Raw genomic sequence first — 72,089 nt, forward strand, 5'->3', positions numbered from 1 at the left:
TCTCAGTAATAACATTACAGCCACAAATTATTTGGATAATAAAGTGAAGCAAAGAATGTAATGAAAATATATGGTAATATCAGTATACAGACTACCTTTTTTGTGTCAGAAACAGAAACTACCAACATTTTAGAAATTAAGGATCAGCCACATTAACATAAACTGGCCAGTCTTGAAAAAAAAAACGTTGGAAACTCTAATGCTTAATGACACAATATGCCAACTAAGAGTAACAGCTAATTTAATCCTTGCCTTTCGAACGGTAGTTATAGAAAGACATTTGCTCACTAGTGTATCAGCAATCGACCCTCCAATATTTGCAAAAAGAGCCATAGTCAACCATGGAAAGACACAGAATAGTCCAGATTCAGTGAGGTTAAACTTCAAAACCAGAGAAAACAACAGAAGAGAAATGTAATTATGTTTATTCCTGAGATTAGCAAACATGTTATTAGATCTTGCTTATCTAATCAATCACTAACAGCATCTAATAAGAAGTCCAGAAGAAGCAAGTGAAGTGCAGGATTAATTTCTGAAGTGTGATTTTATGCCTCTGCAAAAATAATGATCAAATCCTTACAAATTACATTGAATCAGGCTAATAAAATTATAAAGTGGATGTTTATAATTTTATTACTGTTTGCTTAAAGTGCAAAACAAATGTCAATAAGTACCTGAGATCACATGCGTAGACAGATATCAACAACACTGCAATGCTGCAGTTACCTGATTGTAGTATGTAGGCATCCATGTTAAAAGAATAAAGGTTCCCCAATTATGGCAGAAGTAAGATATAATAAGCGCCCAAACAGGTGCTTTCGATAATATTAATTTCCACGGAATGACATAAACAGGTTCCTTTGACATGCTGCCACCCAAGATAAGTTTTTTTTCCTGTGCACTAAGCTATAGGTCTTCCTTTGGTGAGCCATATGCCTGAGGAGAAACCAATGAAAGAGGCAGAAAGCTTTTGGAGTTAAGTTCCAGAGTGCCATGTACATCCTTTTCGTTTCTTTTTAATATTAGATATTTCAATAGGTTTCTATAAATGGCTTAGGCACTTTTTTTTTGGCCCTAATACAAAAGACTACTCAATGCAATCAAAATTGCCAAATAGTGCAGTGTCAAACAGAAATAAATAATTGTGAAGAATGTTTAATCTTCTTCTAATGATTTCTCTTACAAACCACCAAAAAAAAATAAAAGTTAATGCACAGAAAACTGCTAAAGAAGCAGCAACTTACCTTTCGTAGCCATAAAGCAAACCAGATGCTTCCCTGGGAGCCAAATGAATAGAAGACAGATGGCCATCCAAATTTATGGATTAGAATGGGAGAGACGGCCAATCCCATTACAGAACCTAGATACATGCCACTATAAACGAAGGCAAGTGATCTACTTCTCTCTTACACTGGAATCCACTTAGAAAGAATGTTATTCATGGCAGGCATAGCAACACCCTGCATACAAAGTAGCCTACCATTAACAACAAAAGCAGTCCATCCACTTGTGAAAAAGAAACCTTACTCATTTAGAATACAGGATCCTTGAATTCAAATCAATTCAAGCCAGAAGAAGAGGACTTATCATATCTTTCATTTTAATGAGATGTAAGACAACATGACATTGAAATTGTACAGCTAAAGAACAGAATCAAATTCTGAGTAGTCAGGCATAAATGAAGTTTTAAAACTTTCCTATTTCATTCATATGGTAGCTCAATCAAAATTATTCTCATTTTAGAATACATTTTCTCCGTGGTGATCTTCAGGGAAGATTATTACTGTCTTTCTATTGAAAGTTAATCATAAACTTGATAAAACATTTTTATATTACTAAAAAATGTACTTAAATAACTAAACACTAGAAAAATGTAATAATGCCAAAAAAACAGGACACCAACCTCGCCAATTCCCATGAAAGCACGCATCATCAGCAGAAAAGGGAGTCCAATTCTTGCAGCAATAGGAGTCAAAACTGTAGCTATAGACCACCAAACCACTCCAAAACCTAATAAGCTTTCCACCAATTTTATGAGCCCAAATGCCTCCAAAAATCTATATTCCAGAAAATGAGAACTTATTTATTCCATATGAAAGACTAAAAGGGAAAAAAAAAAAAAGACAATAATAATCCCAGGTGTTTGATAGTTTGAGTAAGTAAAATACTAGCATTTACTTTGAAACAAATTCAGTGCCAAGTCACGAAACTGCACTACTTCACACTGCAAGTGTCTGCTAATGCACTAAACACTCAAATCAACATTATTAAGTTTCTGAAATATTCTGTTTATCCAGAATCATACCTGAGTCATAAGGCAGCCCCAGAAAAATGATGACTGAATTAGACCAACCGTTGCACTGTTCCAATTGAACTCTTGTGACATTGGAAGTATTGCAATGCTCATGTTTACCTACTATGAACACATCAATAAGCTAGCATATCAAGATTAAACAAGTACAATGAATGATTTATTCTGAATTGCTCATTGCACAGCTTACTGAGATCTTGCAACTAATTGAAAGTGAATAACCCATAATGAAAGTTGTAGTACTGTTAATTCAAAGAAGAATTATCCATGAGAAAGATCAAAGTCGTGTACAAGGTTTGAAAACCCAATGACTATGACAAAAAATAACAAAAATTCATAAGAAATACTCACACGGTCCATGTTGCATGATAGAAATGCCATAAAACAAAGCAGCACAATGACCCAGCGTTTTGGAAACTGCTGCCAACAAGGTTGCAGATTTCCTTCTATTAATACAGCCTCAATTGACCCCTCAGCTGACTTCAGCGAGTCCACAGCAGCTTCTGTTATGTCATACTCCTCGGATTTATGGTAAGCACAGGTTCTATTGACCTTGACATACTCAAAATGCTGCCAATGCCTTTGTTTCAGCCGACTCCAATTACAAACAGAGGGATACGAAGAACACTCACATCTTCCTAAACTTCTTTGTTGGGGATAAGTTGATAAGAATTTTGAAGCTTTTTCATCTGAATGATTGGTGACTTGAATAAATGGGGAACTTGAGAATCCGGAAATAAAAGCAATGGCCATTCGACTATAAAACTTTCTATAAAAGATGCACCCATTTGCAAACTTTGCAGCAGCTATGCCTGATCGCTCTCCCTTGTCATATGAAATAGTTGGTTCTGTTTGATAAACTTTGCCTGCTTATATCAGAAAGTTAAGCAAGCAAGTTGCGCTCCCAAACTACTAAAATGCAGATATAAGTGTCTAACCGACAAGAGTTCTTGGTTAAAGTACTTAAATTAGTGAATTTAGCAAAACGATAAACATAAAAATAGGTTCATGCTTGATTTAAGTTGAGAAATAAACCAGCACATGCTGCTATGTAGCTTTGAAACAATACAAAAAAGAAGACAACGAGCCAAACTGCCAAAAAGTTAGCACGTAGGACTTGGCAAAACTTCATAAAAAATAACCATGGTTTTGACAAACTGTGGGCCAGTGGCCATACAAGCACGTTGGACCTGTTGAGGCAGTGGGTGTAGAATAGGCTTTGAGGCGTGATGAATCACTATCTTTAAGGTATTAATTGCCCCCACTAGATTGCTGCAAGGTTATGGCAATATACCTCCAGGATACAACAAAGCCTGAAATCTGCAGACAGCAACTCCTGAAGATTTCCCTTAAGAACTCTTTATATGAACTGAATTTAGAGAGATTAGAAGAAAAGAAGAAGAAGTAGAAGTAGTATGTCTGGATTGAAAAAACTCAACCATATTTATAAAGAATGAAAAGTCATGGCAACTTTACTAGATAGACACATCTGTCTATCTCCAATAGATACAACTGTTTACGTAATAGACATGTCTGTTTATTAAAAGATACCTATACAAATAGTTGTGACTATTTGTATAGAATTGATATGTCTGTCTATTAACAGACACATCTACTTGTTAATAAACACATTTGTTCGTAATTTATTTACGAAAATTATAATATGATAATTATTTTATTTCACAATATACTTGTCAAGTGCCATAATAGAATAATATATATTGAATTATATATATATAATTCTATACATATTTCACTCTTGCCATTCCGTCACTTTCTTATATTTTAACAATATAGGAATTCTTTCTCTCTATACTATCTAGCATACAAGCTATTTATAACAATCCCCCACTTAGCTTGTATTGTTAGATCTCATTGTTTCATGCATAATGAAAAGTATCTTTCGATTTAAACTTTTTCTTAGTGTAAATATTTCAAAATTCTAAAGAAATCATGGTGGCCTTAGCTTAAACCTAGATTCCTATTAAATAGAACTGGAAATACTACACACACGAATCAATTAGTTCAACTTAAAAAGTTCACCAAAATTTATAGCATGAATATGACCTTGAGCTACCTCCTGTTTTCATGAACATTTACAAAAGTTATTCTCACTTTTGTTGAAGCGGCACCACTTCCTATGTTCATATAGGTGAAGTTTCCTTTGTAATAATTTTAAACTTCATTAAGAGTATAAATACTCATCCTCATTCCATTAACTTAATACACTAAGTACTTAATTACAACATTTACTAATGACTTGTTGTTACCCTTTAAACTTTATTTAGTAATAATACTATAAAGTAGGGTTCCCATCATTAGTAAATTTAATGGAATATTTTTAATCCTAATCCAGCACATGTATTTTTTATCATATCTCTCGAGAGCCCTTTTGTAAACGGATCTGCCAGATTATTACAAGACTTGACATAAGTAATAGTAATAATTCCATCAGAGATTAATTGTCTCACATACTCATGTCTTAAGCTAATATGTCTAGACTTTCCATTATAAATTTTATTATAAGCTCTAGACATTGTTGCTTGACTATCACAATGTAAGGAAACAGCAGGCATCGGTTGTGGCCACAACTTGATATCTAATAAAAAATTTCTCAGCCATTCTGCCTCCTTACCAGCTGCTGCTAGAGCTATAAATTCTGATTCCATTGTAGAATGGGTTATACAAGTTTGTTTCTTTGATGCCCAAGAAATAGCACATCCTCCTAAGGTAAAAACCCAACCGGAAGTTGATTGATTATCATTAATACTAGTTATCCAGCTAGCATTTGTATAACCTTATAACACAATTGAAAATTTATTATAAAATAAACCAAAGTTTATAGTTCTTTTTAAATAACCAAGAACTCTTGAAATTGCTTTCCAATGTTCAATACTAGGCTTACTAGTGTATCTTGATAATTTACATACTGCAAAAGCAATATCAGGTCTAGTGCAATGCATAGCATACATTAAGCTACCAATTGCACTAGCATACTCAATTTGAGCAACTGCCCTGCCAGAATTTTCAGTTAATTTGAAAGAAACATCATATGGATTTTGTGCTTCTTTGACTTTTAAATGATTAAATTTATTTAATATTTTCTCAATATAATGAGATTGGCAAAGAGCAAAACCCCCACTATGTTTTTTTACTTTGATACCTAAGATTGTATCTACCTCTTTTAAATCTTTCATTTTAAATTTTGAGGTTAGATACTTCTTTGTATCATTCACACCTTCCATATTTGTTCCAATTATAAGCATATCATTAACATAAAGACAAATTATCACACCAAAATGATCTGTAAATTTGGAATAAATACATTTATCAGCACTATTATGTTTAAAGCCATATTCTAAAATTGCAGAATCAAATTTCTCATGCCATTGTTTCGGTGCTTGTTTTAAACCATATAAAGATTTAATTAATTTACAAACTTTTCTTTCATTCCCTGGTAAAACAAATCCTTCTGGTTGCTCCATATAAACTTCTTCTTCTAAGTCACCATTTAGAAAGGCTGTCTTAACATCCATTTGATGTACATATAAATTATATATTGATGCTAAAGATAAAAGTACTCTAATAGATGTTATTCTAGCCACTGGTGCATATGTATCAAAGTAGTCAATTCCCTCTTTTTGTTTAAAACCCTTTGCAACCAATCTAGCTTTAAAAGTTTGAATCGATCCATCTGTGTTATATTTTCTTCTGAAAACCCATTTACATCCTATTGGTTTGGAACCAGGTGGCAAATCAACTAGAACCCATGTATTATTAAATAATAATGAATCCATTTCATCATTGATTGCCTCTTTCCAAAAGGCCACATCCCTTGTAGTCATTGCCTCTTGAAACGTTTTAGGATCATCTTCTACATTTAACAAAATTGGTATTTTGTTAAGTACAACTGACCTATTGCCTTCTACTAGAAAAACAATAGCCTGAGAAGATATAAAATCTGGATGTAAATTCTTTTCTTTTCTAATACGTTGACTTCTTCTAATTTTATTAGAAGAATCTAACTTTCTTTTGTTACTAGACGTCGATTCAAAATTAATATCAATACTAGAACCATTGCTTTGACTTGAACTACTCATGGGCTCATGTATAGGGTCATTATGAAATTTATTTTCAATAAATTCAACATCCCTAGATTCTACAATTACATTTAAGTCTAAATTTAAAATTCTATAAGCTTTGGAATTTTCGGCATAACCAACAAAAACTCCTTTCAAAGCTCTAGGACCTAATTTAGTCCTTTTAGGATCTGAAACTCTATAATATGCTAAACAGCCCCATACTCTTAGATAGTTCAAGTTAGGTTTTCTATTTTTCCATAATTCATATGGAGAAATCTTAAATTTTCTAGAAGGAATTCTATTATGTAAGTGACAAGCAGTAAGTAAAGCTTCTCCCCATAAGTTTGTTGGCAAATTAGATTTCACAAGCATAGAATTAAGCATATCCACTAAGGTTCTATTCTTTCTTTCTGCCAACCCATTTTGTTGTGGTGTATAAGGTGCACTTATTTGATGTATAATTCCATTTTCTTCACAAAATGAAGAAAATTCAATGGAAAAATACTCACCACCTCTGTCACTTCTTAAAATTTTGATTTTTTTTCCTTTTTGATTCTCAACTTCAGATTTATAAATCTGAAACATTTGGAATGCTTGATCTTTATTTTTCATTAAATAAACATAAGTATATTTGGAGAAATCATCTATGAAAGTTATAAAATATCTATTTCCTCCTTTAGTCAATATTCCATTTAATTCACAAATATCAGAATGCACAAGTTCTAATAACTTAGAAGATCTTTCAACTTTTGGAAAAGATTTCTTAATCATTTTTGCTTGTATACAGATTTCACAAGATTTTTTATTATCATCTATATATGAAATTAAACCATGTTTAGCCATAAATTTTAAAGATTTAAAACTAATATGTGCTAAACAATCATGCCATAAAGATAAAGATGACTCAACAGTATAAACAGAAATATTCATATTATTATTAATACTGAGTTTAAACATTCCATCACATGAGTAATCTTTTCCCACAAATAGTCCATTTATGGACACAATTATTTTATCGGACTCCAGAACAACCTTATAACCTTTCTTACACAATAGACTAGCAGACACAAGATTTTTCCTTATTTCTGGCACATACAACACATTTACTAATAATAGCTTCTTTCCAGAAGTGAAGTTTAATTCAACACTTCCTTTTCCCACCACTTTAGCGGAATCATGATTGCCCATTAGAACTTTCTGCCCATTTACAACTTCTTCATAATTTTTAAATTGAGTCTTATCATTGCAAACATGAACAATAGCCCTAGAATCATACCACCAATCATTGGATTTGGTTGTTGTAGCCATATTGAGTTCTGTTACCATTCCAATATGCAAATCCGATATCATTGCAATCAATTTAGTAGTTTGTTCAACTATATTTGCTTTATTGGAATTCTGAGCACTATTATTCGTATCTTCTTTCTTATATTTCTTTAGAAACCTGCATTCACGTTTGTAGTGCCCTTTCTTGCCACAATTGTAACAAGTTCTTCCTTTCTTTGATTTGCTGTTGCTGCCATAACTAGTACTGTTGCCTGCTACTTCAGAAAACTTTCTCTTACTTCCAGAATTTTTCTTTTGAAAATTCTGACTTCCTTGCACAAAATTAACTTTTGTAGTAGATTCAGAAACAAATTTCTTATCACGATTTCTTGTCTCTTCTTCAATGCGCAAGTGTTTCTGAATCTGTTCGAGAGAAAAATCTTCTGTGATATGCAGTAATTTCTTCCTATAATCTTTCCAACTAGGAGAAAGTTTTGCTATTATTCCTCCTACTTGCAATGATTCAGGAACTATCACTTTCAAATCTTTAAGTTTTGAAACAAGGACATGTAACTCATGGACTTGATCCATAACAGATATATTATCAACCATTTGGAATTCAAAATATTTCATGATGAGAAATTTATCCACACCTTGTTTTTCTGAGTTGTATTTGAACTTCAGTGATTTCCAGATTTCCATTGGAGACTTGACAGAAGTAAATAGATCATATAGTCTATCTGACAAGTTGTTAAGAATATGACCTCTGCATAGCAATTCATCTTCTTCACGTTTGTCTCGATCTGCTTTCACTTGTTCAGAATCTTCTGGAGTTGGTGGTGAAATAGCAGGCAGACTTGGATCAAGTATATAAGAAATCTTCAATGTGGTGAGTAAGAATAGCATCTTGTCTTTCCAGCGAACATAGTTTGTCCCATCAAAACGATCAAGTTTCACAAACTCTTGATTCATCACGGAGACAACCTTGGACTCCATTGCAATTAATACCTTAAAATTGTTGAGGCAGTGGGTGTAGAATAGGCTTTGAGGCGTGATGAATCACTATCTTTAAGATATTAATTGCCCCCACTAGATTGCTGCAAGGTTATGGCAATATACTTCCAGGATACAACAAAGCCCAAATCTGTGACAAGAACTCTGAAGATTTCCCTTAAGAACTCTTTATATGAACTGAATTTAGAGAGATTAGAAGAAAAGAAGAAGAAGTAGAAGTAGTATGTCTGGATTGAAAAAACTCAACCATATTTATAAAGAATGAAAAGTCATGACAACTTTACTAGATAGACACATCTGTCTATCTCCAATAGATACAACTGTTTACGTAATAGACATATTTGTTTATTAAAAGATACCTATATAAATAGTTGTGAGTATTTGTATAGAATTGATATGTCTGTCTATTAACAGACACATCTACTTATTAATAACACATCTGTTCGTAATTTATTTACGAAAATTACAATATGATAATTATTTTATTTCACATATATACTTGTCAAGTGCCATAATAGAATAATATTTATTGAATTATATATATATATATAATTCTATACATATTTCACTCTTGTCATTCTTTCACTTCCTTATATTTTAATAATATAGAAATTCTTTCTCTCTATACTATTTAACATACAAGCTATTTATAACAGGACCTACTCTTGACCAAGCGGACTTTCCAAAGCTTCAGATGGGTAAATAAAAAAAGAATCCTTTTTGAATCAGAATTAGCTGATCATTGAATGAATACTACGACTCTGAACTAACTTGGCTACTTTGCTCCAAAAGCGGTTCAAAAGAAGCAGCATAAGGCCAAAGAGTTTTTTTTTTTGGTTAATTTTTTTTTTAAAAAAAATAGCAAAGAGTTGGAATCCTTTATTTGTTTGGGACGATCGATCAATTACTCATTTAATTAAATTATAGAAGAAAGTGTTGCATCTGTGGCTGAAATTTCTTGAAAACGAATACAGTTTCTATCAGAGAAATGGGTTAAAATGACTATTAATTAAATATACAGAAATTACAGCCTGCAAGCAATTTAGGCAGTAAATGAGCGAAACCAACAAATCAACCAAAGCAACTGAATTTTCAAGCCAAATTTCTTTATATATATATAACCACAACTCCTTTTCTTCTTTGTTAAATAATTCACACTGCTCCTTCATCTTCCATAGTAATATCCAAATTCAAAAAACTTATCATACAACACCAAAAGAAAAAAAAAAGAGCCCAAGCATTATCCACAAAGACGAATGAAGTTGAAAGTTCTGCTAGTATCGAATTACAGATAGGAAGCGATCCCTGGGCCAATAAAAGAACATAAATTCCAGCTAGAAATCAAGCTGCCGACAGCCATTGCTCAAAACAAGCAGATTGAAGCTGAGAACTACTTATACCACTTGAGAGTACAGAACCGAAAGCTTGGTTTCAGAAGTCGATTACAGCTAGTTGGTTTTCTCTTTCTCTGTCTATCTCTTGTCTCTTATAGTCCAGAGAGGATAAACAGACTCAAATAAAGAAAAAATTTTCCTTTCTTTCAAAAGCGGGAAAAATCCCGGTGGTGTTCATATAGCAAGGAAAGGCGGTCGAACGATTGACACGTGGCATATCATCCCGTGAAGACGGAAGAATGGTTCCCATTAGCAGCAGACGAAATTCTTAAAATACCCCCACCATGCACTGAGAAATTGTGTGAATTTTTTGTCGGTTGAGTTGGTAAATAAGGAGCAACGGAAAGCGTACTTTGGAAATTGAGATGGGGTAATCTGGCCGCGATTACCGAGGAGGCTTTCTCCATCGCAAAAGCTGCCCTCGCATCACCGGAAAAGGCACCGAGATAAAAGTTTTTTTTTTAATATAAAAAAATTTAATTTGAAAATTACGTCTGCAACAGGGCCTGGGGGTCTTACAACGGCAGCGCTAGCTCTCTTGGCCGAAAATATTTGATTTATCCACAATTAATCTTATATATTCACCGGACTGAATGTTTTTTTCCAGGTCAGACAATGAATTTCCAAGTATAGTCCCAATCAATCTTGGCTATGACTCTTTTAAATAGTTGAATTTAATTTGAAAGGAAAATAATTATGAACCGCAGGATCAGCAAGTGGATTGTCGGATTACTGAATATGCAGCCAAATTGGTCAAGCACTACACTTCTGTTGCTTTTACAACAAAAATAGGAGGACAATTATCTTTCATTTGTCGCCCAACGATTGCCTTGCACATTCTTGATCTTCACACTTCTTGTGGCGACAAATTGCAAGTACAAAAATGGGAGAATATCGTCGGAAATAATAGATGGGCTTGATCTTTAATTGGGCTGCGTGCAAAAATCCCTCGGCCCTTTGTTTGGGCCCAAAACAAATCAGCTGGCTGCTATCTACTACCGTGAACTAACTAAAATTTAAAATTTAGTTTTTATAGAGGGAATGAGATGGGTTTCCATTCCCTCCCCTCCCCGATTTTAGTTGCCTATAGTTTTGGGTTTGATTGTTTTGTTTTGCAGATCTTAAAGTTTTAATGGTGTTTTGGAGAAGATCTGTTAAAGGAAGCTGTGGTTTGAAGTCTGCTGGGCTGCTTCCTTGGTTTATGTTAAGGTCCTCGGCTTGGTGGAATGCATCCGTCTCTGGGAGAGGTCAAGGGAAGGGGCCTCGCGGATCTGAAGAGCTGGTGTTTTCTAACGTTTTTGCTGGCTGCCTATGTCAAGATGAGATGGAGAAACTATGGCCCTGCCTCCCTTCTAGTCACTATGGCTATGGCTGGTATGGCCTTGTCTTTTGGCTTTAGCAGAAGGTCTTCCCTTTCTTGATTTTCAGTGGATTGCTCCAGTCCGGTTCCCAACGACGATGTTGTGCAAGTTGCTTCCTGAGGTGTTCTGCTCAAGAGAATTAGGTATAGGGATTGGCCGGTAAGGGCTCAGGGCTTTCTTGTTGGACTTCTGTTTTGGGCTAGAACTTGTCTTTGAATTCCAGGTGTTGAGTCTTGATTTGTATAAACTTTCCCCAAGCTTTAATGCAATGAAATTTGCAATTCAAAGAAAAAAAAAACATCATGCAGCATACATCAAAATTATCTGGTCCGAATAGTTATATTTTGTATATCCACAGTTCAGGAACACATAGTTGTAAAATCTCAGAATGGCAGATAAAATGGCAAACTAACACATTATTTTTTGTAGTTGTACATTGTCTCCACCTTTCCCTCGTTCCCTCCAAGCAACATGTACTTATCCTTCCTGGTTAATCCAGTGCGCTCAAACCCCAACACATCACTCAACACCTTCTGCACATAATTCGCCACCTCGATGGGTGATTTCACTCCGGCCTTAACGGTCATCTCTTCCGGCAAGCGTTCCAGGAATTTGACCTCATAGGTTGGCCTTGGGTTCATAAAGAAGAAATAAGGATCCCAATATTTGACGCCGCGTACGGTTGTTCCATAGAACATACTTTGCTTGCAGTTGATCGCCACAGGTACAATCCTATCGCTCATTTCTGCAAACAATGAGCTGAATCGCAGCAAGAAATTCTCGCGACAAGTGGTACCCTCTGGGCATACTACCAGATCACCCTTTTGGAGTAGCTCGGAGATGCGGGCTGCATCAGCTGTGCGATCACGGGTCAAAGCAATGGCTGGGATTGGTGATAGGGACCTCGAGAGGTGGCTTACGCCGTATGTTATGCACGAAACTTTGCGTCCGAGAGCTATTGCAATGACTATAGGATCCAAAGCTGTGCGGTGGTTGCAGACATAGAGGTTTCCTGGGGTTCCAGGAGATGGGGCAGGAGGTCGTGTGCCGCGGATAACCAGGTGGATGCCTAGCATCTCGTATGTGTAGCGTACGATGCGTTCTGGGAGTGGGAGATTGAAGTAAACGCGAAGGAGGGAGAGGATGAAACCAAACGGCAGCCAAATATAGGTAATAAGGGCATTGAGAGGGTCAGGTCGCTGAACGAGGCGGCCGTCATGGAAGATTATACGACTTTTGAGGCGATCCGGTGGCACTGGAGTTGCTGATTTGCTACGACGGAGCTGGTAGCCCTCCTGAATTAACAAACAGTTAGCAAACGGAAATTTAAATATGGGAATGGCTAGCGAGACCTCTGCCCTTAGATCATCTCAGTTTTCTTTTTTTAATTTATTAGCTAATTAAAATGTATTTTTTACTCCTCTTTTGTATCCCTTTAATAAAAAATAATTATATTTGTATACTTATTTTAAAATTAAATGATAAAATATTTTTATTTATAAATTTTATAAAATCTAAAATTTTTAATTATTTAATTAATTGAAAAAAGCCGTAAATCTTCACCTTATGTTAATAAATTGACGATAATTTACTTGATTATTATTTATCATGAATTATAAAAATAATTATATTTATGCACTTATTTATTATTTATTACTAAAATATATTATTGTTTTGAAATATTTAAAATTTTAATAGATGAAAAATAAAAATATATAAAAATAAGAGAGATGCAAAATAAATATTTTAAAGTAAATATATGTATTAAAAATAATAAAGAGAAGAAAACGAATGACACAAAAAAAATCAACTCATTCAAACATATGCATTAGGAGGAAAATCAGAAAAAAGAAAGCTGAAAAAAAAAAATTACGGTAGCAAATCTTTGGATTGGCTACTGTTTAAACCAATAAACGGTACTTTCATAATTAATAATAAATAATAAAATAAATTATTATTAATTTATTAATATAAGTTGAAGATGTATATATTTTTTCAATTAATTCAAAAATTAGATATTTAGATTTTTATAAAATTCATATAAATAAAAATATTTTATCATTTTAGTAATTTTGAAAATAAGGAAGTAAATATAATTATTTTTATTAAACTAATATAAAAATAGTAAAAATACATTTTTTAAGCTAATAATAATAATAATAACGCTGATCTCAAAACTTTATCATAAGCTGATGGGCAACCATTCCCTTTAAACATAAATATTTGATCACTAATTCCCTGCTGCTGGATACTGAAACCAGATAGTCGTTATAGCAGTAAGACCGTATATAAAAGTTCATTTGATTCAATAGTATGGATTAATTATTAAAAAATATATAAAAATAATTATCTATAATTGAAATTTTAAAATTATTTATAAAAATAGCATTTACTTAAAAAAATTAAAAATATAAGTTTTAAAGAAAATTTTATTAAAAAAAAGTCATTTTTTATAAAATTTTTAAATGCATCAAAACTTATATAAGAGATTTTGTAAAAAAATATTTATTTACTCGTAAAAACGCCACTATGTATAAAATTTTATTTAACAAGTCAAATCATTAATTTTTTAAGTAAAATTAATATTCTTAAAAACATTACTGAGAATAACATTTTAAAAATCTTATCACATTAATGGAAAGCCATGTTTAAAAGTATATAGGTTTATATTTTTATATTAAAATTTTAATAATATATATATATATATATATATATATATATATATATATATATATATATATATATATATTTCAAACTATAGTAACTTTATTGCATATACTTTTAAGTGTGTATATTAGAGTGAATTTAATAATTATTAAACTAAATATTTATATTTAAATTTATATATTTATTATATATACTTTAATTAATTATATAAAAATCTTGATATAAAGTTTATTAAACCCATCATCATATGAGTTTAAACTTTTTATAATCACACTCTAGTTAATACTATGAGTCCAATATTAATCAAATATCAGCTACCCTTCTATCTAATTTTTTCACATAGATTAAAAAAATAATTGTATAATTTTATTTTCATAAAAAAATTAATAATTGATTGAAGTATCTTTATATTTAATTAAAATAGGGAAAAGTGATAAAAAATGATAAATGCATTGAATAACAATAAAGTTAAAATTAGAAAAAATAATTAATATTTTTTTAAATTTTTTAAAAAATAAAATAAAATGAAAAAGAAAAATTTTAAATATCACTTAAATGCGACGGAGGAAGTATCAATTTTCCTGCACTTGCAGTCTGCTATCAATTCGGAGCTCTAGGCCGTTAAGGCGTCCGAATTCAACACACAGTTCACAAAACAAAGCCGCAAATAACTTAAATGGAATTATGGAAACATCGATCAATCTCCTCCTGATGCCTTAAATCTTATTAATTAGATATTGTTATAGCTGATTAAACAAAATTTCAGCTTTCGGAAGAATTAATTTGGAATTAGTTTCGAGAGAAAATTTGAAACACGGACCTTGCAAATGGACATGAAAGCATGATCGGTCTTGCGGTCACCAAGCCCAAGATCCGGTACTTTCCCTCCAAACTCTTTCAAAATGGCCAACTTCTTCCTTTTGCCCACCAACACGCCTGGCCTCTTCACAAATCCGGTGGCCCTCTTAGTCTTGGTTACTTCGATTTCTGTACCCAGAACCTTGTCTCCTCCAAGAAATTCCTTCACAAATGGCTCCACCATTATCCTCGGACTCGCCGTCACCACCACCTTCCGCTTGCACCTATCAAAAACCTCATAGCTCTCCTTCCTCACATCCGCAGCATAAAACCTACCACAATTAACGCATAATCAGAGCTAATAATACTAATTACCTAAAAACAGTCACATTAAAACGTAGTGCGCGAGCCACTGCAATGCAGAGTGCATTCACATGAGCCACGCGCGTGCGACTGGGACGTACGGTTACTAATAATATACTTCTTTCTTTGTTTGGGTACAAGAGAGACCTAGAAACTAGAAAGAAGAGAACTGTAATCGAACCATAGAAGTGAAATCTGGGTTCTTATGTAAGGGGATATATATATATATATATACCTGGGCAAAACATTGCGGGAAGCCAGCTCGATGTCGCGAATCTTGAGGCCACAGAAGGAGATGAAGATTAGGATTTGGACTCCAATGTTCTCAGATATGAATAAATAGGATATGATGACGAGAGGTACAGACAGAAGCAAAATCAGACCACGTAAGAGACTTCCAGCTTCGATGGCCACGAGCATGAAGTAGGAGAAGGAATTGCCGGACAAGAGAAGAGTGCCATCGAGGTCAGCCGCTATCGACTGGTAGCCCGAACCTCTACATGCTGCTATTGAGGGATATTTTTTAGCCCGTTTCAGTGGCGACATGACTCCCAGATGATTTTCTCTCTCTAAACATCCTATATTTAAAGGTCTTCTGCTCCTTTACTTTTTGCAAACTGAGAGACGGGGGAGTAGGAGAGGGAACATCCTAGTTTTAAATGTGGGAGTCGGCGTGTAAAATTACTATACTGAGCTTCTCTTAATTTCTTTCGTTTTTTTCATTTTTCATTTTTTTTTTAAATTTATTTTCATCACCCAGGCGTTTCATTGCGAGAATAATCCGACACCGTTCGGATTGAGCTCTCAATTAGCCCAGTTAAAATTGGGACCCGTTTTCTCCAAATTAATTTTTTTTTGTTTGAATTAGATAGGACTAAAATTAATGGCTTAGTCTGGTTATTTTAGTTAAAATTCATTTTTAAAAAAATAAAAAAAGAAATTAATCGTTGAATTATATTAAATTTAAAATAAAACTTACTTTTGTAATTATATATATATGTGTTAATTAATTATGTACAAATTTTAATATAAATATTTAATTTAAAAGTTGATAAATTATATTTTTATATAAAATAAATAATTTTTCTGTTTATATCATTTAAATTAAATGAGTTAATTGTTATAACATTTAAGTTAAAAATAAGAGTTAACTTATTTTATAATTTATAAACTACATTTTAAATAACATTTAAGTTTTTTCTGTTTATAACATTTAACTCATTTAAATTAAGTGTTATAAACATTTAACTTATTTTTAATTATTTAAATATAATTTATTAATAATATGATTATGTTTTTAAATTTTATTTCCGCATTACTTTATGGTCTCTATGTAAATTCCCCTCTTCCCTAATAACACTGAAGTAAAGTAATCAGATACCATTTCGTTAAAATGTTAGCATCAGAACCCACCGAAAAATGCGTTAAACGACGGCATTTTTTTTTTTAATAATATTATCTTTTTTTTTTTTAACTTTTCCAAATAATATTTTCTTAATTTCATTATAAATTAGCTAATAATTAATTTTAAAATTTATTAAAGATAAAATTAATAAAACTAATAAAATCAGAAATTTAATTTTAAAATTAATTAAAAACCCAATTGAGGTAAAATATTAATAAAAAATAAAATTAGCCATTTAATTTATAATATTAATTAAAAAACAATTGAGATAAAAGATAATTAATAGAGATAAAAAAAAATTAATAAAAACACTACAATCAACCCATAAGCTTTAAATCAGTTGTATTGAGAGAGCGTTGAAGTTTTGAAGTTTAATAAATAAATAAAACCAATCAATGAAATTAACAATTAATTGAAAAAATAATAGAGATAATATATCAATAAAATAGCAATTTGATTTTAAAATTAATTATTAATTAATTCATAATAATTTTAAAATAATTTTGAATGATAAAAATAAAATAAAATAGCATAATTTGGATATTAATTCCATAGATAATAACATAAATTTTCTCACTAAATATAAAAATAAAATTTTCTTATAATTACATGTTTATACATTAACACTAGAGATAAAGAGGTATAGTTATTTGATCATCACTATCCTATTATCATTATCACTATCATCATTGTTATCATCATATGATCACCACTTAGCTATTATTTATAATTCGATTATCAATTATTATAACTATTATAACTTATTATTAATGTCATAAATAAATTAAATATTAAAATTAAAATTATCATTATATTATAGTATTTACATTTTTATTTTATAATCAATCATAGAAATATAATAATAATTATATTATATTATAATTTTAATTTTATTATATAATTAATTACATTACACACTAATACTAATAATCATATTGCTAGAAAAATCAATTCGCTAGAAAGAATGTTTTGGTCTTAAGAAGGAACCTCCTCAATCCATACGTGCGCTTCATCTAAGAATCTGAGAGAAGCTTTAGAAATAAAATAGGCAACTGAGTTATCCTCTCTCAACATGGCTACAAGAAAATTCAATACAATTCTGCACTGCCACCCACATCAAGACCAATCTGGCATTGATAGAACTCAAAGGGAAGTAACCCCATTATATAAACTAGCTGATTGCGCTGAATTTATATTATACAAGAAGTACTTATATAAATTTGTAAGTTAATGCTCGTTAAATTAGGCCCCTAAATTTATTAATTTTTTAAATTTTTTATAAAATTATTAATCAATTTTAATATTAAATCAAATTGAGTCGAGTCAAATTCAAAATATTAATTTTGAATTAGATTATACAAATTGCGATAAAAAAATCCAATTATTGTAAGCTATTATCTCCCACTTTTGGAACTATAATTTGTTTATGAATAACGTGCTCATATGTAGCACTTAGAAAACATTGTATTGTTCCATCAGTGTAAATTAACACGAAATTAAATCATGAAATACTAATCCCTAATATTAAAATAATAAAATGTCTAATTATATCTTCCAAGCCTGTTCAACTGTACGATTTAATTGTGATGCTGGATTGAAGAGAGCCAAAATAAAAGATTTCTGTACATCAATGCCATAATAGTCAATTTTCTCCTGGTTTATATATGGTCATTGAATGCAATTATACTAGACAAAAAAAAAAAATTCCACGACATACAGAGAGAGGCTTCATCTAAGGAATTCATAGCTTCAACCACTTCCTTTATATATATATACTGTTCACATTTGCAATTAAAATTCTAATGAAATGTTGAAATTCTCAAAACAATAACATTTAGTTTGAACGTTTCCAATGGAGTGAAAATAAGAGAGAAGGGGAAGTTTAAGAGGAAAATAATCATATTTTCTATTTATTTTATGTTTGGTTGAGAAGAAAATAAAGAGAAGGAAATTTTGAGAGGAAGGTTCATGAAGGGAAGCCGGTGGGCTGGAGGCCTGGAGGTGCAGGAGATTTCTAGGTATATCTGACCCCCTTGTGCTTGCCATTATTTGGCCAAAAACAAAGGTTTCCCATCAGTTATAGTCGAGGGAGATGCGAAGAATGTCATTGAAGCAGTAAATGGAAAGTTATTCTTCTGTGAAATTCAGGGAATCATCAATGATATCTCCATTTTGGCTTCAGATATAAATGAAATCTCTTTCGAATTTGTCGGCTGAAGGTGCATTGAGCCAGCCCATGATCTAGCTCACACAGTGCTAAAAGCATAGTTCTTTCATGTATAATAAGGCTATGGCCCAAAAGCTCATTGTATATTCTCTTTGCCCAGTTAAGGGCTTTGCAATGAATTTCCTTTGATTAAAAAATAAAAGAAAAAAAGTTCATTCTACACTCCAATTCAACAATATCTAATATTTTTCAGATCGATCAATTCTTTTTCCAGAAATTGCTTGCCTGCAGCTCCATGTGAGCAATTCCATCCTCGACTTGGTTTATGGGCCAGTTACAAACCAAGACAATAAAAGCTTACTCCTATTGGGAGCTTTTATTATGGCAAACCAAACTGAACTGGGCCACAAATCCAATCAACTAGCCTTCCCTTTTCCAAATAGCTTTCATTGCACCTGAAATCGTCTTCTCCCATTTTCTTTACATCTGCTTACAGTTCATATCTTAAGTAGATTAACAGGGTTGAAAAATACCTTTAATAAGAGGGATTTCACGTCAATTCTATTGACATCCATTTTTATAAAAGATGAATTTATTGATCAAAGAAGTGTAAAAGCATAACATGATATATTTAAAAGAATGCCCAGAAATGGTTCAGTATTGAATTGACCACTTGCCTGAGAGCTGGGTATGTGATGCATGTTGCTATTAATTTTGAAAATGCACCAAAACAAAATCAGAAAAATCAGAAATTTCACTTTTCTTAGGTTTCCCGGCAGCCAAGCAGCCCAAAGAAGATTTAATAGCTTCTGGGGAAGGGATCGACATTTGCCTAAAACTCAAATCAGAGTTGCAGACGACAAGCAACATTGGCTTTTGATCAGCAGTGTTTTTTTGAATCAATGACATTTGAATGATCTCAAATATATCATATTTACATTTCTTTTTCCCATTTCATTTTTCTGATAATTGCATAATTCTTATTATGTTTATTATTTTCTTTTTCTCCCCCTCTTTTCCAATGAAATAAATCAAGATTCTTGAGAATGAAAACATACAACCAATCACAATCAATAAGTTTTAATTAATGGTACTGGATTCGTTTCGAACATGCATTTAGAACAGTTGCTCATACACATAATTAACATTTAAACTCTTAAAGATGTTAACTTGAAAATAGAGGGAGGAAGAAGACATAAAACATAACTATACAATAAACAGAACATAAAAAGATTGTGAAAGTTGGTTCTCAGGCTTTGGACATAAATGGGATGGCTCTGATGACTATCTGGTTGGATAGTGCAGCAAGCGCAGCGCCAATGAAAGGTCGTACCCAGAAGATCCACTGAAGCAAAGACTTAATTTTAAAATCATGATAAATAAAAGCAAAAATTTGATTAGTAATTGAAGAAAAAACATAACAATTAATGATTGCAATATTCGTACTAACATGATCATACCATGCACAGTCCTCGTTGTATACGATTGCTGCTCCAAGACTGCGAGCAGGGTTGATTCCAGTTCCTGTAATGGGTATGGTGGCCAAGTGAACCAAAAACACTGCGAACCCAATAGGGAGTGATGCCAGTATCTGCTAACCAAAAAGTCTTATCAGAAATTAAAGATGCTTGCAACTTTTAATTAAACCTCGCTAGCTTCCTGCAGAGGAAGAGAATTTTAAGGGAAAGGAGAGGAAAAAGAAGGGGGAGGGATAGGAAGGATGAGATGATTGTTGTAGCTTTTCATTCCACCTTTACCCACCCTTCTGTCTCCATTTTCTTTTTCTTTCAGCAAGGAAATGTTCAAAATGCTTCGGTAATTTGGAAAAAAAAAATCTAGCCATACTCTACATTTGCTTTTTGGGGAAATTCTCAGAAGTGACCATGGATGTCGTCTCTGGCGACATGCGGAGGCAAATCTACCAGAATTGAGAGGTACTTACAGGGACATGGGAGTCTCTAGCGCTTCTCTTGGCATCAGTGGCAGAGAGAACAGTGTAGACAAGCGCAAAGGTTTCAACAATCTCAGCACCAAGGCCATCGCCCTTGGAATACCCTGGGTTCACCACGTTAGCTCCACCACCCAGCGTTTCAAACGGTGTTGGCTGAAACCCCTTCACAATCCCTGCTCCGAAGATCGCTCCAAGGCACTGCATCACCATGTAGAATATGGCTCTGGTGAGGGACACCTTCCTTGCCAGGTAAGACCAAAAGTTACTGCAGGGTTTATGTGCCCACCTGCCGAATCCATCAGCAAGCAAGATACTGTTAATTAGTCAAGCAAGTAGGAGAAGGATTGTAGAGATATAACAAGAATCAAAGTGGAGGGAGAAAGATCTGACCTGAGATACCAGCAGTGCAATAAACAAGAACAAATATCATGCCCCCAAAGGCCCAAGCTATGCCCTGGACACCCACAGAGGCACACTTATTAGGTGACCTGCTGAAGCACATGACGGTCAATACAGTGACATAGAGGAAAAAAAAGCTGGCGAAAAACTCAGCAATTCCAGCTCTCCAGAAAGACCAGGACTTGAGCTCAACAGGCTCGAAGAGAGGTGCTGGTAGTGGATCCCTGTAGTCCTTGTCTGTCTGGGCTGAGGTACCTAGGGGTTGCATCTCTTGGAACTTGATTGCTCCTAACCTCACATCCTTTTCTCCCCTCCATTTTTTCTCGCATCAATTTGCTTTCAGCAGGATATGGTGCTGCGTATGTGGTTTCGGCGGAAGAAGGTGACTTGGGTCTGCTGGCTGGATTAGCCGCCCATGAGTAATGCGTTGCATGAGTAAGCTTCGAGCAGTACCGTGGATCCCAACACATGGCTAATGTGTATCACGCAAAGTGGGCACCCACAACGCAACAGTTCCCTCTTTTCTATGGGCTGCCCTGGTATAATATGTTCTCAACATCATCTTCAACCCAACGTCACTATGCATAATGCAGTGGTGACATGGCCTGGCACATCGGCATCACCTAACATTTGAGTGCCGTATTAGTATGTCTCATCATTAAATTTTATATCATAATTTATTTTATCATTTAAATGTAATCACCTAAATATAAAAAAAGTAAAAATATATATTTTAAATTATAAAAATATAAAAATATATATTTTAAATTAAAAAAAAAATTTCAAAGTCTAAACATTAAAAATGTAAAAGTTTTAAAAGTATATAAAAAATAAAAAAAAGAGAGATAACGAAAGATAACGAGAGAGAGAGAGAGAATGAAAGATACGGGAGAGCTAGAGATTATGAGATTATGATTAAAATTAGTTGGTTTTCCGAGTTCCTCCAAGAATCTGATAAAATGCTTACATGCATGTGATTGAGTAAATAGACACAGCACTATGCTTTAGAACCTCAACCCATTAAGCCATCTCCATCATGTTCTTCAATAACTCATGAAATGCTTTGTTTGGAAGAAGAGAACCAGATCCGGAGCAGAAATGAATTTGCAGTATGGATATTTCCGAGGAAGGCCAATGGCTGGAACAATTTTAGCAGATGCTAATTCAGTGTTTTATGGATGGCATTGAGAAAATTTGGTTTTTTCACGTGTAAGTTTTTTTCGAGTTATATTTTATTCTTTATAAAAAAAAAAAAAAAAAAAAAGAAGAAGAAGAAGAAGAGTTCAAAAGAGTTCCTTGTGCTTATCAATGAGGTAATTTTGATTCTGGGGGCAGCCTGTTTGTACCATTCAGCGATGGAATTAAAAGGAAAATGTGAGGTTACATTACATTGATTGGCGAATTCTTGTGTCATTAAATATTTTTTAATTAATATATTTAAAAAGATATTTTTCTTCAAACAGCAATAGCAAATGTTATACTGTGATTACTTTATTAAATTCTCCTGTCGGAAGGGATAGATGTGGTCATACAAGGACACGAGGGAGAGAACTCTTCTTTGATGACAGAATAATGAGCGACTGCTGTTCATTCATTGTTAAGTTTAGACAATAATGATAAAAGATTGAATTGATAAATCATGTTTGCTAGCGGTTTTATCTAAGATTAATAGTGTTGTTTTTATGGTATTACAACAACGCAGAGTTAACTTTTTACTTTAAATACTGAAAAAGCATAATGAATAACATAACAGGGGCATTATCATGTAGAGTCAAGCCAAGGCTTAGGTAACATAAAATTTTATAATTTTTGCTAGCTTCGAAGCGTTAAAAAAAATAAAAATAAAAATAAAAATCATGCTCATGTCGTGCAAATGAATCCAACGGTGTCCTTTACAATTAGTCAAACTAAACTTTAAATTCAATTTAGTTCCCAGTCGCAGCAGGTCATCTTTTATGCTAAGCTATCGCTCTCCGACAACTTATACAGGTAAACGTTTCTGCGCTCCTTCGTGTACTGGACAACCTAAAATTAATACAATTACAGTGGAGCTGTGTTCATGGACGTATACGCTATTGAGATTGAGAAGGCTGAAACTGCACGTGTGGGCAGGGCCTTTCAGGTGCGCCTCTTGTCCACAGAGCTTTGAGTTCACCCCTCTTCTTTCCCAGTGTCAAGAAGGTGCCTGCACCCATCACCAATGAATTAAACATCAGTACTGTGAACTAGTAGCTCAAATTACTAGTTATCAGTGTCCATATCAAATTATTCTTGGAAAGGTCTAAACTGCCTGGCTTCACATAGGGTTGATTATCAATGCGATTGCACCTTCTGAAGCAATTGTCACTTACCAAGTGTGAACGGAACAATGTACAGCAATGCTGGCTGGCCATGCCCATCCATCATGTTCAAAGCTACGTAAGTGATTAGGAGACCTGCAAAACAATATCAATGGATCATTGACAACAGCATTGATAATCATCAATGACCCATATATCCATCAACTTCAATGCTATACTAAACATCAACTCAAAGTAATCACTGGGTAATTTATTCCAATCTCTAATATCTCCAGCTCGTTCGTGGAGCAGCATGTGGAGCAGCATATTGTCTTGTGTCTTTTTATGGAGGGAGGAAATTCCCTCCTTTCATTTTTAACCGTACAAGGCATTTCCTGGACACTCATAAAACTGGAAAGAAGCATGGCTTCCTTTGCATGCAAGAATGGGAAAATTTTAACAACTCTTACTGTTAGCTCACCATTACCCAATTCTGTTAGATGTGATACAAGCAATGTATGTGCTTTATCTACGGTATAAATTACAGTTTCATGATTGCCTGAAATTGCTTACATCAATTAATTTCCAATGTCCTTGTGATTTGACTTATATGAGCATCAGATTGATGGTTTCCTTCATTGGCTGTTTATCTATCATATTTCAAACACGTATGCAATAATAACAATGTCCCCTGAAGAACAATAATGCTCTCCAAATCTATATATATTTATAATTTCTCTTACCTAACCCATAAGCAGTCATTGCCCACATAAAGTAACCTGCTCGGAGATTCTTCTTTGTCAGCCAATCATATCTGCAAACACGAGCACATTGGACTTATAACCACTCCAAATACCAACTTAAGTTTCCCAGCTTGTATGAAACATAACAAAGCAAAATAAATTCAGATGTATGATGATGAAACATGCAAATCATTGGATTCATGGACCAAGCATTCTAGCCTGTCCCATATCTCATTTGGTCCAAAGTATTACATGCTGCAGTCATGAATCTCATTACCTTACAAATTTATTACATGCTGCAGCCATGATCTCATTACCTTACAAATTTACTTTGCTGAGAAGAATTGAAAATGGGCAAATTTTCAATTAAAGGTATGAGTAGGTTGGTTTGCACATTCATGGGTATCTTGCTTTGAACTCTGAACTGCATGCTCAACTCTAGGCCCCACAAAGCAACAGAGAAAAAAAAAAATAAAAATTGCTTTCAAATGGAAAAGAGAGAGGAGAGAGGGGGGGGGGGGGGGGGGGGGGCGGGGGGCCGGCGGGCGGTTTGAGAACAGACTTATATTCAAGTTTTTGGGACTCGAGGAACATTTTCTGGCAAGTTATATGGCTTAATATTCAAACCTTAACGCAAAAGCCACAAGCAATCCGGGTAAGATGATATCACCAAACCCAATAATGCTGTAGCCACCCCAAGGATCAAACATTCGAGGGATTTTCAATAACATTGGTATACCATCCTCTCCACTCTTATCACCACGAGCTACCTATAGAACAGAGGTAAGAAGAGAAGATTAAACTCTTTCTCACGATAAATGACACAGAACAACAGTGCAAACATCAGGTCTTGCCACTACTTACCACTATCATCACACTCTCCTTGAACCACAGTTTGGAAACAAATACCCAGAAGATGTCATACAAGAATGCGCAACTGAGAAGAACTGTTCCAACCTGATTTCATTTTTGTCACCAAAAACAGAAGATTAAAAAAGAAAAAAAAAACAAGTTATCAGTGTAAAAATGTTTCTAAGTGCACCCTATCCATTTGGATCATGCCATGATCTTCAGCAATTAAAAGCCACCAAAGAAAAACCTTAAAAGCTGCAAAATCAAAGCTAGACAATCTTAAGAACTAAACCTCTGAACATTCTACGGTGCAAATCATTTGCCGACATAAAACTAGAACCTAACCGAAATTGATGGCTTTAATCCAGAGTCAGATATCATCAACAAAGATTAAAAAAAAAAATGTTTCTTTACTAAATCAATCTAAAAGAAGGGCAACAAAAGAGAGGATAACACAAGGACAATTCTATAGTGAACATACTTTCAAACTAACAACAGAGTGAAAATTCATAATTACCTTGAGATTTGGTATATGAACAATCTGAAGAACTGTGATGATTAGTGCAATGCCCTGAACAATGGAGGAGAAAAACAAATTACTGATCAGACGGCTTCTTTCCAGGAATTACCTCCAAATATCAAGTGTCTATGTGAATACATGCCACAATGAAGCATTTAAAGCTAGAAGTAGTCGGAGGAGAGTCAAAAGTAGAAGATCCTTCTGATGCGCAATAAATTCTGGTAAAGATAAACTTCTGAAAATTTTTCATCACATTTTATATTTTTAAGACGTAAGAAAAAGAAAGCAAAGCTGAAAATTGTTCATCACATGCTAGATTGTAGGATGGAGCAAAAAGAATGCAAAGTTTATCAACAATTTCATACAATGAAGCCTTTATATGTCTAAGGTTAGTCGTCCATTATGCAAGTAATCAAATTAGAGTTCAGCCTTATGATGAAATTTCCTATGAGTCGCGGAGCAGCCTGAGCACCAAGGCCTTTCCAAGTTGTTCGAATTTGACATCATTGGTGCTTCTTAGCATGGTTTGCATAAATTGGAATAAGATGAAATGGGGAAAAAAAGAAAAAAAATATATCTTACAAGGATATCTTGACCTATCCAGGCAAAGGAGACACGGCGGTAAACTGCCCAAACAACAGCAAATGATATGCAAAAGGGAGAGACAGCCAAGGTCAAATATGATACGGCTCCAAAGAAGGGAACTTTAATAAATGATTCTCCAGCATGTTGAAAGCATCTGAAACTATATATGTTTAGCTGTCAGTTCCATATTTGACATAAAGTCTGAAAACAAAATAATTGCATCTGAAACTATATATGTTTAGTAGTCAGTTCCATATTTGACATAAACTCATGAAAACAAAATAACAAAAGTAATATGCAACAAAGATTTGGTTCTCACTCTATGCTTAATGACTGTGGAAAGACAAAAATAAATAGTTGCATTAATCAAGTATCACCCAGACACAGAGCACTTAATGTTTTTCAACTCTTTTGCATTTCTTTAATACCTAATAACATGCATCCATTTTTAATATTGCCGATAGAAAATTGGTCAAATCATCCTGTTCCACCTATGAGATTAAAAAAAACTGCAAACTACCAAGAAAAGGTGCCTGCTAAGATAAACAATATGGCTTTGACTATCTTCTGTTCAAAATTTCCACCACTTTCATCAACAATAATTTTGGTGATGAATTAACAAAAATGACAATTGTTCATAGTACATCACATGAGCTGTTAAAGAATTGTCCAGCACCCAAACATTATAGGTTAGCTTTTTCTGTCCCAGTTGTTATTTAAATATATTATATGGAGCTCCAAGATTTTTTTCAAGAAAGAAAATCACATTAAAAGAAAGAAGAGAATAAGAACCAAGAAGAGGAAAAGGTATCATCCAAAAATGAAAAGAAGAAAGAGGACAAAAAAAAAAAAAGAAAAAAAAGCCCAGATCAGAATGAAATGGCTCTCCCACCACATAAGAGCACATAATTATCAGGAGAGACCAACCAACAGGAAGGAATGACAAGAAAGTTAAACTTAAAGCACGCAAGCATTTCCTAGAGAGTGCTAACATAATCAAATGATACCAAAAAATGGGGAAAAAAAGAATGGAGAGATTATGCTTTGTGTCTATTTGTGATCTTATCAAATAGACAGTTAAATTCAGAATGCAATAATAGAATTGCTTGGAGGTTCAAGATGCAGAAAAAGCAAAGAATAGGCATACCATGATAACAAAGCTACCAAGCAAGTTTGCAAGCCCTGTAAGCATGAAGAAAGTCAACATTCATCATAAAATAATCTTGAAAATGATGCAGTGTGGATGTATGAAATTCAAGGAAAATTTTCTAGGCTCGTCTCAGTAGTGTCACTAACAAATCTAAAATCTAATGATGTAATTGGAAGATCAAATACCCATAAAACCATTATTCACTGGCATTGTGATGTCTACGGCAGTATGGCTGCTGGATGGAATGGAATTATTGATGTTTTGTTTCCCATTTAAAAAATTCAAACTGAATCTATAATTGTTCTTTAGCCATCCACATATAAATCATTGAGCAATATGTACTGTTTTCATCAAGACTGTCATTGTCAACTAAAAACTTCCTAGAAATTGAATTCTCACAAATCTGTACTTAAGAGACCTCATACCAAATTGTTTACCCCAGAAATCCATATGCATGGATTCGAATGCCCACCCTGGAAAAAAAAAGTCCCAATACAGAAACTTTCAAAGGAACTATTACTTTTAGAAATCTACTCATATGGAATATAATAAATCAGGGGTATAAGAAGGAAAATAACAATTAGGACCTAGCATCCAAAAACAAGCATAAATGGTAGTCAAGAAAATAATATAAAAGTAGCTAACTGAACTAGCATTCAGAATTCCTACATAAATTTTCATATGAATGTATATTCAAAATATGCAAGTATTTTTGTTGCAGTAAGGATAGACGCACCTCTATCCCACCAATGCAGAACAGAACCACCAGAACATCCATAAACCACAATGACATAAGTTTGTAAAGCATGACCAAGAAACATGAAGCAATCACAACAAAGAGAATAGCAGATGTTGTGTTGATGTTAACAACACCACTAGATGTAACACCTTCTGTGTGTGTAAAATCATCTGAACCATCCTGTAAGCACAAAATTATCCACATATCACTGGAAGGAATCAGGAACATATTGACAAAGGATCGCACTTCACAAAGAATTACAAAATTAGCCATTAAAATGCCTAATTTGACCTTTAAAAGCTTGTCCTGCTCGATAGCCACTTCTCTGGCACTCCACGCAGACCAATAAGAAGCACCTAAGATGGTACCAACAGCCATAAGCCACAAAAACACTTCTGCAACATCAACTAGCGGGCGCTGTGGAGAATATAGCTGCACATAAACTGATGAAGTGGGATCAAACATATGGAAGTACAAACAAGTGAACACCCTATTCAAAAAATGCACTATATCTAGCATTAAGAATTAATACTAAGTGAAAATATCTTGCATACATTGCATCCAAATGAATGAAAAGGGATATAAAACTGTCTTATTGATTTGAGGGCATATATGCAGATCAAGGTAAGCATACCTCTGGAGCTACTCTTTATATATTTTTCCAAGCTTGCACCAGCATCTTGCGGAAGCATGATAGCAGGAATTCCTATGATTACATCAGTTTCATTTGCTCCACAAACCATTTTAAAAAGTGCTGCAGAAAAAGTGCAAATTTCAAAGGAAGCATAAAACAGAAATATCAAATATAATAAAATTTTAATGCAGTTCAAAATAAAAGTTATGAAAATGATGAGTTCAAACAAATACTCGGAATAGCACTCCTTGCATCTTTTATCAATATTTATTGCTTATAAAAAAATGATATTTGATGGGTATTATGTGATTTAGGTCGTTATTTAAGTGGACTGCTGCATACTGCAGACAGAAACTTCTCACAATTGACTGTTACATGCTGTCAGTGGGGAAAAAGAGAAACTGAAGACAGCGCAAATAGAATTTGAAATGTCAATAAAAAATCTTTCATTAATTTCACAAATCATAAGAAGAAGAATATTAATGCAGATGCCTTTGAGAGTTATAAGAAGGCAAATATGCAATAACATTTGCGTACACGGAAAACCAATCTGGTAAACAAATGGACTGATTTTTGAAACTAAATCCCTACAATATGGCCATATATGCAATTATGCATATTGAGCTTGTTAAGCTAGGACATTGTGAATTTGGGGAAAGAGAAACCACCTAAAAAGTAGATAAATAAATAAAATAAAAATTACATAAATACCTGTTCGGTTATTTATTATAAGAATAGCTGAAGCATTAGCCCCTTCAGCAATATTTGACTTGGTTGTGAAGCTGCAATTACCTCGGTGAACCAGAATGACATCTCTGTTAAGCTACCACAAGGCAAGGTAGTCCAAATCACAATGATATCAGACTTATGACTAGATTGTAAGAAAGTAATTAAAGGCTCCGAAATAAGAAATTAAGAGAGTTGAAATGGATGACTTAAGCATGAACAGAACACAGATTTGAAAACCTTATTTTTGGGTGGCCTGCAAAGATCAGGAGGGTCTGCCAAAACAAGTCTAGTTTTATTGGCATGTTTTTCTTTTGATTCCAAAGTAAGACCAAAGCGAGCACCAACACCAACATACTCAATATCTTCTACATCATCAACCCAAGTAGGGACTTTTACCTATTAAATAAAAAAGAAGCAAATCAAACAGAATATACAATGGACAAGACAAAGCAACAAGCAAGCTTAGGACTGGAGTTAAAATAATACCTTCAAAAAAAAAAAAAAAGAGATTAGAGTTTTGGATTTGATTCATGGCAGAATTCCACTTTCTAACTTCAAAATTGTTACCATTCAATGCCCAGGAAAAACGAAAAGCACCACTTGACTGAACCTAATACTGTAAATCTTTAGTAAAGTTAGAGCTGAGATTTTTATTTCCCGATTCTTTTTGTTCTCTCAATCTCATAACAATTATTTCCCATCACAACATAAGCCATAATCTTGACAATTTTTTTTGCTATATTGAGTTTTCATCAATATGGTTTAGAGTGTAGAAAGAGGCTTAGTTGAGTTGAGTTGTTTTCATCAATTTCTTCAGCACTCAAACACACACTAAGAAACAAAGAGATTTAACCAGTTAACCATTCAATCGAGCCGTTCATTTACCAATCCCAAAGCAGCACAAGAAAAAATATCCTCATCTTTACCTTGTTTTACCAATTTTCACCATTTTCTAAGCAACCGAACAGAGAACTGCTAGCAGGCTAAAGTGAATCTGTTAAACGACTCAGCATCCAATCCAATTAAGCCAAAATCAAAGCTAACATCCAACCAAAAAGTACAATAATTACCACCACCACCCCTTTTTCCATTTCTCTTTTGAAATTTTCCCAGCAACCAAACAGAAATCAACAGTAACCGTTAAAGAAACTTTTTGAACAGGAACTGAAAATCAGATTAGAAAAAAGAAGGCGAAATTAAGATGTACCAGAACAAAGTTATTATCACAACCAGGCCTCTTGGGAGCTACATCGTCGTGATGCACTATGTCTCCAGCAGAGGCGAAACATGGAGTTAAAGCTAATACAGCTAGTACCATATATAGAGGTCCATGAAATCCCATTTCGGGAACAGATTAGCAGGAGCTCTAGGGCTCTTGAGAGAGAGGAGGAGATGGCTAAGAGGCAGAAGAGAATAGGAATGTGAAATGGAGGGGCAGAGGAGAAAATACCGTGGATTTTTTTAGCTTTTTCGCTCCTTGTTAGCCTGGTACATGAGAAAAATGCCGTCTGGAAACCGTCATTGAACTGGTTCTTTTCGTGTTTTGAGCGTTCTAAGATAACTTTGACGACGCGCCTTGTTAATGCGTGTTAAGCACTGCTTGCATTTCGTTACCAAAGTGCAATAAATTGGGGTGTGAATAGACCGGCGATCCTATCCGGCCGGTCCGCATCGTAAGTCCTCTAATTTTACTTTCTGTTTGATTTAATTTTAATTAAATTTAATAATTAAAATTTTTAATTTTTCACTCTTGAAAAAGAAAATTTTAATTTTCATTCAAAATTTCAATTCAATTCAATTTAAAATTAATTATAATAACTCAAGTAAAATGAATGTAATCATCAAGATGATATTAAAAGTTTTTTATTAACATTAAAGTTTATTTATTTTTATAAAAGAGATAATTACCTAATAAAAGCCAATAAAATATAATTAATTAATTAATTAATATGTGTTGATTATGAAAATCGTGTCGGCATGTTCTAATATAAAATTAAATTCAGAGGAGCTCTGGCTTGAAAGAGATTTTATTTTGAGACTTTCTCTTATGCTTTTTTGACAATTCCGCCAGACGCGTCAAAATTCGGTAGGTAACTGATGGTCTTACCAACCCAACTTGCCGAAAGTGATTGAAAAAAGGGCAAAGCGCGTGGGGTAGTATTTTAACTGCATTCAAGGGTTACCGGCTACAGTCTAAACAGGGAAACATTGGTCCGTATATACCGTACGAATGAGATGGCGGATTAAATAATTATGAAGAGCTAAGATCAGCAGAGATCAAGTATATGTAAACCTTTTCACAAGCGAAAAATTCCATTGGCTAAGAACTAAAGGAGGAATGTGAAAGTCAAACATTAAAGTCAATCCAATAGTGTGACGACACGCGGCTAACTGGCGTGGAACTGGTCTTATTTGAGCATCATACTTTCGTTGCAGTAGAACGCAGTGTAGAGCTAAAAAGGAGGGGACCCGCACATGGATAAAATGTCGTCACACCTGCTCCACCTGTACTGGTTGAATCACACGTGTGGATTGATGGCGGAACCATAGCCTAGACTTTACTCTGATGTGTTGGGAGATTAATCAGGTGGGCCCCACCCCACTCTCAGCTTATAAGATAACTTAAAATATAAAGCCTTTTCGTCATTATATGCACAAGAAGATTAGCAAGTCAAGCTGTTCAGGTCAACTAGACAATGGGTTTTTTTTTTTAATTTAAAACAAAAAGAAAAAAGAAGATCATTGGAGGCCATACGCCCATACCATTTTGTGTTTTGAATCAACCATCGATCTAGCTTAGGTAAAATTTTCTATAATATTTAATATGCCAAAGTCCAAAGCAAACAGCTTATATTGAACTAATGTATTGGTTAGGTTAATGTTCGTCTGGTATGGTAATACAAGAAATCTTGATTTTTCTGCAAACTGGTACGTGCATATAAAAAGCAGCAATCGATTGCTAGCTTAATGGAAATCAAGAGGACCTGATGAATTGCTGCCACTCCTGAATAGCGGAACGAAGAGAGTGGTTAGGGACGAGATTGAAATGTTGAAGCTTCAGGTTTGTCATTGGCGAAGTGTTGTGGCCACTCTCCAGCCATCCTATCAGTGCCTCTGCTTCATAAGTGAAACCATCTGCTGCCATATGAGGATCTTGCATCACTTCCTGCAAACCAAACCCATATATGTTAACAATCCAAGAAAACCTAAATTGCTTGGGAGATTGATCTACAAGATGCAAATGAATGGATAAAAAGCAGCACATTTACCTGTAAAATGGGACACAAGAAATATGAGGGAGCCTGTTGACGCCATAGAGGGCTAAATTGGAGTGATGATTTACCTCCACAAGATGCTCTCATGGGTTCAAGCACCTTCCAAGCTTCTGTTGCAAGGTCTGGTCGGCTGCTTCGGTTCATTGAGCAGCACCTCAAAGCGAGGCGAGCCAATTGCTTCGCTTGCACAAATGGCCAGTCCCCAGCTAAGGGATCCAAAAAGGAACTCAAAGTTCCGTCATCTATTGCATCTCCAATTTGCTTTACTATGCCAAAGGCTGATCTCCCTGTCAGTAACTGTAACATTATAATTCCAAATGAGTAAGTGTCTGACTTGGGAGATAATTCTCCTGTTGTAAGGAAATGAGGATCCAAGTAGAGGAAAGTGCCCTTGGGGTCAGTTTTACGATAGAGGGTCATGTTCCTTGAATTTTCATGGAGAGAGAGTGCTCGACAGATTCCAAAGTCACTGAGTTTGCATGCAAGGTTAGCATCAAGAAGAATGTTTCCAGGTTTTAGATCTCCATGTACAATGCTGTGAGGGTTACTGGAATGAAGAAATATGAGAACAGAGCATAACTCAGTTGCAATGCATATCCGAGCTTGCCAAGGCAAAGGTGAAGTGTTGTCCTTGCAGCTTAGTCGGTCTTCAAGGCTTCCATTTGGTAAATATTCATAGATTAGAGCAAAAGCTTCCAAGCAGGCTCCGATGAGAATGACCAGGTTTGGATGCCTCAATTTACTCAATATTTCAACCTGAAATAAAACCATAATATGTGATTTACAGGCCAAGATCGTATTGCAAGAGCTAAAAATAACCATGAATAAACATTAAAACATGCATATAGCAGCAAGCAAATATTCATGATAATTTGGATTTTTAAATTCCTGCTTGCATAACAAAGTAACACCACAATTTCTGTAAATATAGGGGTCAGAATAATGTATCAAACTCGAGCTCTCACCTCCTGTTTAAACTCCAAAGGCCCTTGCATGCTATCTGGGTTCAACGCCTTTATAGCCACTGGGGTGTGACGAAGGAAACCTTTATAAATGTTTCCATATCCCCCTTCCCCAATCTTCAGTGATGGGTCAAAGTTGCGAGTTGCCTCCTTAATTTCTGACAAAGAGAAGACAGAAAAAAACTGACACATATGAATGCTTGAGGCATCCCCGGCCTGCATTTTTGAAAGCTCTTCAGCTATTTTAAGAGCTATGCTAGTCTCAACATCCCCTGCCTGCATTTTTGAAAGCTCCTCAGCTACTTTAAGAACCATGTCACGCTCTAGTTGCAACTCATCTCTTTCTTTCTTATATTCTTTGCACTGCTCCACAGCAGAAAGTATTTCATCGTTCAATTCTTTTATCTTGTTATCAAAATTTGAAGCATGGATCTGTTGTAATAGTCTTTGATCCATGGTAATCAAACGATCTTCATCCCACCGGTTTTTTGTCCTCTGATGGTCTTCTTTTTCTTTCATTAGTGCTTCCTCAGATTCTTTCCTGAGCTTCAACTCCTTAGCATACAAGCTTTCTACCGCTTTAGCCTGTAAATTGGTTGCAATAAACGTTAACTGATTAGAAATTTGCACAAGACCATTAAGGTATTTATACCTTATGCTTCTACTCTAAGTTCAAATAAGTTGATGAAAGATGCAAGTAAGGTTGACGCATATCAGCTTCATATATACAAATAGATTGTAGACCTACAGTGTATGACCTCAGGATAGACTACAGACAAAGAACAGCAACCTGATAGCAGAACTTACCCGGCGAATAGCCTTAATGGCAGTCTTTTCAGCTTCCCCTCGCTTGATTGACTCATCAAATGCTTCTCGCTTAAACTTTTCAGCCTCCATCAAAGCTTGCTCCATTTGATCATAAAGCTGATAAGTATTACTTTCCTCCTATCAAATATAAACCATTTTGGACCTTAGCACAGTGTTTGGTTCACTAAATAGATATACAAAAGATACCAAAGAACAAAGATCACAAGTGGCATGATTGAACTTTTAGGTCAAATGAATAACAGTTTTTAAGTACCAATGCATCAAGATTATGTAAATGACTATCTTCCTCTGATTGAGATTCTTCACATAATTCTAACTCCAGTCCAGTCTCCTCAGTTCTCTTCGATGTGACAGAATCAAAGCCACCAAACACATTAGCAGAAGGGCATGTAAATTCACCTTCCCTACCATAATATATAGTAACTGTACTAGTCAGCACTATTAAACAATCTTGAATAAATCTAGCATAATAGTGTCCCCCAAGATTGCAGATGTATACAGACAATATGAAAATGCAACAGCATGATCATTAAGCATACCCTGTGCGTATGAGGTATCCCTTGCAAACATACCAAACTTGACAGCTAAGAGGAACACGCTGCTGGACATATTTGGCCTTCCTGGACTTGAGATCCATCATGTCCCTGCAAACATTCAGGTAGTTCTCTAAGCAATTACAGACTAATAACAAATAATACATTTGAAGGCAAAGGTGAGTGAGAGAGGGAGAGAGAGAGGCAGGAATCATGTGTTCAAAAATAATAAATGTTGAGTAAAACTGAAGATGTGGATTGTACTCTGAATAGTGTTTGTCAGCTGCTGCTCCCATAACAAGCTTTTTGATATCATGCTGGTATACGAGCTCCACAATCCCTTTCCCTATATCATCCATTTCAATAAATAGCTTTTCTGCTTGGACCTTCAAAATCAATCCAAGAATGCTTAAATGCTTCAGGTTTAAGGTTTGCAACATGAAACAGTTCTAGAAAACATCGGAGGCAAATTTTGAAAGATCAACAGAGAGGGCATTGCTTTTGGGGAAAATTTTCTGAATTAGTGTTTTGCTTCAATTATTTCGGCCAATTGACCATGATTGTAAAAGGAGACATCAAAAGTGACATTAGCGTAGCTTTAATCTCTGACCCTATTCTTGAATACAAAATCCCATTTCACTTCTGACAATGAATTGGGTCTTGGCGAATGGGGTCAACTCCTTCCATATTAGCAAACAGACAGAGGGCGTAAATTGAAGATTCAAAACTAAAAACAATTCAGAAAATAGGAGTCCTGAATGTTAATAATGGAAAGCAATAAGCATTAAGCTCCATAATCTTGTAGTCTAGTCCTTGATAAAAAAAAAATAAATAAAGAAGAAAAAAAAAAGAAGTATCTTTGTTTAATTTAGTGCAAAAGAGGCAGATACTCTGAAACACATTAGTATTCAGCTGTTGCAACAATTAATAATGATAATAATAATAATATATGAGCAAGTGATGGAAGATGAATTATACTTCAACTTGGTTACACAAGAGAAGGTAATACTCAAGGATCCTGCGCACAATCTTCCTTTCAAGTTCTTGGAATTCTCTGAGTTCTTGTTGCTCAAGTCTGTCAGCAAGGAATTTTCCGCCAACTGCAAACAGAAACAAAATAGATGAGTCAGAGAACCCACAAAGTGACAAGATCTGAAGGCTCGAGAAAGCATCCAATCGAGAATTATAGGTTTAATCCACAGAAATTTGATCGTATTGTTTTACCGCAGGGGATCATTTTTGAAGGCTGATGAACATGAAGAATGCAAATTTTCTTGCCAGGAAAATTCTCTAATGCCCATAACAAAGTTAACTTGTGTTGTTCAACATCTTTTCCCAGAGTCACATATACAGTATCATCTGCCCCTTGGGACACTGATTCCCTTGAGGTCTCAGAATCCGAAGTTGGCATTAACAAGTCTCAAGTCAGAAATACCCAGTCGATGAAATTGTGAGAACTTGCCAGAAGTAGAAAGATTATGTTAGTTTCAAGCATTTGAGAAGCATATCAGCTAGCCAATTAATTAATTTCCAAAAGGAAATTTTCCAAGCAGTTTACCTTCCTATCCCTTGTAAGACTCTTCAAGTCTAGTTAAACAAGTCATTTGACATGTAGATTCCTAGAAATTATCCGTCGAAATTTCTTAAATATTACTAACTAAATAAAAAATTCCCGTCTTTATCTCTAAACTCCCTCTCTTCTCAATATATATATATATATATATATATATATATGATATTAACACACGCTCATTGCACTTTATCCCTTTCCCGAACAACGAGTACAACAAGTCCGCTCTTTTACGATTGGAATGGAAGTGTTTCCTGAAGTGTGACGTAGTGAGCAATGACACATTTTTAATTTTTTTTTTAAATAATTGGGAGAAGGGGGAGGATATACCTTTTTATACTGGTTCTAGCATTGTCCTCATGATGAGATTAACTATTTATCAGTCAAGAATCATGAAGTTGTCATAATTTTGCTATATTGGTGTCACGTGATAATCTTAGGTAATACCCCTTGACCATGAGCTTGACTGATTAAAATGCTGCCTAGAAACCCATTTAATTATTGCAGTTTGAATTAATTCCACATACCTTGTGTTTGAAGGATTGAACTGCACTAGTTGATTAACCTGCACTTCCCTTCTACTCAAATGTTCAACTTCATGATTCTGAAATGGTCAGGTCCCTTATTAGCCACCCAAGTCTTCAAAACCTCTCTATATCATCGTCAAATCTCTAGCCCCAGCAGCAATTCTCTTGAATTCTGCAGTTCCTACCCTCCCAAGTTCTTTGCACACGAGCCAAGCTGATGTTGCCATAAAGAAACAATTTTGAAAAAGAAATATGAACAGAAAACTATACATGATCAAACAAGGAAACTACATTTCAATGCTGCTGCAGTCTTTCTTGCATTACACAACGAAGAGTTGGAAACATGGCTGCCGAGTGATAGCTTAAGGTGAGTTACGAATCTAGAAGATGGCATTTGGGTGCCGTTGCAGCCAATCCTGAAGCCCTAGGTTTGTCATTGGTGAAGTATTGTGGCCGTTCTCCAGCCAGCCTTTCAAAGCCTCTTAGTAAATCCATCTGCTGTCACATGAGGATCTCGCATGATATCCTGCAGACATAAGCAAATAAAGTACCAAATGTTAGATGATTTCTGGCTGCTCAACAAGTCTCAGCAATAATATATGCCTCTCAACATAGTAACGATCCAAGAAAATTCTAATTGCCTGGAACAATTAAGAAATTTAGTCAGGAAAATAACTGCGAGCAGATGATCCCTTTACAAAAATAAGTGAAAAATAGAGTGGCATAAACCTCAAGAAGGATAATTTTTCTAGTATTTTCATAAATTAAGAGAATTAAGTTTCAGCACATAATTGACCACACTGTCAATGTATAGATAAAAGGCAACAGAATTACGTATAAAATAGGACAAAGAAATGGGAAGGAGGCTGTTCACTCTCTTCAGATTGAGAACCAAAATGGAGTGGTTCTGCGCAAAATGTTCTCAATGGTTCAAGCACCCTCCACATCTCTGATGCAAGTTCTGGTCGGCTACTTGGGTTTTGTTGCACAGCAACTCAAAGCTTGTTGAGCCAATTGTTTGGCTTGTACAAATGGCCAGTCCCCTGCCAAGGGATCCAAACAGGAACTCAGATTTCTCTGATCTATAACATCTCTGCTTTGGCTTACCATGCTAAGGCCGATCTTCCGGTGAATAATTGTAATAATAAAATTCCAAATGGGTAAGTGTGGATTGAAAGACAGTTCTCCTGTTGTAAGGAAATGATGATCCAAGTAGAGGAAAGTGTCCCTTGGGTCAGTTTCATGAGATAGTGTCATGCCCCTTGAATTTTCATGAAGAGAGAATGCTTGACAGATTCCATAGTAACTGAGTTTGCATGCAAGGTTAGCATCAAGGAGAATATTTCCTGACTTTAGATCGCCATGTGCAATGCTGTGAGGATTACATGAACGAAGAAACATAAGGATAGAGCATAACTCAGTGGCTATGCGCATTCGAGCTTGCCAAGGCGGTGGAGCGTTGTCCTTTAGCTGAGTCTATCGTCAAGGCTTGTGTCACGACCCAACCTATGGGCCGGACCGGCACTAGGACCTGGGCCAGCCTAAAGCCCCCGAGGCCCGTAGTAAGCCTTAACTGTTCATTTACCCAATTCTAAGGCCCATTGGGCCCAAATTCAAGAAAACAAACGGACAGAGTCCGGCCATAAAATGGACTTTCCAACGGGGAGTTTTCGACTCACCCGACCTGTAAACACAATATATAGTCAATTGGGGAGCTCAGCTCACCCTCCACATACTCATCAACATAAAATAAATGGGAGCTCAGCTCCCTCATCCAATCCATCAAACATGCATAGCACATTTAAGTTTACAGGTCCAAAAATAATAATTTAGTTTACAAACCCAAATCAAATAAACATTTCTAACACATGCGGAAATTCTAAGATTTAACAAGTTTATACAAACAGTAGTAATCGACCTGCGAGGGAGAAAGCAGGTTAACCTCAAAAAAATATCCTCCGTGGCTGTAAAAATTTTTGAACAGAGTGAGCGTTCGACTCAGAGAGTAAAATATCAATTTTAACCATAATCTCTATAACTATCTGTAACTAATGCACCTGTAGCGTGAAATGCAACATCAACATCATATTCACATCATAGCATCAAAAAGGTAATTTGGAGCACTCACGCACCTGTAGCATCAATCATAATATATTGGGAGCCGATCCCTATCTGACTCTCTTAGATCCAACTTTGGTGCCAAGAACTCAAGCGGACTTTCGCAATAAACCAAATCGAGGGTCCCAGCGAAGAACTCAAGCCGTGACTACCCCTCGAAGGAACGGGTCCCAGCGAAGAACTCAAGCCGTGACTACCCCGTCCTATCCATAGTCCACACCACATCACACGCACGCCAACGCACGCACCGCTCCAAATTACCACAACAACACTCATGGCACATTATGATTATGAATGCAACATAAATCGTGCCTAGAGTTTAACTACATAAATATATGCATATAAGTGATGCATGGGCATGTTGAACATATAATAATATCGAAATTATAATTAAAATTAATATTTTACTCACAGACTTGACGACAATCACTGTGGCGGCTGGGCGGAGGAAGAAGGCTGTCCCGGCTCACCTGACAATTACATTACATTTATTTAACACAAATGACTCAATACAAATAAAGAAAAGACCAAATCGTCCTAAGTCATGCAGAAAATCCGTGAGTCTCCCTATACCTAGGACCTACCCAACTGCAAAGGGCTCAAAACACACTTCTATATCCACAATCCATATATCCACAACTCAATCACATCACACAGCCCATCCTGGGCCCATCAAATCAATCATTCATCACAATATGGAAAAATTTCAATTTAGTCCTTATAATTGATCATTTTTGCAAAAATTGCCCAAACAAGCTCTAAAAATTATAAAACTTTGCACACAGGTACTTAGCAATATTACTAAGCTATTGAAAAAAGAATCGAAATTTTATAAGCTACCACGAATAGAATATGAATTTTTAATCCTATTTAAGCACAAGAAAATTACGAAAAAGCAAGGTTCGGGTTTACCTTTGCCGATTCCGACTTCGAACGCTCGGGATGCCCGACAATGGTGGGGTAGCCAAAAACTCGATCCAATTCGGAGACTTTTACGTAAGATGTGCTCTCTTGCCGGAAATTCACAGATCCGGACAACTGTCGAATTTCCGCGAATTGAGGATACCTACACGAAGCCCAATAATAATATATAAAAAATCAGGGGTGTTACATTCTTCCCCCCTTACAGAAAATTCGTCCTCGAATTTTACACAAGGCAGAATAAAGCACATGATTATACATTGAACAAATAAGGGTACTTGCTACGCATGTCCCGTTCTGACTTCCAGGTGCACTCTTCCACCGACTGACTCCTCCACAAAACCTTAACCATAGGGATCTGTTTTGATCTCAGCTGTCTCACTTGGTAGTCCACTATGGCTACAGGCTGCTCCTCAAATGTCAAATTTTCTTTTAGCTCTATCACATCCGGCTGCAGTACATGAGAAGGATCGGGAATGTATTTCCTGAGCATGGAGATGTGAAACACGGGATGAACGTGAGAGAGGTTGGGTGGTAGCTCCAACCGGTAGGCAACTGCTCCAACTCTATCCGTAACCTCAAAATGTCCGATATACTGAGGTGCCAACTTGCCCTTCTTTCCGAATCTCATGACTCCCTTCATTGGAGATACCTTCAGGAATACATAGTCGACCATCGCAAACTCCACATCCCTCCGTGCAGGTCTGCATAACTTTTCATCTCTATCGAAAATTGTCCTCGGTCGTTCCTCGACAAAGGAAGTGTCTTGCACTAGGTCTACATCATGCACCCTTGCTTCCCCCATTTCTGTCCAACACAGAGGAGACCTACACTTTCTTCCATATAGTGCCTCATAGGGTGCCAACCCTATGCTGGAGTGATAACTGTTGTTGTAGGCAAACTCCACTAAAGCTAGCTGCTCATCCCATTGACCTCCAAAATCCAAAACACTCATGCGAAGCATGTCTTCCAGTGTTTGGATCGTCCTTTCGGACTGTCCGTCTGTCTGAGGGTGGAAAGCCGTACTGAAGTTCAACTGTGTGCCAAGTGCCTCCTGCAACTTTCTCCAAAACCGAGAAGTGAACTGGGACCCTCTGTCAGATATTATGGAAGCCGGAACTCCATGCAATCTGACTATTTCTCGAATGTAGAGCCGGGCATACTGTGCCACAGAGTATGTAGTCTTTACAGGTAAGAAGTGAGCTGATTTGGTCAAGCGGTCTACAATTACCCATATCGAATCATATCCTCGCGTGGTACGAGGCAACCCAGTCACAAAATCCATAGTACTCATTTCCCACTTCCATTCTGGGATAGGGAGCTCTTGCAGCTTCCTTGACGGTCTCTGGTGTTCAAACTTCACCTTCTGACAAGTCAAGCACTTGGACACAAAGTCGGCTATGTCTCTCTTCATGCCATTCCACCAATAGCTATCTTTCACATCATGGTACATCTTGGTGGAACCTGGGTGGATACTGTACAGTGTATAGTGTGCCTCTCGCATGATTTCATTCCTGAGGTTGTCCACATCGGGCACACATATCCTAGAACCTTGCACTAGGGCGCCATCATTGGCAAACCCAAACTCACCACCTTCACCTTGCTGTACTCTTTCTATGATCTTCATCAATTGTTGGTCTAAACTCTAACTCTGTCCCTCAAGTCTGGCCTCACTGAAAAGTGAGCCAACAATACCCCATCATCTGAAAGATCTAGGATTAAACCTTGATCCATCAACTCATGTACCTCCTGAATCAACAGTCTCTTCTCTGCTGAAATGTGCCTAAATCGCGGAAGATTTTACGCTTAAAGCATCTGCTACTACATTGGCCTTCCCAGGGTGGTACTGGATGGGGCAATCATAGTCTTCCAGAAGCTTCATCCATCTCCTCTGTCTCAAGTTTAAATCCCTCTGTTGGAAGATGTACTTCAAACTCTTATGGTCGGTGTATATCTCGCACACTTCACCATACAGGTAGTGTCTCCAGATTTTTAGTGCAAAGAATACAGCCGCCATTTCCAAATCATGGGTGGGATAGTTCTGCTCATGCCTCTTGGTGCCTTGAAGCATAAGCCACTACTTTTCCATTCCGCATCAAAACACCCTAGGCCAACTCTGGAGGCGTCACAGTACACGGTGTATCCTTCACCGCTCATAGGTAGTGTTAACACAGGGGCAATGGTTAGACACTCCTTATCCTCATCATTATAACTGACTCTATCGAGCTCTCTTCCTGTCCTTTGCATCTTATCCACTTCCCTTTTCCTATTTTTGGTATTGTTGGTATCATTTCAACCTGCTGTACTTATTTCTTAATTTTAGTCCTATCTCATCCTTACACCTTTTCCTTCAAAGATGTCTATCCCATCATCAACTTTAACTTTCTTTTTATTTCTTAGTCTTATCTTGAATACTAGTTTCATTACTTCAAGAATTCTAACCCTATGATTTACTCCTACCAGCACATTCTTCACCTTATGTAACACTTATAATTACCCATAGAAATTTTTTTTTTTTTTTTTTCTTGTATCCCCTTTTTTTTTTTCCAACTTAACTATCAGAACATTATCATTCCCTATCAGCCTTAGTAGGAAATTGCTTATCCTGGATGAATATGAGCCCCATAAACTATAAGTTCCATCTGAACTAACACGGCTGTAGGAAATATGTGTCATGCCTTAATTCCAAACAAGATACTTCACGTGTTCATTCTCCTTAATATAATCATATATACTGCCCATAGCTTTCTAAACTTCAACCTCAAATTACCCATCGAACAATTTCATCTATTGAATCTCAACCATAAATAGTACTTCCTCCACTCATAGTTTAAAACAGTTGCAAGCCTTAGTAGCTAACTCAATTTAACTCCTGTCATTACTCTCCGTCCTTTCATACTTAATACTAGGTATGCACTTACTGTCATTCTCATATCAGGAAATTATGTATGAATTTGTGCCTACTAAACTCTCAATAACTAGGTCTCCTTGACTCAGTTTCTGTTCCTTATATAACCTTCTAGAACCAAAAGCACAAGCTAAACTTGAAAAGAAAGAAAATCTCCTCTTATATTCATCTAAAGCCGATTGTCATATTATAACGTTTCACCTAAGTTTCTTGGTCTTTCTCTCCAAATTTCATCATCTCCTAGCACAATTATGCTCTACCTATAAGGTATCATCTACATGAACCCTTTACCGTACCATTTTCCTTCTTGACATAATATTTTATAATTTATTAACTTTACTTATACTCGACCTATGATTCATATCTATCATCGTTTTTATTGTGCCATTAACTTTTGTAGATTCCTCAAAGAATTCTCACACTAATAAATTATACAAACACTAATTCCACCCTTATCTAGGGTCCTTAATTTGAGCCTTGAACTGTCTACTGTGGTTTAACCATCCCGACTAGTCACTTTTCGTTCTAGCCCTACTATTGTCCTGTCGTTATTGCTTCACGCCACAGTGATTCTGTTGATCACACTAAAAATGTTTGCATGACATTCATAACGAACCTCTAACTACCTTCTCACTATCTCAAAAGTCTAACCTAAAACCTATGTGTCATTATCTATCATTCTTTTCCTCTCATCATACCTATTTGATCCCTTAGTGACTTTTATTCAACTTATCGCTTACTAACTTGTCTTTCTCTAGCGATTTAGGTAGTCCGCAATACCATCGCACACCTTCTAACATTTACTCATTATTATTGTATTCCATACCTGCATCACTTTTCTCACTAATGTGGTCCCATTTTGGGTTTTCCATCCTTGTCATTCTCCTTGCCAAGAATAACACTTAGCCTATCCTATATCTTAACTTTGTTCCTTTTATTATGCGCTCTTTAGGTTGTCCTTTCATTTATTTCCTTTGTCTTACCCAAAATAGAACTTGACTATTCTATCCCGGTTCCATTCTTCTTCCTAACATAATAGTGCATTTGCTAACTATATCTTTGAGTCTCTATCGCGTTATCATATGTCCGTGCTACTGATTTGGTCCTTTGACCACTCTAGCTAGTACTTCCACTAGCATTTAGATTATATTGCATCCGCAATCAATTGCCCAAACTTTCATTCTGCACTTTCTTTATCCATTGGCCTTCGTGATTTGTCTTCGCTAATTTATTACTCTTAACACTATTATTATTATTATTATTTTCCATGTTTACTCAATTCCAAAACTTAAGATTTCGCACCCAAACCCGTCATCCAATTCAAAGGATTTACATCCATCGTGATCCGATTATATATGATTCCTATAATGGAACTTGTATCCTCTCCGTGATACCCGAGCCAACTACTCTCTACCACACTCTACGGTCCCATCCGGGACACTATTCCATAAGTCATCATTATCGAATAACCTTCGATCCATTCGAAAAGATAGGACTATATCCTAACTTGTCGCAACAAAGGTACTACATCTACCACCTTGCCGAACCATGTCAAGTTAATGACTCTTTTATCATATCATAGCTCTATAAATCATCAATTCATAGTTTCGACCTTCTCTAGGTAGTAGGGTTGTACTTTATTCCATACTGATACACACAAGGTATACTATTCTCACTCTATAAGTGTCACCTTTACTTTGCAACTAGTCCGAAACCTCTGGTCTGATGGCAACTCTTGATGTAACTCTAGCTCATGCTAGGGTAACCGAGTCATTGACTCTAGTTATCACCCAACCGTGACCTTTCAATATTCTAACTCTAGACTCTTAGCCGGAGTTCCCAACTCCTCTGCAAATATAGAACTCGCTTACGCATAACTGTACCAAAGCGAAGCCATCTCAAACACCCTCATTATGGAGCACCACGGATGCACGCGCGACTCTACACAATAATCTCATGTGCATCGTAATCTGCAGCTTACAGAGCAGACATCGAGAACATTGTATAGTTACTACGATACGTCCTGACAGACTAGGTCTCCTAATTTCTTATCTCTCCTGAATCTTCTATTATCACAAACTTATTACATTGGGTCATCTACCGATGACCGCTGAGTGGTATCCTCATCCTTATCTAGGGCAACTGTATTTTTAAGACTCACTTTTATGTACTCGTGTCTTACAGAAATGGGCACACCATTTAAACCCATACCGACAAAATATAACATTTCTTGGAGTACGTATCCTCATGATAGATCTCACATGTCTACTAACTCTATTTCACATTTCGTGTACTCCACGAAAATCAAGACACTAAGCGAGGTAATCTTATATTTCCCGAGTTATAACGTATAATCTAGAAACAAATAATTACAGGAAAATACGAAACAGAATACTATACTCCTCTTTTGACTCCTAGTAGACTCTTCCCAACATTTTAGACAAAAATTCCCTAATAATCTGGAGCCTAAGCTCGATACCACATTTGTCACGACCCAACCTATGGGTGGACCAAGACTAGGCCACCTAAAGCCCCGAGGCCCGTAGTAAGCCTTAACTGTTCATTTACCCAATTCTAAGGCCCATTGGGCCCAAATTAAGAAAACAAGCGGACAGAGTCCGGCCATAAAATGGACTTTCCAACGGGAGTTTTCACTCACCCGACTGTAAACACAATATATAGTCAATTGGGAGCTCACCACCCTCCACATACTCATCAACATAAAATAAATGGGAGCTCGGCTCCTCATCCAATCCATCAAACATGCATAGCACATTTAAGTTTACAGTCCAAAAATAATAATTTAGTTTACACCCAAATCAAATAAACATTTCTAACACATGCGGAAATTCTAAGATTTAACAAGTTTATACAAACAGTAGTAATCGACCTGCGAGGGAGAAAGCAGGTTAACCTCAAAAAAATATCCTCCTGTGGCCTGTAAAAATTTTTGAACAGGAGTGAGCGTTCGACTCAGAGAGTAAAATATCAATTTTAACCATAATCTCTATAACTATCTGTAACTAATGCACCCTGTAGCGTGAAATGCAACATCAACATCATATTCACATCATAGCATCAAAAAGGTAATTTGGAGCCCTCACGCACTGTAGCATCAATCATAATATATTGGGAGCCGATCCTATACGCCTCTCTCTTAGATCCAACCTGGTGCCAGCGAAGAACTCAAGCCGGACTTTCGCTTAATAAACCAAATCGAGGGTCCAGCGAAGAACTCAAGCCGTGACTACCCCTCGAAGGAACGGGTCCCAGCGAAGAACTCAAGCCGTGACTACCCCGTCCTATCCATAGTCCACACCACATCACACGCACGCCAACGCACGCACACTGCTCCAAATTACCACAACAACACTCATGGCACATTAAAAGTTATGAATGCAACATAAATCGTGCCTAGAGTTTAACTACATAAATATATGCATATAAGTGATGCATGGGCATGCTGAACATATAATAATATCGAAATTATAATTAAAATTAATATTTTACTCACAGACTTGACGACAATCACTGTGGCGGCTGGGCGGAGGAAGAAGGCTGTCCCGGCTCACCTGACAATTACATTACATTTATTTAACACAAATGACTCAATACAAATAAAGAAAAGACCAAATACGTCCTAAGTCATGCCGAAAATCCGGCAGAGTCTCCCCTATACCTAGGACCTACCCAACCTGCAAAAGGGCTCAAAACACACTTCTATATCCACAATCCATATATCCACAACTCAATCACATCACACAGCCCATCCTGGGCCCATCAAATCAATCATTCATCACAATATGGAAAAATTTCAATTTAGTCCTTATAATTGATCATTTTTGCAAAAATTGCCCAAACAAGCTCTAAAAATTATAAAACTTTGCCCCGCGGTCCTTAGCAATATTACTAAGCTATTGCAAAAAGAATCGTAATTTTCTAAGCTACCACGAATATTTTATGAATTTTTAATCCTATTTAAGCACTAGAAAATTACGAAAAAGCAAGGTTCGGGTTTACCTTTGCCGATTCCGACTTCGGGAACGCGCTCGGGATGCCTGACAATGGTGGGGTAGCCAAAACCTCGATCCAATTCGGAGACTTTTCCGGTAGCTGGTCTGTCTGGCCGGAAATTCACAGATCCGGACAACTGTCGAATTTCCGCGAATTGAGGATACCTACACGAAGCCCAATAATAATATATAAAAAATCAGGGGTGTTACAGCTTGCCTTTGTGTCACTATCCAAAATTTTGTGTGGCTGACTGGCGCATAATTTAAGCATTCTTAAATCATACAAATCTTATCTTAAATGAATATATTATCACTCACTAACAAAAAAAAAGATAAAATTTAAATAACCAAAACACTAAACAAACAACATAAATATCTCATAAGTAAATTGCGTAGTCTCTGCATATTTCAAATAAAAATTTAAACTGTTCAATAAACTAAACTAATTATTAACCTGAGTAAACATGAATTCGTGCATACATTGAAAACAAATCAAAGATTATCTCTCTCCAGGAAATGGACTGAATATTTGGATCAGCTATAGAATTCTATTGATCTGAAACATATAAAACATATAAAAGACAGAAATAAATGTGGTTTGAGCTAATACTCAGCGAATGATAATTATAGCACATAATAGAATAGGAACAGGTAGACACTTAATTAACTTCACAATAAATTTTCCATTCAATAAAATCATGCTCATGCTATCAAGATCATTAATAAAATAATTTCATAAAGCATATATATAAAAAAAGTTCATTCAATAAAATTTTATGGTACAGTACACCAGGGTGATGATACCCTACATCACCAAAGGCCAGATAGTAAGCGCGCTACCAGATATTAGATACATTCCTCCTCCTTTATAGATATCAATGCATATGATACTAATACAAGCCATAAATTGCAATGATGCATGACTCAACAATGCAACCTAATACCGTGATAGTTCACATGGTGGAGCCAGATAACAGATACAGATACTGGGCACAGGTACCAATTCAAAACAGAAAATCAATTTGTACAAATCAATCAAAATCAACAAAAAAAAATTTTAGATAGCAAATAATAACTGATAGTACAATTCCAATAGTTTATTTTAATAATTTCAGAGAGTCAATAAGATCAAATCAATCTTAAATTAATTCAGTGTAACACATCGGTAAATTTAATAGTCAGATATCAATAAATATAAAGACATTAAAGGCATGTTCTCAGAATCCTAATGACTCTAATACAAAGATAATTGACAAAATAAATTATTTAATCAAAATTAGATTAAAATTCAATAAATAAATAAAATTCTAGAAAATCACATGTAAAATAATTATTAAAATATTAATTTAAAATTTCATTTAATAACAATTCAATGTCAAAAAATTTTAAAAGGGACTAAAACGGTTTCATGTACTATAATTACCACTCACTTGGAACCTCCAAAACAATGGTTATATTCAATGAAAGAGAAACAATTCAGCTGAAAGATTGAAAAGTCGAATTTCCTATATACCCAAAATATAGTAAAATTGTATCAATTAAACTAATATGACAGACCCATTAAATATATATATAATTTTATTTTGAAATAATAATAATAATAATAATAATAATAATAATAATAATAATAATAATAATAATAATAATAAATAGGTCAATTTAAGAAATATATAAAAATAAATTAAAGAAAAAAATTAATATAATAATAATAACTTTAACAACTATATATATATATATATATATATATATATATATATATATATATATATATATATATATATATATATATATATATATATATATAGGATGAACGAATGGACGAGACGATTGATTGGCCGAAACTGATCTAGAAATAAATGGATAAGATAATGAATGGATGATGATTGGGTGAAACTAATCTAGGAACAAATGGGCAAGATGATGAAGGGACTCAGCATATCCACCGGATTTATATATATATATATATATATATATATATATATATATATATATATATATATATATATATATATATATATATATAATCTAAACTTAAGGTTTTTATTCCACAGTAATAATGATCAACCCAATTCAATATTAATAGTCAAAGAAAATAAATAAATAAATAAAAATAAATTTCTAGAGTAGTTGTAACAATTCAAGGAAAGAAAATAAAATCAAATTCACTCATTATTGAATAAATAATGAGAATTTTTACCTTAAAAATAAAATCGAAGGTAATGAATAGAGAAGTAAGAATTTAAGGATTCTCTGCGCACATCAGATTATAAATCGTATATATATATAAAAGATGATGAAAATACCTATTGAGAGTATTTGGTGTAAGAGGAAGTGATAAACAGGCTTTGAGAGCAAAATTTAACAGAGAGAGATGATTATGGTATATATATTTCAAGAGTTTTATTAGGTGTAAAATGAGATAAGAGTTTTTATTGAACTGGGTTATTCAGATTATAGATATATATTTAATTTAAAAAATTATATATATATATATAATATAAGCATGTCATCTAATAAAATATTCCCCTTTTTTTATAAATATATTAAATTATTGTTAGCTACTTAAAATAAATAGATAAAATATTGGGTTTCCACATACTTCCCCCCTTAAAAGAAATTCGGTCCCCAAATTTAAACAGACAAAATTCTAACCTGAATAATCAAATAAGTGAGGATATTTGACTCGCATTTTAGATTCTGCCTCCCATGTGGTCTCACTACTTGAGTGATTATGCCACAAGATTTTGATTAAAGCCACTTTCTTAGACCGGAGTTTCCTAATTTGTCGATTTAAAATCTTTACTGGTTGCTCCTCATATGACATATCATCCTTAAATTGTATGGTCTGAAGTTGCAAAACCTGAGATGGATCTGGTACATACTTCCTAAGCATAGAAATATGGAAAACTGGATGTACATGTGCAAAACCAAGTAAAAGGGCTAAAACGGTAAGCAACTGCTCCAATTCTCTCCAAAATTTCAAATGGACCAACAAAATGAGACTAAGCTTCTCCTTCTTCCCAAACCTCATGATTCCTTTCATAGGAGAAACTCTCATAAATACATGATCACCAACCATAAACTCTACATCTCTACGCTTAGGGTCAGTATAACTTCTCTGTCGACTTTGAGCAGTCAAAAGTCTATTACGAATCAACCGTACCTTCTCTGAAGTTAACTATATCAACTCTGGTCTAGTAAGCCTTCTTTCTCCAACTTCATCCCAACAAATTAGTGACCTACACCTTTGACCATATAATGCCTCATATGGAGCCATCTCTATACTTGCCTGATAACTGTTATTATAAGCAGACTCCACAAAAGGCAAATGATAATCCCAATAGCTACCAAAATCCATAACACATGCATGAAGCATGTCCTTCAATGTCTGTATGGTCCATTCTGACTGTCCATCTATTTGAGGGTGAAAAGCAGTATTAAAATCTACTCGTGTTCCTAAAACTTCTTGGAATTTCTTTCAAAATTGAGAAGTAAATTGAGTACCATGATTAGAGACAATGGAAATTGGAATACCATGAAGACTAACAATATTGTCTATATACAATTGTGTAAGTTTAGCAAAGTCATATGTAGTCTTCACAAGAAGGAAATGAGTAGATTTTGTCAATCTGTCCACTATCACCCAGATTGCATTGTAACCACCTCGTGTACTAGGTAAATCCACAACAAAGTCCATGGCAATGTGCTCCCACTTCCACTCAGGAATAGGCAACGACTGAAGTAACCTAGATAGTCTCTGATGTTCTGCCTTAACCTGTTGACAAGTCAAATATTTAGCAATAAGGTCTACAACATCTCTCTTCATGCCACCCCACCAATAATACTTCCTTAAATCACGGTACATCTTAATTGAACTTGGGTGTACTGTGTAAGCAGAATGGTGTGCCTCCTCCATACTTTCTCTTCTCAACTCATCAACATTAGGGACATAAAGTCTAGTGCCATAACGAAGAACTCCATCATCATTTAACATAAACCCTTGAGCTTGGCCTTGATGAATACTATCTATAATCTCACACAACTGAGAATCCCTCTTCTGAGCAGCCTTAATTCAATCAATCAAGATAGGCCTAACTCGAAAATGTGCTAAGAATGATCTAGCTATGATTTCAAACTCTACTCCATGATCTAACAACTCATGTAATTCACCAATTAGAGGCCTCCTCTTGGTAGATATATGGGCTAAACTATCTTCCTGCTTAGAGCATTAGCCATTGCATTAGCTTTTCTAGGGTGATATTGTATAGTGCAATCATAATCCTTCAGCAATTCTACCCATCTTCTTTGCCTAAGATTAAGATCACGTCGGTTAGAGATGTATTTGAGACTTTTGGGGTCAGTGAAGATCTCACAAGTCTCACCATACAGATATTGCCTCTAGATTTTCAAAGCAAAAATTACTGCAGCCATTTTCAAATTATGAGTTGGATAATTCTACTCGTGTCTTTTTAACTGACGAGAAGCATATGCAATAACCCGTCCATGCTGCATCAAAACACTTCCTAAACCAATCCTAAAAGCATCACAATGCATGTCACGACCCAACCTGTGGGCAGGACCGGCACTAGGACCTGGGCCAGCCTAAAGCCCCCAAGGCCCGTAGTAAGCCTAACTATTCACTAACCCAACTCTAAGGCCCATTTGGGCCCAATATCAAGAAATCAACCGGACAGAGTCCGGCCATAAAATGGACCTACCAACGGGGAGTTTTTGACTCACCCGACCTGTAAACACAGTAAATACTCAATTGGGGAGCTCAGCTCACCCTCCACATACTCATCAACATAAAAATAAATGGGAGCTCAGCTCCCTCATCCAGTCCAACAAACATACATATCATTATATGTTTACAGGTCCAACATGATAATAATATTACAGACCAAAATCAAATAAATACTTCTAACACATGCGGAAATTCTAGGAGTTAATAAGTTTATACAAACATTAATAATCGACCTGCGAGGAAGAAAGCAGGTTAATCTCAAAAATATCCTCCTGTGGCCTGAAAAAATATTGAACAGGAGTGAGCATTCGACTCAGAGAAAAAATATCAATTTTAACCATAATCTCTATAACTATCTAAAACTAATGCACCCTGTAGAGTGAAATGCAATATCAGCAATAAATTCACATCATAACATCAAAAAGGTAATTTGGAGCACTCACACACCCAATAATATCAATCATAGTATATGGGAGCTGATCCCCTATACAGCTCTCTTAATTCCAACTGTGCCAGCGAAGAACTCAGCTCGGACTTCCACTTAATAACCAAATCGGGGTCCCAGCGAAGAACTCAAGCCGTGTCTACCCCGAAGGACCGGGTCCCAGCGAAGATCTCAAGCCGTGTCTACCCGTCCTATCCATAGTCCACACCACATCACACGCACGCCAACGCACGCACACTGCTCCAAATTACCACAACAACATACATGGCAATTTCACAGTTATGAATGCAACATAAATCGTGCCTAAAGTTTATCTACGTAGATATATGCATATAAGTGATGCATGGGCATGCTTGAACATATAATAATAGTGAAATTACAATTAAAATTAATATTTTACTCACAGACTTGACAACGGTTACTGTGGCGGCTGGGCAGAGGAAGAAGGCTGTCTCGGCTCACCTGAAAATTAAATTACAATTATTTAATACAAATGACTCAATACAATTAAGAAAAGACCAAATACGTCCTAAGTCGTGCCGAAAATCCGGCAGAGTCTCCCCTATACCTAGGACCTACCCAACCTGCAAAAAGGCTCAAATCACACTTCTATATTCGCAACTCATATATCCACAGTTCAATCACATCACATAGCCCCTCTTGGGCCCATCAAATCAGTCATTCATTACAGTATGTAAAATTACAATTTAGTCCTTATAATTGATCATTTTTGCAAAAACTACCCAAATAAGCTCTAAAAATTCTAAAACTTTGCCCCGCGGTCCTTAGCAATATTACTAGGCTATTGCAAAAAGAATCATAATTTTCTAAGCTACCACGAATAATTTATGGATTTTTAATCCTATTTAAGCACTAGAAAATTACGAAAAAGCAAGGTTCGGGTTTACCTTTGCCGATTCCGACTTCGGGAACGTGCTCGAGATGTCTGACAATGGGGGGGTAGCCAAAACCTTGGTCTAATTCGGAGACTTTTCCGGTAACGGGTCTGTCTGGCCGGAGATTCACAAACCTGGTCAACTGTCGAATTTCCGTAACTTGAGGATACCTACATGAAGCCCACAACACGGGGGTTAGTACATAAATTTTTCAGAATTTTCTAAGCTCATTTAATGGTCGGAAAAACACTGCGAAGTTCCATGGGACCCACCGAAAAATGGTGTCGGAAAAATTCGAAATTTATGTCGCCGCGAAGCTTTCGACGAGTGGAGCGCTCTGGTACTCTCGGTTTTCTCGTGGGATTCACGGTTTGTGAGAAATCTAGCCCGAAAGTCAAAATGGGCTATAACTTCCCGAGCAAAAATTGGACAAACCGCTCGATGGATTTCGGTGTTCTTAGTGTCTATGGAAAGCTCTCGCCGAGTAGATAATTTTAGACACAAGTCCCAGTCCAATTGGTGGCCGGATCCGCCGAATTTTGGTCGGGAAGTCCAGGCATCGCGCGCGCGCTGTGCGTCCCTTCTGAGGTCGTTTTCCGGGGTTCCAGGCGGCGACCGGCCGTGGGGGAGGACCGAGGTGGGGCGCCGGCGAGGTGGGAAGGCAGGGGAGGCAGCGGCGCGGCAAGGGGAGGAGGGAGGAGAGGGAAAAGAGAGAGAGAAGGGAGAGGGGTCAGACCGGTCCGATTCGACCGGTCCGATTCGGCCGGTTCGATTTGAAATATAAAATTTTAAATTTTTACCCTGCCTCGGGACCGAAAATGAGGTCCAAAAATTCTGAAAAAATTTCAGAAAACTCAGAAAAATTCGTAGACTCCAAATATATTTTTAGTTTTGCCACATGGTTTTTAAATTAATTTTTAAAAATCATCAAAGTTTATATTTTCGGAAAATCGAACCCGATTTTTAAAATTCGAAAAATCTCAAAAAAATTTCTAAAATTTAAATAAAATTAAAATACCAAAAATGCTCATAAAATAATAAAATTTAAAATTTTGGGGTGTTACAATGCACTGCATAACCCCCTGATTCAAATGAAAGGGCTAACACTGGTGTTGTAGTTAAACGAGTATTAAGCTCCTGAAAACTTTTTTCACAAGCCTCAAACCACTAAAATTTTACATTCTTCTATATCAACTTAGTTAAAGGTGCTACAATACGAGAGAAGTCTTGAACAAACTATCTATAATACCCTGCTAAACCTAAGAAACTATGAATCTCTGACACAGTTGTGGGTATAGGCTAATGAAGCACTGCCTTAGCTTTCTTCTTATCAACACACACCCCATCCTTAGATACTGTATGGCCTAAGAAAGCCACACTATCTAACCAGAACTCAGATTTTGAGAACTTGGCATATAGCTTGTGTTATCGTAAGGTCTGAAGGACAATTCTCAAATGCTGTTCATGCTCCTCTTTACTCTTTGAGTACACTAGAATATCATCGATGAACACTATAACAAATTGATCTAAGAAAGGCTTGAAAACTCTATTCATGAGATCCATAAAAAAGCGGCTGGAGCATTGGTAAGACCAAAAGACATTATAAGAAATTCATAGTATCCATAGCTACTCCTAAAGGCCGTCTTGAGTATGTCTTCTTTTTTAACCCTCAATTGATGATACCCAGATCGAAGATCAATCTTGGAAAAACACTTTGCACCTTGAAGTTGATCAAACAAGTCATCTATTCATGGAAGAGGATACTTATTATGCACAGTCACCTTATTCAATTGCCTGTAATCAATGCACATTCCCAAAGACCTATCCTTCTTCTGTACAAATAACACAGGAGCACCCCATAGAGAAACACTAGGGCAAATAAACCTCTTATCTAGTAGGTTCTGTAACTACTCCTTTAACTCCTTAAGTTCTGCAGGTGCCATATGATAAGGTAGCATGGATATGGGCTCAGTTCCAGGAACTAAGTCTATACTAAACTCTACCTCTCGCTCTGGGGGTAAACCTGATAAATCTTCTGGAAACACATCAGGAAACTCCTTAACCACTGCAACATTCTCCAAACCTGCACCTTCTACCTGAAAGTCTCTAATGTAAGCTAGATACCCCTTACACCTCTTTCGCAATAATCGGCTAGCACTCACTGCTGAGATAAGATTACTAGAGGCTATACTACGATCTCCTTGAAATTGAAATTTTGTCTCCTGAGGAATTTTAAAGAACACAACTTTATTATGACAATCCAATGAAATGTGATAAGTGGCTAACCAGTCCCTGCCTAAAATCACATCAAACTCAAACATATCCAAAGAAACAAGATCTGCTGCTAATTTCCTATCTCCAATGTGAACTATACATCCCCTATACACCATATCAGTGTCTATTACATTCCCCATAGGTGTTGGTACAGATAAAGGATACTCTAATAAAGTAGGTAGAGTACTAAATCTCATAGAAAAATATGGAAAAACAAAGGAATGAGTGGAACCGGGATCAAATAGTAGTCTAGCATCAAATAAACAAATAGAAAGTGTACCTGTCACTACTGCATTAGATGCTTGAGCATCCTGCTGAGTCAAAGCAAAAACCCTAGCTTGACCTCTACCACCAGATGTTTGTCCCTGAGTTTGAGCAGATCCTTTACCACTAGAACCTCTACCACCTTGACCATAACCACCAGAACCCTGACTTCTACCACTATACTGTAAAATTGGTTGAACCTGAGAGGGAGTATAATGTGCTGACTGACCAGCACCTTGAGTTGTCCCACTAGTAGGACAGTCCTGTCTACAGTGTCCCAATTGTCCATAACCAAAGCATGCTCCAGTGACCCAATGACAAGTGCCCTTATGTGGCTTACCACAATGTTGACAAGGAGTGAAAACAAGCCCAGTGCTAATCTGACTATACCGAGCATTCCCTTCATGATTCCTCTGCTCACATCCTTGACCAACTCCAGATTGATGTACCCTATTACCAACTGTAGACTGAGAACCCTGCTTATTACCCTGATAAGAGCCCTGATGACTCTATCCTCTATTAAACTGATTACCCTGACCATCTTTCTTAAACCGCTTATGCTACTCATGAGCCCAATGTTCATCATCATATATCTCCATCTGTCTAGCCCGATCAACCACCTCCTCATATTTAGGTAGTCGTAAAGGAGCTACACGATCAATTAGCTTGTCTCATAAGCCCCTTTCAAACCTGCAAGCCTTCTTATCCTCATTTGGAATCAAGTGTTTTCCAAAGCGAGATAATTTGGTAAACTTCATTTCATACTCTGTAACTGTCATGTTGCCTTGCTTCAAGGTTTCAAACTCCAAAGCCTTAGCCTCTTGAACACTAGGAGGGAGAAATCGCTCTAAGAAGAGAGAGTGAAACTCAGGCCAGAGGATAGAACCTTCGGGTCTCCCATTCTTCTTAGAGATATACCACTCACGAGCAACTTCCTTAAGCTGATTTCCCGCCAACATCACCATCCTAGCACTACTGCAACCCATAGTGTCATAACACCTCTCCATGTCATCTAGAAAATCTAAGGGATCAGCTAATGCATCCTCTGCAATGAACTCCTTTGGTTTTAGCTTGAGAAAATCTATGGAGTCAAGAAATCGAGCCCTATCCTGAGCTGGTGCTGAAATAGGGCTAACCACAGGTTGTTGTTTTTGAGTTGTAAGGTACTCAATTATGGTATTAATAGCACGATTCACTGCATGCAATCCCACTGCCAGATCTGTCATAGTAACCTGACCAGCTCTAGGTGCTTGAGCTGTAATGGCTAATTGGAATGGTTGTGCCCTAGTCTTAGCCATAAGCGTCTGTTCAGATGTCTGATTAATAGTTTGAGGTGGTACCTCCCCTGTTGGATCAAGGTTTGCACCATTAAGACCCTTGGCCCTTGGTCTTCTCTTACGCTTAACAGAGTCAGGCACCTATTCATTTTAATAAACAAGTATTAAATATGAAAATGTGAGTCAAATTAAGATAGGTGAAAAAGTACGAAGGACGCAGATATCTAAAGTAATGAAAAAACTGAAAAGACGTTAAGGATCCTATGCTTCGCAAGTTTACTAGACCTAAACTGGGCTCTGATACTAACTTTGTCACGACTCAAAATTTTGTATCGCGATCGGCGCATAATTTAAGTATTTTTAAATCATGCAAGCCTTATCAGAGTATCTTGAATAAATATGTTGTCACTTACTATCCCAAAAAAAAAAGATAAAATTCAAATAAACAAAATACTGAACAAACAACATAAATATCCCATAAGTAAACTGCGAAGTCTCTACAGATTTCAAATAAAAACTTAAACTGTTCAATAAACTAAACTAATTATTACCCTGAGGAAACATGAATTCGGGCATACCATGAGAACAAATCAAAGATTGTCCCTCTCCAAGAAATGGACTGAATATTTGAATCAGCTGCAGAATTCTACTGATCTGAAACAGATAACAGAAAGAAAAAAACGTGGTTTGAGCTAATGCTCAGTGAATGATAATTATAGCATACAATGGAATAGAAACAGGCAAATGCTTAATTAATTTCACAATAAATTTTCCATTCAATAAAATCATGCTCATGCTATCAAAATCATTAATAAAATAATTTCATAAAACATATATATAAAAGAAGTTCATTCAATAAAATTTTATGGTACAGTACACCAGGGTGATGATACCCCACATCACCAAAGGCCAGATGATAAGCGCGCTACCAGATATTAGATACCTTCCTCCTCCTTCACAGATATCAATGCATATAATACTAATGCAAACCATAAATTACAATGATGCATGACTCAACAATGCAACTTAATACCGTGATAGTCCACACGATGGGGCTAGATAACAGATACAGATACTGGGCATAGGTACCAATTCAAAACAGAAAATCAATTTGTACAAATCAATCAAAATCAATAAAAAAAATTTCAGATAGCAACTAATAACTGATAGTACAATTCCAATAGTTTATTTCAATAATTTCAAAGAGTCAATAAGATCAAATCAATCTCAAATCAATTCAGTGTAACACATCGGTAAATTTAATAGTAAGATATCAATCAATATAAAGATATTAAAGGCATGTTCCCGAAATTTTAATGACTCTAATGTAGAGATAATTGACAAAATAAATTATTTAATCAAAATTAGATTAAAATTCAATAAATAAATAAAACTCTATAAAACCACATGTAAAATAATTATTAAAATATTAATTTAAAATTTCATTTAATAACAATTCAATGCCAAGAAATTTTAAAAGGGACTAAAATGGTGTCATATACTATAATTACCACTCACTAAGAACCTCCAAAACAATAGTTATATTCAATGAAAGAGAAACAATTTAGCTGACAGATTGAAAAGTCGAATCTCTTACATATCTAAAATATAGCAAAATTGTATCAACTAAACTAATATGACAGACCCATTAAATATATATAAAATTTTATTTTGAAACCAAAGTTAATAATAATAATAATAATAATAATAATAATAATAATAATAATAATAATAATAATAATAATAATAATAGGTCAATTTAAGAAATATATAAAAATAAATTAAATAAAAAAATTAATATAATAATAATAATAAAAAATTTAACAACAATATATATATAGAGAGGATACAGGAACAAATGGACAAGATGATGAATGGACTCAGCATATCCACCAGATATATATATATATATATATAATCTAAATTCAAGATTTTTGTCCCACAGTAATCATGATCAACCAAATTCAATACTAATGATCAAAGAAAAAAATAAATAAATAAAAATAAATTTCTAGAGTAGTTGTAATAATTCAAGGAAAGAAAATAAAATCAAATTCACCCATTATTGAATAAAGATAGTGAATTTTTACTTTAAAAATAGAATCGAATGTGATGAATAGAGAAGTAAGAATTTAAGAATTTTCTGCGCATATCAGATTATAAATCATAAATCTATATGTATAACAATAAATAAAAAATGATGAAAATACCTGTTGAGAGTATTTGGTATAAAAAGAAGTGATAAACAGGCTTTGAGAGCAAAATTTAGTAAAAAGAGATTATTAGAATATATGTATTTTAAAAGTTCTATTATGTGTAGAATGAGATAAGAGTTATTATTGAACTGGACTGTTCAGATTACAGATATATATTTAATTTAAAAAATTATATATATATAAAAAAATAAATAAATAGACCATCTTATAAAATATTTTTTCTTTTTTTATAAATATATTAAATTATCATTAATTATTTAAAATAAATAGATAAATAAATAGATAAAATATTTGGGTGTACACAATTTGATAAATATTCACAGACTAGAGCACAAGCTTCTGAGCAGGCTCCAATGAGAATGGCCAGGTTTGGAAACAAAATTTACTCAATAATTCAAACTGAAGTAGAACCAGAAGATGTGACATGCTGACAAAGACATGATATAGTTCATTATTGCAGAGATAATAATTTATTAATTATGATTCTGTTATATGTTTGAATTCCAAGCAATGCAGTACAATTGAATAAGCATATGCCTTGTAGATTCAGGAAGAATAAATTATTAGGAGAAAATAATGTGCGGGTGTTTGGAAGATAGACACTTCTGGTTCAGCTTTTACTTGTCTTCACACCTGCCAGTCTGAACAAAAGCATTAGTCACTAAATAGAATTTGTACATACAAGAAACAAGGCACATCAAACTGTTAACTCCAATTCTTAATCAATGTGGACATGATTTTGTACTAAAGTGAAAACAAGAAAGCTCATCGATAATAAACCATGAGTTAATGGAAGAGATAATGTGGACCAAAATAGTTAGTGATCACAGGTTACCATGCTTAGGCATATCAAAAACACCATTTTCAAGAGAATTTTTCCAAATACAGTGTGATATATCTACAAAATACATCATAAACTCTAAAAAGAATGCAAACAGTGTTAACGAGCAAAAAACAGGATTATTAAATGGAAAGTGACTACAGTTAAAAACAGAGGGAAATAAAAAAGGAGTTCATTAGCACGGGAGCCAAATTAAATAGAATAACACACTGCCTCCATAATAAGGAAACTACAGATACACCTAGAAATTTGAGCACATATCATTTCAAGAAAGGTATCACGCATATAGTAATGATATTTGAGGTGTCTTAGACATTCACAAAATATACTAAAAACACTATTCAACTAAATGATATACTGGTCATACTACTGTATCAAACGCAAGTAAACGCTCAGCTCTTGTTGAAATTCCAATCTCCCTTACATGTTACCAGGGTTCAGCACCTTTACAGCTACTGGGGTATGAAAAAGGATAGCTTTGTAAGTGTTCCCATAACCAGCTTCCCCAATCCTTAATAATGGGTCAAAGTTGAAAGTTGCTTCCTGAATTTTTGACAAAGAGAAGTCAGAAAGAAATTATAACACCTCTATTTGTATAGCTTGGTATATTTCACTGTTCTAGTAACCGACGTCGGTTTGGACAATTAAGGAGATTAGAACCACACTTAAAACAACTAGAGAAGCTATAAACACAAATAATTAGTAATGTTTAATTAGTTAAGTATAAACAAGAAAAACAGAACATAAAAAGTTAAACGAGTTGAGAGTCACAGCGATGGGTGACCTTTTCGGGAACGACTGCGAAGTCGATTTAAACTCAAATTTCGAACCGTAAAATATGACGCTGCGGTCCATAGGACCCTTACGAACACAGTGGAAAAGAGAAAATCACGAAAAAGAACTGTGAAGCTAGTCAAATAATTAGGTCAGGGAACTAGAAGAAATATTAAATTATTTGCAAACCGGAATGAACCGGCGAGGGGCAATTTGGTCAATTGACCCTGAGAGCTGACTCCTGACTTAACTGTCAAATAAAATCGGAGAAAAGAAAATTTTGGAATCGAGAATTAAATTAAAGAACTAATAAAAAAATAAATTAAAAAAAAAGAAAAAGAAAAGTAAAAATGGTAATGACATCACATAGATGACATCATACATACCTCATAAATATTTTCCTATTTAAGTTATTTTTGACTAAGTAAAAAAGGAGAGAAATAAACATAAAATTAAAAAAAAAAAAAGAAAAACAAAGTGGTCATCTTCTCCTTCCAAATTGCCGTTCACCTCTTCTCTCTCTCTTTTCACTCTAATTCCTCCATTTGAGCTCAAATTCAAGCTTTGGTAACTCTAAAATTTCCCCATAAATCATTTCTAAAATTTGTAGAAACCTTTAAATTGAACCTCAACAAGAAGTTGGGAGGAAGAAAATTAAAGAAAAGTGAAGGAAAATCAAGCTTGGCAATTCAAGAAAATTTGACAAGTGAGGTTAGTACTTGTTTCCCTTTCTTTTCTTCTTTAAGCTTTGAAATTAAGTTGAGATGAGTGTAAATTGCATGAAAAGTTAAAGAAAATGATAAGTTATGAAGGGACAAATAATTTGGCAGCCATGAGGGTTAGGGGAAAATGATATGTTTCACTTCAATAAATCATGCATGCAAGCCAATCTAAGTGGGTAGGTGTTAGTGCTACACTTTAAATTCATGAATGGAGCAAATATGTAAATTAGGGTTTTGGACATTAGGGTTTAGAGACAAAAAATGTGAGAAACTTGTAAATGGTGTCTTTGACCTAATATGAAGTGAGAAATGGTCATTTGTGACCTAATTAAGTGTGTTAGAAGTATTTGAATTAAAGCGAAATTCGGAGGGAGTGTGGTCATGCTGCCAAGTCAATTTTGAGGGACCAAAAATAAAATTTTACAAGTCCAATTGGTATGAAACCAATTGAGAATGAAAATAGACACTAAATGACACAATTTTCATTTAGGAAGCATGCCCAAAAAGTGACCAAAACCTAATGAATAAATTGACCAAAGTTAGAAAATTATAGGCTGCCCTGTATAAACTGACCAAATGAATAGTGTATATTCATTGGGTCATAACTTGAGCTAGGAAGGTCTAAATGACCTGAAATTTTACCAGTGGTTAGATGAGATATAGACCTAAAACTTTCATGAAGAAAACAAACCCAACTTATGCCATTAACCAAGTCATTTGGCCACTCCAAGTTAGTGACCTAAAACTGCCAGCACAGAAAATTGCCCAGAATTCTGGGTTGTATCCAATCCGGCAGCCATAGTTTAAATTGCCATAACTTGAGCTAAAAAACTCCAATTGGAGTGATTCAAAAAGGAGAATAAACTTAAGACACTAGGGAACATTTTCTATGAAGGAAGTTTTGTCAAATTCCAACAGTAAAGTGACCAATAGAACAGTGCAACCTTAGACACCAAAACTGAAAATTTATCAAATTTGCCAAAAAGACTTAGAATTTGAATAAACAACCAAAACCAACAAATTTAGTGACCAAAATGTGGTATGTGGGTGAAGTTGGAATTCCCATACCTATTAAGCCTTAGAAAGTCAACAATTTGACTTGAATAGTGTAGTAAATAGTAACCCCGAAACACAAAATTTTAAGAACGTCGAGTTTAGCACGTTAGAGCTAAGTAAAAGCGAAGTTAAATTTATTTTTGGATTTATGCTAAGTTATGGTACTGAAGCACTGTAAAATTGTGTGTTGTAGTTGAAAAGAATACCGGGAAAGAACCTGAGGAACCGAGTCAAGGCCAAGAGGCGACTCGCTTGAGGTTTGTGCACAACATCACTATACTTTAAAATTCATTGATTAAGTGAATGAAATATGTATTTTATTTTTGCTTTGAATTGTGAAAGTTTATTTGTGATATTATTTATGAAGTTTCAATTTAAATTGTTGAAGGTTATTGTGTATATTTGAAATGACAATGTTTAGCAATTGTTAAGATAAGTTTTGAAACCACAGTGTCATGACCATATATTTGAACACCTCACTAGCATGACTAGTGGGGGTAATTAGTTTCGAATTTTGATTCCTTCTCTAAAGAAGTGTTGAGGTGTGCCAGTAGAAGAGGATGTGAATGGATATCCATATATTTGAGCTAGCTAGCCTTGTGATGTGATTTATCTTTAGCCTCTGGCTATTGAGATTTTATTTGTTTCGAATGGCATGATCTAACTGTGGGTTTTATGAAATGTGATTCGATACTTCAAAATGAAATTGTTTGGGATTAAAATCTCATAATGCATGATTTGTATTTAATTCTCATGTTCAGTCAAATTTTCGAATAAATGTGATTTAAGTTCTGCATAAAGATTATTTTAGTATGTTGTGCACCACTGAGTCCTAGTACTTAGTGATAGCTTTTATTGCTATCACAGATATAGAAGCTAGAGGAGCAGCAGACTGAGCTGCTGAGGATTGAGGATCTTCCTGCTTTGAAGCTATCGGGTATAATTTATACCCTGATTGTAAATATTTATTTTAATGTATGTAATGCACAGAAATGTATGGACATGTGAAAATGGGTCTTGAGCAGCTTGTACAAAATCTGTATAAAATTCGTAATAAATTTTAGTTTGGATTTTCTTAATGTAAATTTTTGTATGATGTATATATAAATTGTTTATCTTTAAAGAAATATGAATGTATGAAATTGATTGACAGTACCTTGAGGATTATTGAGTTTTGAACTTGAGAAATTGATTGAAATGATTATGGAGTTGTTGAAATTGATTGAGTTTGATTGTGAAATTGAAGTAGCTGTTGAGAAAATTATTGGAAGTGCTTTTATTTCAAGTATTTGAAGAACTGTTTTCTCAAAATATAGACGGAACTCTGTCAAAATTTTTATAAAATTTGTGGAAAAATAAAATGGGCCAAAAGTTTTAACTAGTTTTTAATTTCAATTAAATGTTTTAATACCTATTAGAAAATGCTCACCACTTAACAAAAATAAGAAAATTATTTTAAAATCCCTTGTAGGGTACTTAATGAGTTATCGGTAGGTGAAGCTTGATAGTTCATTAGGTATTCTACGGGATCATGTTATGCCTTACAGAGGGGTAAGGTGTGATATGTTTTAGTGGTATCAGAGCATAATTTTTGAAGTATGTTTTAACTTGAGAATTTGTGTCTTTCTTGTTAAGTACAACTGCTCAATGTCCATATTTGTTACATACAGTGCATTACATCATGAATATGAACTAACAGAGGGAAATCTCCTTGTGTTACTTGTTCAGGAGATACCCTAACTTTGGACTGAAATGGAAGAAGGGGATCGCTCAGTTGAGCAATCTGTTGAAGTTGAGGCACAAGGGGAAGCCCCAGCTTTACAGAATGTCAGTGGATCTGTAGCACCCAGCTCTGCAAATGCCGCAATTTCCTGCACAGTTCGCATAGCAGATGGCGGCAATGTTTCAACAAATGGCTGGGGGTATGCCTGCTCAAGCTCCACCACAGACACCTGTGGCACAACCACTGCCTCCAGCTAGACAGTATGATAAATTATTGAAGTATGGGGCTGCAGAATTTAAGGGTACAGTGGACCCTTTAGAAGCAGAGCAATGGCTTGAAAGAATGGACAGAGTATTTAAAAAGCTGAACTGCTAAGATGAACTGAAGTTTGAGTATTCTGTGTCTCTACTACAAGGGGATGCGTATGATTGGTGGAAGACCATCCCCCACAGCTTGGCTGAACCACCAGTGCTGACCTGGGATGACTTCATCAGAGAGTTCAGATAGAAATACATCCCAGATGCAAATGTTGATCAGAAGTTACAAGAGTTTCTGAGTCTAAAACAAGGGAACAGATCAGTAGCAGAGTATGAGAGGGAGTTCTCCTGCTTAAGTCATTATGCTGGGAGTCTCCTTTCCACCAACAAGGCAAGGTGCAAGAGATTTGAGACGGGTTTGAAGCCCAGCATAAGGATGCAAGTTATGGGATTCCGACACAGCAACTTCTCAAAGCTCATGTCTCAAGCACTTGAGTTGGAGAGAATAGAATCAGAAGCAACCCCAGTGAAGGAAAAATCAGAGAAAGTTGAGAAATCAGAAAAAGACAAGGGGGAAAAGTCAGTAGAACAGAGTTCTGGTGGGACTTCTGGGAAGAAGAAGAAATTTAGTGGACCCAGCAGGGGTTGAGGTGGAAGATTTGGTAGGGGCAGATTTTCCAGACAGAGACCCCCTAGGTCTGGTCAGCAGTCAAGCAGGGGTTCATATTCTGCCCGCCCCTGTGAGACTTGTGGCAAGATTCATGGGGGGGAATGCTATTGGGCCACTGGAGCCTGTTTTAACTATGGAGGCAAGTGCCATATAGCTAAAGACTGCACTAGTGCTCCGTCCCCGAGATATGGTCCAGCTCCTACTACTGCTGAGGGATCCATACAGAGTCCTGCTCCCAAAGGTTCACAGTCTATTGGCAGAGGAAGAGGCAGAGGTAGAGGCACTGCCTTTAGCAGTCAGGGCACAATTGGTCAATCAGCCAGAGTCTACACGATGAGACAGCGAGAAAAGGCTGAGACTTCTGATGTTATAGCTGGTACATTCTCTATCTTTGATCAAGATGTACTTTTATTGTTTGATTCGAGTTCAACCCATTCATATGTTAGTGCTAGCATAGTCAGTTCACTTGCTGTTCCATGTGTGCAAATGGGTTTTGAAGTGCTAGTAACTAGTCCATTAGGACAAGAGGTCCGAGTCAACAGAATCTATAGAGACTGTCCTTTGGTAATCTAAGGACATGTTTTTCTGTCAAACTTGATTAAAATGCCCTTCAGAGAGTATGATATCATCTTGGGCATGGATTGGTTAGCCAGGCATCATGCCATGATTGACTGTAGACTGAAGACAGTCACTTTTGGTCTCCCTTTGTACAGTGATGTGGTAATACATAGGGAGAGGCATTTACTGCCATCAAACATCATTTCGGTTGCACTAGCCAGAAGGATGATCAGAAAGGGGTGTGAAGCATACTTAGCACATGTAATAGACACCCAAGTGGGGAGTCTAGCACTGAGGGACATCCCTACTGTATGTGACTTTCCGGATGTATTTCCTGATGAATTGCCAGGATTACCTCCAGAAAGAGAGGTGTAGTTTGAAATTGATGTTATGCCTGGTGTGGACCCAATCTCCATAACGCCATATAGAATGGCACCTGCAGAATTGAAAGAGTTAAAAGTGCAATTGCAAGAGTTGCTTGACAAGGGCTTTATCTGCCCTAGTGTGTCACCTTGGGGAGCGCCAGTGTTGTTTGTTAAGAAGAAGGATGGCACTCTCCATTTATGCATTGACTATCGGCAGTTGAATAAGGTGACAATAAAGAATAGATATCCATTGCCCCGCATTGATGACTTGTTTGATCAGTTAAGGGGTGCAGCTATGTTCTCCAAAATTGACCTGAGATCAGGTTATTATTAGCTGAAAGTACAAGAGCAAAGTATTTCTAAAACTACCTTCAGAACCCACTATGGCCATTATGAATTCTTGGTCATGCCATTCGGGTTAACTAATGCTCCGGCTGCTTTTATGGATCTGATGAACACTATCTTCAGACCATACCTCGATCAGTTTGTTGTGGTATTCATTGATGATATATTGGTCTATTCGAGGAGTGCAGAAGAGCATGATAGACATCTGCGGATTGTACTGCAGATTTTGAGGGAGAAACAGCTATATGCCAAATTGTCGAAGTGTGAATTTTGGCTGAAGGAAATATCCTTTTTAGGGCATGTAGTATCAAAAGAGGGCATCAAGGTAGATCCAAGTAAGATAGAAGCTGTCCTTAATTGGAGGCCACCCAGAAATTTCACAGAGATTCGCAGTTTTCTAGGTTTAGCTGGATACTACCGTAGATTTGTAAAGGGATTTCCATGTTGGCATCTCCATTGACTAAGCTACTCCGAAAAGATGTGAAATTTCAGTGGATGGATAAATGCCAATAGAGTTTCGATGAATTGAAGAAATGTTTGACTGAAGCTCCAGTCCTGACTTTACCTACCCCGGGTAAAGAATACACAGTTTATAGTGATGCTTCTCACAATGGATTAGACTGTGTGTTGATGCAAGATCGAAATGTCATTGCCTATGCATCACGCCAGCTGAAACCGCATGAGAGGAACTATCCGACACATGATTTGGAGCTTGCAGCTATTGTGTTTGCTCTTAAGATCTGGAGACATTATCTGTATGGGGAGAAATGCTACATCTACACAGATCATAAGAGTTTGAAGTATTTGGGTACTCAGAAAGAGCTGAATTTGAGACAGAGGAGATGGTTAGAGTTGATAAAAGACTATGATTATCGGATAGACTATCAGCCAGGGAAAGCTAATGTTGTGGCTGATGCCTTAAGTCGTAAGACTATGGCAAGTCTACGGGTTAATTCTTTGTCTTTGGTGCATGAATTAAGATCATTGCATGCCAGCTTAGAGATTAATGATGATGGGCAGACAGTAGTTGCATGGCATGTACAGCCAGTATTGATTAATCAGATTAGAATGGCTACTCAGAATGATCAAAAGTATCAGAGAGTGTTGGAAGAAGTCCAGCAGGGCAAGAAACCAGAATTCTCAATAAGAGATGATGGTCTATTGCTATACCAGGGCAGAATGTGTGTTCCTAATGATGTTGAATTAAGGAAGATCATTTGAAGGAAGCACATGAGTCTCCTTTTTCCATGCACCCTGGTGGCACAAAAATGTATAGAGGGCTAAAGGAGCATTACTGGTCGATGGATATGAAAAGAGATGTGGCAGAGTTTGTTTCCAAATGCCTAACTTGTCAGCAAGTGAGGGCAGAGCATCAAGTATCAGCTGGGTTGTTACATCCACTACCAATACCAGAATGGAAATGGGAGAGAATAACGATGGATCTTGTGATGGGACTTCCGAGGACACAGAAGAGTCATGATGCAGTATGGGTCATTGTTGACAGACTGACCAAGTCTGCTCATTTTCTACCAGTTTGGATGGATTACCGTTTAGAAAGATTGGCCAAGTTGTACATTGATGAAATTGTGAGACTACATGGAGTGCCAGTATCCATCGTATCAGACAGAGATCCTAGGTTCACTTCTAGATTCTGGGGTAGTCTTCAGAGAGCCCTAGGAACTAAATTGAACTTCGATCGCATTCCACCCACGCATGCATGGCCAATCCGAGAGGGTAATTCAGATCTTAGAGGACATACTACGGGCTTGTGTGATTGAATTTGAGGGCAGTTGGGGCACACACTTGCCTTTGATTGAGTTTGCTTACAACAACAGCTACCAATCAAGCATTGGGATGCCTTCATATGAAGCTTTGTATGGTAGAAAATGTAGAACCCTGTTGTGTTGGGATGACGTGGGTGAAAGAAAGATGATTGGGCCAGAAATAGTTCAGCAAACTGAGGAAAAGATTAGGGTGATCAGAGATCGACTTAAGACTGCATCAGACCGTCAGAAGTCCTACATTGATATGAAGAGAAGAGATATTGAGTATGCAGTGGGTGAGAAAGTTTTCCTCAAAGTTTCTCCTTGAAAGAGGATTATGAGATTCGGCAGAAAGGGGAAACTGAGTCTTCGATTCATTGGGCCATATGAGGTTTTGGAAAGAGTGGGTCCTTTAGCATATCGTTTAGCACTACCTCCAGAGTTGGAGAAGATACATAATGTCTTCCATGTGTCTATGTTGAAGAGGTATCGATCAGACTCGTCTCATTTACTACCAGTGGAAGAAATTGAAGTGAATCCAGACCTCACATATGAGGAAGAACCCATAGTGATTCTGGCTTATAAGGTGAAGCAGCTATGGAACAAGCAGATACCGTTAGTAAAAGTGCTGTTGAGCCATCATTCGGGCCAGGAGGCTACTTGGGAACGAGAGGAGGACATGAGGAGACAGCACTCACAGCTGTTCAGAGATTGATACCAAGTAAAATTTCGAGATGAAATTTATTTAGGGGGGGGGGGGGGGGAAGAATTATAACACCCCTATTTGTATAGCCTGGTATATTTCACTGTTCCGATGATCGGTGTTGGTCCGGACAATTAAGGGGATTAGAACCACACTTAAGACAACTAGAGAAGCTATAAACACAAATAATTAGTAATGTTCAATTAGTTAAGTATAAACAAGAAAAACAGAACATAAGTTACACGAGCTGAGAGTCACAGCGATGGGTGACCTTCTTGGGAACGACTGCGAAGTCGATTTAAACTCAAATTTCGAATCGTAAAATGTGACGCTGCGGTCCTTAGGACCCTTACGAACACAGTGGAAAAGAGAAAATCACGAAAAAGAACTGTTAAGCCAGTCAAATAATTAGGTCAGAGAGCCGAAAGAAATATTGAATTATTTACAAACCGGGATGAACCGACGAGGGACAATTTGATCAATTGATCCCGAGAGCTGACTCCTGACCTAAATGTCAAATAAAATCGGAGAAAAGAAAATTTTGGAATCTAGAATTAAATTAAAGAACTAATAGAAAAATAAATAGAAAAAAAAAAGAAAAAGAAAAGTAAAAAAGGTAATGACATCACATAGATGACACCATGCATACCTCATAAATATTTTCCTATTTAAGTTATTTTTGACTAAGTAAAAAAGGAGAGAAATAAACATAAAATTAAAAAAAAAAAAAAAAAACAAAGTGGTCATCTTCTCCTTCCAAATTGCCATTCACCTCTTCTCTCTCTCTTTTCACTCTAATTCCTCCATTTGAGCTCCAATTCAAGCTTTGGTAACTCTAAAATTTCCCCATAAATCATTTCTAAAATTTGTAGAAACCTTTAAATTGAACCTCAACAAGAAGTTGGGAGGAAGAAAATTAAAGAAAAGTGAAGGAAAATCAAGCTTGGCAATTCAAGAAAATTTGACAAGTGAGGTTAGTACTTGTTTCCCTTTCTTTTCTTCTTTAAGCTTTAAATTAAGTTGAGATGAGTGTAAATTGCATGAAAAGTTAAAGAAAATGATAAGTTATGAAGGGACAAACAATTTGGCAGCCATGAGGGCTAGGGGAAAATGATATGTTTCACTTCAATAAATCATGCATGCAAGCCAATCTAAGTGGGTAGGTGTTAGTGCTACACTTTAAATTCATGAATAGAGCAAATATGTAAATTAGGGTTTTGGACATTAGGGTTTAGAGACAAAAAATGTGAGAAACTTATAAATGGTGTCTTTGACCTAATGTGAAGTGAGAAATGGTCATTTGTGACCTAATTAAGTGTGTTAGAAGTGTTTGAATTAAAGCCAAATTCGGAGGGAGTGTGCAGCATGACCAAGTCAACTTTGAGGGACTAAAAATGAAATTTTACAATTCCAATTGATATGGGATCAATTGGGAATGAAAATAGACACTAAATAATACAATTTTCATTTAGGAAGCATTCCCAAAAAGTGACCAAAACCTAATGAATAAATTGACCAAAGTTAGAAAATTGTAGGCTGCCCTGTATAAACTGACCCAATGAACAGTGTTTGTTCATTTGATCATAACTTGAGCTATAAAGATCTAAATGACTTGAAATTTTACCAGTGGTTAGATGAGATATAGACCTAAAACTTTCATGAAGATCACAAATCCAAATTATGCCATTAACCAAGTCATTTGGCCACCCCAAGTTGGTGACCTAAAACTGCCAGCACAGAAAATTGCCCAAAATTTTGGGTTTTATCCAATCCTACAACCATGGTTCAAATGGCCATAACTTGAGCTACAAAACTCCAATTGGAGTGATTCAAAAAAGATAATAAACTTAAGATACTAGGGAACATTTTCTATGAAGGAAGTTTTATCAAATTCTAACAGTAAAATTAACAATGGAACAGTGCAACCTTAGACACCAAAACTGAAAATTTATCAAATTTGCCTAAAAGACTTAGAATTTGAATAAACAACCAAAACCAAAAAATTTAGTGACCAAAATGTGGTATGTGGGTGAAGTTGGAATTCCCATACCTATTAAGCCTTAGAAAGTTAACAATTTGACTTGAATAGCGTAGTGAATAGTAATCCCGAAACACAAAATTTCAAGAATGTCGAGTTTAGCACGTTAGAGCTAAGTAAAAGCGAAGTTAAATTTATTTTTGGATTTATGCTAAGTTATGGTACTGAAACACTGTAAAATTGTGTGTTTTAGTTGAAAAGAATACTGGGAAAGAACCCGAGGAACCGAGTCAAGGCCAAGAGGCGACTCGCTTGAGGTTTGTGCACAACATCACTATACTTTAAAATTCATTGATTAAGTGAATGAAATATATATTTTACTTTTGCATTGAATTGTGAAAGTTTATTTGTGATATTATTTATGAAGTTTCAATTTAAATTGTTGAAGGTTATTGTGTATATTTGAAATGACAATATTTAGTAAATTGTTAAGATAAGTTTTGAAATCACAGTGTCATGACCATATATTTGAACACCTCACTAGCATGACTAGTGGGGGTAATTAGTTTCGAATTTTGATTCCTTCTCTAAAGAAGTGTTGAGGTGTGCCAGTAGAAGAGGATGTGAATGGATATCCATATATTTGAGCTAGCTAGCCTTGTGATGTGATTTCTCTTTAGCCTCTGGCTATTGAGATTCTATTTGTTTCGAATGGCATGATCTAACTGTGGGTTTTATGAAATGTGATTCGATACTTCAAAATGAAATTGTTTGGGATTAAAATCTCATAATGCATGATTTGTATTTAATTCTCATGTTCAGTCAAATTTTCGAATAAATGTGATTTAAGTTCTGCATAAAGATTATTTTAGTATGTTGTGCACCACTGAGTCCTAGTACTCAGCGATAGCTTTTATTGCTGTCGCAGATATAGAGACTAGAGGAGCAGCAGACTGAGCTACTGAGGATTGAGGATCATCCTGCTTTGAAGCTATCGAGTATAATTATACCCTGATTGTAAATATTTATTTTGATGTATGTAATGCACAGAAATGTATGACATGTGAAAATGGGTCTTGAGCAGCTTGTACAAAATCTGTATAAAATTCGTAATAAATTTTAGTTTGGATTTTCTTAATGTAAATTTTTGTATG

The 72,089-nt window shown here is 35.6% G+C and overlaps 4 protein-coding genes, 1 long non-coding RNA gene and 1 pseudogene across 9 annotated transcripts; all 6 read right to left on the minus strand.

The window, feature by feature from the left end:
- Nucleotides 1-1,406: 1,406 nt before the first annotated feature.
- Nucleotides 1,407-4,980, minus strand: LOC131169151 (ascorbate transporter, chloroplastic-like). The gene is made up of 6 exons (XM_058143188.1): nucleotides 4,947-4,980; nucleotides 2,663-3,177; nucleotides 2,354-2,413; nucleotides 2,187-2,245; nucleotides 1,904-2,057; nucleotides 1,407-1,460 (listed from the first exon to the last, which is right to left on the minus strand). The coding sequence occupies exons 1-6, from the start codon at nucleotides 4,978-4,980 to the stop codon at nucleotides 1,407-1,409; spliced, it is 876 nt and encodes a 291-aa protein (XP_057999171.1).
- A 6,758-nt stretch (nucleotides 4,981-11,738) lies between these two features.
- On the minus strand, nucleotides 11,739-15,894 carry LOC110660633 (probable glycerol-3-phosphate acyltransferase 8). Its single transcript, XM_021818983.2, has 3 exons — nucleotides 15,492-15,894; nucleotides 14,916-15,225; nucleotides 11,739-12,723 (listed from the first exon to the last, which is right to left on the minus strand). The coding sequence occupies exons 1-3, from the start codon at nucleotides 15,800-15,802 to the stop codon at nucleotides 11,845-11,847; spliced, it is 1,500 nt and encodes a 499-aa protein (XP_021674675.2). The 5' UTR covers nucleotides 15,803-15,894; the 3' UTR covers nucleotides 11,739-11,844.
- A 3,990-nt stretch (nucleotides 15,895-19,884) lies between these two features.
- On the minus strand, nucleotides 19,885-21,684 carry LOC110660634 (probable aquaporin PIP1-4; annotated as a pseudogene).
- Nucleotides 21,685-23,020: 1,336 nt separating this feature from the next.
- LOC110660635 (signal peptide peptidase-like 4) lies at nucleotides 23,021-30,908 on the minus strand. Of its 2 annotated transcripts, XM_021818984.2 has the most exons (14): nucleotides 30,617-30,908; nucleotides 29,647-29,805; nucleotides 29,392-29,503; nucleotides 28,681-28,800; nucleotides 28,338-28,489; nucleotides 28,044-28,226; nucleotides 27,305-27,339; nucleotides 26,155-26,317; nucleotides 25,570-25,623; nucleotides 25,065-25,157; nucleotides 24,828-24,970; nucleotides 24,201-24,271; nucleotides 23,530-23,613; nucleotides 23,021-23,363 (listed from the first exon to the last, which is right to left on the minus strand). In XM_021818984.2, the coding sequence occupies exons 1-14, from the start codon at nucleotides 30,749-30,751 to the stop codon at nucleotides 23,251-23,253; spliced, it is 1,617 nt and encodes a 538-aa protein (XP_021674676.2). In that variant the 5' UTR covers nucleotides 30,752-30,908; the 3' UTR covers nucleotides 23,021-23,250. The 2 variants fall into 2 exon arrangements, with proteins under 2 accessions (XP_021674676.2, XP_057997843.1); XM_058141860.1 differs by lacking the exon at nucleotides 30,617-30,908 and having other exon boundaries at nucleotides 29,392-29,495; nucleotides 29,647-29,786.
- Nucleotides 30,909-32,201: 1,293 nt separating this feature from the next.
- On the minus strand, nucleotides 32,202-38,561 carry LOC110660636 (U-box domain-containing protein 33). Of its 4 annotated transcripts, none has more exons than XM_058141845.1 (11): nucleotides 37,939-38,561; nucleotides 37,396-37,630; nucleotides 36,232-37,318; nucleotides 35,986-36,107; nucleotides 35,272-35,393; nucleotides 35,014-35,118; nucleotides 34,728-34,878; nucleotides 34,454-34,591; nucleotides 33,650-34,231; nucleotides 32,679-33,440; nucleotides 32,202-32,575 (listed from the first exon to the last, which is right to left on the minus strand). In XM_058141845.1, exons 3-11 carry the CDS (start codon nucleotides 36,416-36,418, stop codon nucleotides 32,384-32,386), a joined length of 2,361 nt encoding a protein of 786 aa, XP_057997828.1. In that variant the 5' UTR covers nucleotides 36,419-37,318; nucleotides 37,396-37,630; nucleotides 37,939-38,561; the 3' UTR covers nucleotides 32,202-32,383. The 4 variants fall into 4 exon arrangements, with proteins under 4 accessions (XP_057997828.1, XP_021674678.2, XP_057997822.1 ...); XM_021818986.2 differs by having other exon boundaries at nucleotides 36,232-36,464; nucleotides 37,105-37,630; XM_058141839.1 differs by having other exon boundaries at nucleotides 36,232-37,630.
- A 7,302-nt stretch (nucleotides 38,562-45,863) lies between these two features.
- LOC131176837 (uncharacterized) lies at nucleotides 45,864-47,271 on the minus strand. The gene is made up of 3 exons (XR_009146699.1): nucleotides 47,072-47,271; nucleotides 46,566-46,623; nucleotides 45,864-45,989 (listed from the first exon to the last, which is right to left on the minus strand). It is a non-coding gene; the product is annotated as an uncharacterized LOC131176837 (long non-coding RNA).
- Nucleotides 47,272-72,089: the final 24,818 nt, after the last annotated feature.

The sequence above is a fragment of the Hevea brasiliensis genome, chromosome 2 (genome assembly GCF_030052815.1).
Source record: "Hevea brasiliensis isolate MT/VB/25A 57/8 chromosome 2, ASM3005281v1, whole genome shotgun sequence".
In the NCBI taxonomy this organism is placed as follows: domain Eukaryota; kingdom Viridiplantae; phylum Streptophyta; class Magnoliopsida; order Malpighiales; family Euphorbiaceae; genus Hevea; species Hevea brasiliensis.

Coding starts and splice junctions, on each gene's coding strand:
- LOC131169151 (XM_058143188.1), bottom strand. CDS start 4,980: ATGGAATCAGAATTTATAGCTCTAGCAGCAGCTG. Junction 3,178..4,946: donor TATAGCTCTAGCAGCAGCTG/GTAAGGAGGCAG, acceptor TGATATAAGCAG/GCAAAGTTTATCAAACAGAA. Junction 2,414..2,662: donor TATCATGCAACATGGACCGT/GTGAGTATTTCT, acceptor TGTTCATAGTAG/GTAAACATGAGCATTGCAAT.
- LOC110660633 (XM_021818983.2), bottom strand. CDS start 15,802: ATGTCGCCACTGAAACGGGCTAAAAAATATCCCTCAATAGCAGCATGT. Junction 15,226..15,491: donor TCCCGCAATGTTTTGCCCAG/GTATATATATAT, acceptor TAATTGTGGTAG/GTTTTATGCTGCGGATGTGA. Junction 12,724..14,915: donor CTTTCATGTCCATTTGCAAG/GTCCGTGTTTCA, acceptor TTGTTAATTCAG/GAGGGCTACCAGCTCCGTCG.
- LOC110660635 (XM_021818984.2), bottom strand. CDS start 30,751: ATGGGATTTCATGGACCTCTATATATGGTACTAGCTGTATTAGCTTTA. Junction 29,504..29,646: donor GCAGGCCACCCAAAAATAAG/GTTTTCAAATCT, acceptor GCCTTGTGGTAG/CTTAACAGAGATGTCATTCT. Junction 24,272..24,827: donor CTTGTGGCTTTTGCGTTAAG/GTTTGAATATTA, acceptor TCGTGTTTGCAG/ATATGATTGGCTGACAAAGA.
- LOC110660636 (XM_058141845.1), bottom strand. CDS start 36,418: ATGCCAACTTCGGATTCTGAGACCTCAAGGGAATCAGTGTCCCAAGGG. Junction 36,108..36,231: donor TTCAAAAATGATCCCCTGCG/GTAAAACAATAC, acceptor TTCTGTTTGCAG/TTGGCGGAAAATTCCTTGCT. Junction 34,879..35,013: donor GGATACCTCATACGCACAGG/GTATGCTTAATG, acceptor ATATTATGGTAG/GGAAGGTGAATTTACATGCC.